The sequence below is a fragment of the Semicossyphus pulcher genome, unplaced genomic scaffold, assembly GCF_022749685.1.
Source record: "Semicossyphus pulcher isolate SPU_LCO1_2020_fin unplaced genomic scaffold, fSemPul1.0.p SCAF_16, whole genome shotgun sequence".
NCBI classification, from domain to species: domain Eukaryota; kingdom Metazoa; phylum Chordata; class Actinopteri; order Labriformes; family Labridae; genus Semicossyphus; species Semicossyphus pulcher.
The window spans coordinates 12,239,134-12,311,222 of NW_027211670.1; the positions used below are offsets into that span (position 1 = coordinate 12,239,134).

At 44.7% G+C, this 72,089-nt stretch overlaps 2 protein-coding genes across 2 annotated transcripts; both read right to left on the bottom strand.

Annotated features, from left to right (window-relative positions):
• Positions 1–3,111: 3,111 nt before the first annotated feature.
• ntn2 (netrin 2) lies at positions 3,112–44,957 on the bottom strand. The gene is made up of 7 exons (XM_069665062.1): positions 44,773–44,957; positions 33,310–34,570; positions 19,838–20,026; positions 13,208–13,357; positions 11,151–11,204; positions 7,175–7,249; positions 3,112–7,083 (listed from the first exon to the last, which is right to left on the bottom strand). Exons 2-7 carry the CDS (start codon positions 34,358–34,360, stop codon positions 6,698–6,700), a joined length of 1,905 nt encoding a protein of 634 aa, XP_069521163.1. The 5' UTR covers positions 34,361–34,570; positions 44,773–44,957; the 3' UTR covers positions 3,112–6,697.
• A 15,175-nt stretch (positions 44,958–60,132) lies between these two features.
• On the bottom strand, positions 60,133–62,680 carry nog2 (noggin 2). Its single transcript, XM_069664673.1, has one exon. The coding sequence runs from the start codon at positions 61,486–61,488 to the stop codon at positions 60,853–60,855; it is 636 nt and encodes a 211-aa protein (XP_069520774.1). The 5' UTR covers positions 61,489–62,680; the 3' UTR covers positions 60,133–60,852.
• Positions 62,681–72,089: the final 9,409 nt, after the last annotated feature.

Here is a 72,089-nt window from a genome sequence, read left to right on the forward strand (position 1 = left end):
GTTGTATAATTCAGCCAAAAGGTCAGGAGTGTAATTCATGAAGCAAAGCTATTAAAATCTGCCGTAATAAGTGAGACAAAGAGCTTATGCAAAATGTATCAGTGTAATTTCTGTTTGTCCGTCTGCACACAATCCGCTTTTTGTGATCACCTTAATATGTGGGCGACACACGCACACACATGCACACACACATTCCTCTTATGTTACAGGCTTTGAAGACGCAGACTCATCCCCATTTTCAACAGTACCCAATCAAACACAAAGCTGAGGGGCGGATTAGGAGCAGGCTTGTGCTGCACAATGCTCCTATCAGGGACCACACTGGTTTTAAATTACCCCCTATTCCTCGCTCATTTTCAATCACTCAATGGCTCAATAAAGTTTGTTTCTCCAATAAAAAAGAGCAACAAAGGAACACTGAAGCTCAGTTTTGTGCAACAGCAGCCCCTTACAATCCTCGACACTGTGTGTTTGTGTCTGGAAAATTGTCCGCCAGCATCGTTGACGTGATCGGCCCTTTTGTTGGCGAAAAGATCGGATGGGTTGAGAGTGAGAAGAAGACATTTCTGTTCTTTTTTAAGTTCAATGGAAAAATGGAGAGATTGGAGGATGACAGATGTGCGCGCAGAGGTGTGGTCATTGTCACGCATGTTGTCAGTTCCAGAGGGAGTGGTGTCTCTTCAGACGACAGCTGGTTTCACTCAGAGGAAAGACGTGCAGCAGAGGGAGAGAGATCAGACCTTCACCTCTGAATATTTATGATCTCGGTCCACACAGATTTCTCGCCACATTTTTTGCGGTTTTCAGGGGGGGTTAACACTTTGTGACCCACACACACTCGCAAACTCGCATGAGTGTTCACAGATACATTCAGATATTCACACGTGCATTCGCTGTCTCTGAGGGGGAGCGAGATGATGGGGGGGGGGGGGAGTAAAAAGTGAAGAAAGTTATAGAGATCATTAGAATGGAAAGTCGTGAATGTGGCGAGAAATAAAAGAAGTGCATTAGGGGAAAGAGAAGATTTAGGAAACAGACCTAGACACACACACACACACACACACACACACACACACACACACACACTGAGACCCCATGCTGGAAAACGCCGTCGTTGAGCTTTGAAGCACAGTGGTAATGAGGCTCCATTTAAAGCCAATGAAGCCGCTTTGGCAGCTTATGAAAGCACGATTGGTAAGCCCCCCTCGTCTGCCGCTGGGTGGTGTGTGTTTGAGTGGATGTGTGTGAGTGTCAGTAGGATAAGGGAGGAGGAAGAATGGACAGTATTTGGCTGGATCCGCTTTGCTCTTTTCCAGCGCTATAGCAGCAGATCTCTCCCAGACCAGTCTCCTTCCAGAGCTCGGTTTTCTCTGCGAGCACTGAAATGGTTCCTTGAGCACAGTTTAAGACTGATCAGTTTGACACAGCTTTAGGAAAGAAGCAAAAGTGAATTCTTGTAATCAAATATGAATTTAATTTCAGCGAGAACTGTCAACGAACACAAGAAGGAACCCCTCAACCTTTGTTTCACAGCAGCAAGCTGACTGCACTGACACCAAGGATCAATACATGAGACATTGGGTGTTGGTGCAAGTCGGTGCAATGTTGGAAAGGATGGGTAAAAATGGAAAACATGACTTTAAAATACGGTTGTTTTTGATATACTAGTGTAAAGGCTACATCCTTTTAATACGTGTTGAAGAGGCCTGTTAGGGGATGGGAAGGTGGCCTTCTGGTTTGAGAGACTCTCAAGACCTGAGATAATGTCACAGAGGAAGACGGGTTCATAACTATCCTGTTATTTATACTAGAGATAGACCGATATGGTTTTTTCAGGGCCAATACCAATTATTAGTAGTCAAGAAGGCCGATAACTGATATTTGAAGCCGATATTCATTTGCAGTAAAAGTGAAAATATTGGCGTCAATATTTTGAATAATACATACTCCAACACTTAACTTTGTTTAAATGCCTTTAAGCATATGCATCAGAGCCAAAATAACCCAGTTTAAAATTGATCCCTAATCAGCCGTCGGATAAAAGAAAAAAAAAAAAGAAAAAGAAAAGGCCGATGCCGATATGCGCCGATAATCGGCCCGGCCGATAATCGGTCTATCCCTAGTTTATACGTCTATGCAAAATGTTTGTCGTACAGAGAAATAAAGAAATAGTGTGAGGGTAATTTCACAAGCTTGAGAGCATGGTGCCTATCTGTTCAGTTAGAAGCAGTGCAGAAGAAAACCAGAGAGAGAAAGGGGAGATGATTCAAATCCTGGTAGATTTCAATCAAACTTGGAGTCTTGTGAAGTAACAAAGTGTGCAGTCTAACTTGCCGTGAGTCTTTTCTTGCTGCTGAATCTCTCGGTGGACTATAAATCTGGATTTCCACTGTCCAGTTGGTTGGTAGCCATTCATGCTGTTTTGGTATAATGGGGACTGGACAGAAATAGCAAGCTGATGGGAGGCCAGGAATGGATTTGCTGAATGCAGAGACATATGTCATGGTGTGTGTGTGTGTGTGTGCGTGCGCGCAGACAATCTCAGCAACCTCTCTTCTCAAAGCCTTGATGGCCATGCCTGGGGAGAGTGATGATAAATGGTTGCTTTCCTGTAATTTACCTTCAGGAGGATGGATGGAGTTGGCTGTTTGGTTAGAGGGTGGGGAGACGAGGAGAGAGGAGACTGTAGGTGAGAGAGGGGGGGAAGGGGGGGGGAGAAGGAAAAAGAGAAAGAGAGTAAGTAGTTTCCTGCTTTGGACCTGACTCTGGAGTTGGGTTTCCTCAGAGGTGAGGTACACATTCAAGAGTGTGCGTGTGCCTCACTGTTTATTTACAGAGCTCTTGCTTCTGCTCTGTTCATAGAGGAGGGGAGCCGCTCTACCCGGTCCTCTCCCCCTCTGAACCCCGGTCCAGCCTCCGTGAGTGGAAACACACCAGAGCTGTGCCCGCTGTATGTGAGCATATTTTCCAACAGAGATCACACACATATCTATTTGATATTATTTCCGCCGCTTCGGCTCACGGCTGCAATTAAAGAGACAGATGATCAACACAACACACAGCTCATTAACTAATAATTTATTTTTTTATCATTTAGATTAAAAAGTCAGTGGTTCATTGCCTCAGAGGAAAATGTACAAGGAAGACTTTGATATAACAGAAGTGAAGAGCTGGACTGAACTGAAGGAAGACTCCCTTTGTTCCCCCTTGAAAGGTAGGTGGACATTTTTTCGTGTAAGTGAATCATTATTCCCGGGACGTTCCTGTAACTGAAGGTTGTGGGTTTGTTGTGTCAGTTGCTGTCTGTACCTCTATGGGAAAAGCAGAGGGTCCGATCAGCCCGTGTCACATTTTTTTCCTCAAAGTCATTAACAATTGAGCGGTTGAAAACCAAAAAGGAATACATTCTGTGTAATATTTGAACCACAACTTCTGGTGGTGATCACAAAAGCATATGTTTCTGGTTTCTACATCCATATAACATCATCTGGTTTGTACATCCATACACGTGAGTCATCCCAGGCCAAATGATGCTTTACAAAAGACAACATGAATGGCAGAGGCAGTTCAGTACATATTTACAACATTGAAAAATGTGTCAAGACTTAATAAACAAAATGTAAAGATGGCACAAGATGGACGTGAAACGAAGGCCAGGAAAAAATGTCAATGATAATTCTTCATCATCCTTAATGCAAACATTTAAGCGTGGCAAGTCTGCCTTCAAACGAGAGCTCTCTCACCTCTCTGCACTTTCAGTTCATGTGCATATCACTTGTTTACTTGGATTGGGTTAATTAGACACACAGACACACTCTCACACACACACACCTGTGAATGCTATAAATGCTGCAAAGGGGGGGGAAACAAAGCAAAGCAGTTAGGGCCTCAGTTCCACTGCCAAGCTGCTCGGCTTGTTAACGTAAAACAACAGGACGGCTCTCCCTATGAGGCTCACTAAAAAGCTTTCACAAGACTACACTTCCACCTCCCCAAAACAACATCTGGCTCTTTTCTTATCTCTATTCCAACAGTCAGGGTGGGCACCTAAGAAAAGGGAAACCCAGTGCCAATCTGGAGAAAAGAAAGGATTTTGAGCGACTCATCAAAGCCCAAATTCAAGGACACTCCGGTTACCCCATGAGAGGATTGGTGCTTAAGGGGTTGAGTGCCAAAGAGGCCTCACAGGCACGTAATTTGACCATCAATCATAATATGGCACACCATACTCGCATACCATGACGAGGAGACTGGTGCTACTGTAACACCACCTGTCTGACAGGCCGTGTCATGCAGCCATCGCACAAATAATCGACTGTTTGGTTCTGCATTGTTGGAAAATTCCAACAGTGGGATTTTTGCCCCATCAAAAAAGTTCAACATCGCTGTTTCGTCACCCACCAGAAATCACAGTGGGGGGATTTCTCATTTTGGTTAAGGGTTTGTTTTTGGATTAGATAATAAAAAAAAGTCATTCAGAGACACAAAGGCATGAATATCAACAATCACTCCACAACATCCAACCCTGTTCATAGTTTATAATAGCATCAAATGTCCTGGCGTCCACATTCTTAAGCTTGGTGACATTATTTCATTAACACTTACAATCAGACCAAACACCTGCATGAGTGCGTTCTTCACAGTTTGACATACATTCTCGGAAGATGTGAAAACAGGAACTACAGTGCAGTACAGTACACCACTGAAGAGTTCTGGCAGCCTCGTTCTGTGCTGCCACTTATCTAAAAAACACTGAATACACAACATGCATAATGGGTTAAAGAGAGAGACTGGGGAGGGTGGTCGCTGACGCGGAGAAGAGAGCAGAGGAGAGACACTTTTGGAAGGATGACAAACCAAACATACCACCGCAGCCAGAGGAGCGTAACCACTAGCTAGCATGACATGCCTGTCGGCGCACTCGCTGCTACGCCGACTTGATGTGCCCCTCAAAACTGTGTATTTATCTTGTACTCTTTTTAAATAAATTGTAATGTGCTTTACAAAATGAAATAACAGCAAAAGGCAGATAAAAAGCTTGAGAGCAACCAGACGGGTCTCTCTGTGGTTTCAGTTGGTCCTGACTCCCATCGTCTCTTAATTGAATTTAAAAACTGACTATGCTTATTTGGCAAAGGATGACAGGGACTGTGTCAGGGTAGGCAAGTGGGGGGAAGATAACTTGGGAAGTTTTCCTTTGGATCTTGATGCTTATATTGGTTTAACGTCTTAGTCTGCTCACTGTAAGGTTTTGATGGACCAGCAAGAAACCACAAACATGCAAACATAACAAAGCACATGAGGAATGTAATATGATCCTCTCATGTCATAATACAATCAGTGAGCACTAAAAACTTTCCAGCCTCATTCATTTTGTCAAAATATGCTTGAGAAAAACACAACTATGTTGTTTATCCGCCTTGGTTTTCTTTTTTACTGCATGAAAAGGAACTCTCGTTTCAATCTCTTATTTTGGCAAACAAAAGCCTGCCAGTCACTGGACACATCAGGAACATGTTCAGACATTTAAATACAAAGACATGACATTGGCCACACAGCAACATCTGGAAGGCCATTACCCATCGGAAGACATTATCCATAAATCAAAACGTCTCCTTGGAAATATTGGTATTGTTCTGAAATTCCAGCCATTTGTCCACAACGCTTAATCTGTCTTCCACATAAAAAGTGACATGCAATGAATCATGATGGTGATGCATGACTTTATAAACCACTGGTGAGAGGGACTTGTGGTGAAGAGGCACAATCCCGGAGGGCTGAAAAGTGACTCACACATGCTTACAGGGTTTGTTTTGCTTAAAACGAAACAAAAAGATGTATCTCAAAGGATGTGGATGGATGAGATAAAACATAGCCACATGATGAATATGAGCTGTAATATGAGCAGATAAAACAGCCTACATGAGCAGTTTATTCTGTGAGGGCTGTCTGGTGGCAGCAGCAGTGGTGGTGAGACTGAGGTTTGCTGTGGAAAATGTCCCTGCAAAGGGAGCCCTTGGTTCCTCACAGGACAAGAGTTTTAAAATAACAGTCTGTAGAAGTTACTGCAGAGACCTGGAGCAAGTATAGGCCCGTTTTGAACATTTTAACAGCAAAAGTTGAGAGGTTGTCAGGTGATGCTGATCTTAACTGAGCTTGTTTCTAGAGTGAAACGTGAGGAGGCCAAGCTGAGGATGTGCAGCTTGTCTTTTGGCTGGAGTCAGTCAGAATCTCTGAAGTGACAAACACTGTTGAATAAAATCCTCAGAGAAGCATGTGAAATGTGAGCACTGGTATTATTATGTGTCAAACAAAGTGGCAGGAGACAGTCTTGACAGGAGGAAGAGGAGGCTGAGGGTCAGGGGGTTGTAGTATGTAGACGAGTGGACATTTCCGCTGTCGTCGCCGAGGGAGGGAATGGCGTCTGCTTTTACACTTCATACCCTTTTTAATGGTCCCTTTTTAAGGCAAACCAATAGGACAAAAAAAAGACAACTGACATAAAGACAATACTAGAAAAATAAAAAGGAAAATAATTATACAATATACACAAAACGTGGTCCTTAAAACAGGTAGGGTACATGCAGTCTTTCTAATGTGCAGAGTTCTGGTGATGGAGGGAGACAGGATTCAACAGGGAAGAGAGGGGTAAGGGTTCATGATGGTGGGAGAGGTAGGGATGAACTCTGCTTTCCCATCACGCTTTGCTGCACTTCCCCTTCTTCTCTTTGCGCTGGAACTTCCTCAGGCGTCTTGTCCAAACGTCCCTCCACTGGATCACCAGGCTGTTCTTATCAGCCACAAGGCCAACACGCTCCGCCCCTGGACTGGTGGCCGCGCCCCCAGGCCCAACCCCCGGACCTGCTCCTGGGCCCGTTCCGCCGTCGCTGCCGCCCATCACCAAGAATCTTTTGCTCATCTGGATCTTGGGACATTTGCAGGCGAGGTCCTTCATGTGCACCCACAGGATGTTGTCGCCTCGTTTCAGGGGCTCGCCGCGACTCTTGTACACAGACACCAAGTTAACCGAGAACTTTGCCCAGTCTCCAACCGTCTCCATGTCGAGCACGTTCACTTGGACAGCTGAGGACGTTTTTAAAAACAATACACTCAGGTAAATACTCTAACACAGTACTCGTATGTATAAATCATGGTTAGAATTAATCTCTCTTACCATAATCCTTCTTGCAATATTTCTTCATGTTGATCTTCAGGTTGCCCTTCACTGGTTTACAATAGGACTCACAATCTGCAAAATAAAGGACAACCAAGATTCACTCCTCCAATGCAGGCTGTAACACTTATGGACACTTTAATGACGCACATAATGGGACACTTACACACTTGAAATGTGAAGTGTTGCCAAAAGGTTGAAGGACTATTTCGCACCATTTCATAGTGCATTATGCGGTGTTGTTGTAGCACATAAATAGCAACCAGGAGTTGCAGTTACTGCGAGAAAATCATTGGAAACTTTTACGCACTGTGAAACCACCAGTAAACACCAGCATCAAAATGAATGACTGTGCTCTGGATGTGTTCTGTGTTTTGTTTTGTATCTTTGGGGTAAGTATGGTTATTCATAGTTGCCCTCATACCTATATATCCACTAATAAAGCCAAAGGCTAAAAGGGAAACTGATCAGATTGGAAAATGCTTTGCTTTTTTGGTTTTATGTGCTAAAATACAACTTCTGACAAATCACACATCAAACCCCTCCAACAGCCGGTGCTGGGAGGCAAGTGAAACATACCAGAGCAGTAAAAGTGTTCAGTTTGACATGTTTTCTGGGATCTTGAGGAAAGGCAGAGCGTGCTGGAAGCAGGTCATGGTTGGATGTATGCAAATAGACCTTGGCTGCCAGCGTGAAGACTTGGACCACACATTGGACAGATGACCTCTACTGACCATTCATGGGCGGAGCCCCCAGTGATGAGGTGTTACAATTACATTTGTGACATTTAAAATGGACCTCTTGGCTGAGTGACTTTTTTACTGACTCTTAAAACAGCTTTGGGTTGGTTTAGTTGTCACTTATCGATGAGCTTTCGCTGATCGACCCTTCTTCACACAAATATGGAAACCCCATTGTAAACATGCCCGGAATTTCTAAATCTCGGACTTGAAGCAACAACGTCTCTGGCTGTAACCTCCCCTCTTTTCATTATTGGAACCAAACTTAATCTTGAGCCTGAATAAAAATCAATGATTACACTTATTGTTAAATTGGTGCTGAAAATGACTGTACAAGACCAGCAAAATGGAGATGGAGATTAAGTCAAAAAGACACAGTGGTATAGTCATTCTCCATGATTAGTTTCTTGTGACACTGAAATATTCATTTTTCTCTGTGATCATAAAAAGTTTGCCATTGGCTGAGAGCAGAAGGAAAATTAAGTAAACTTTCAAAGACCAAACAAAGTCCTCATCTTAGGTATCAATAATGTTGAATTTAAATTATTGCAGTTAGTTTTTATATTGTGCTTATGGTAACTTCTGCCACTGGAACTGTGACAAGAAAGAAAGAGGTACTGCTGATCATTTGCTCTTCTTTACTTGACTCGACGCCACTGGATTTTATGAAGCGTTGAATGTTGGAACCACTTACTTTTATTACAAAACTATGAGAATGACACAAGGTTAAGGAAGTAAAGAAGAGTGATTTACTGAAATGCAGAGAATGCCAAGAAGGTCATTTCTAAACGTGCTTGTAGTCAGTTTTAGTGAGAGGACACCAAAAGCTGACCACACTTGGAATGCAAGGGCATGAAACTGAAAAACCACATGCTGCTCACTGGACTGGTATCTGCGGTGAGGCCTCTCATTGCCTTCAAAAGGATAACCATTTAGTTATTGTTGCTTCCCAAAGCAAACAAAGTCAAATTGTTGGACATGAAATGCTCCAATTAGAAAAAAAAAAAACTAACGTGAGAGAGAGAAATTCCGCTTTCCAGGTTGCATGAGAGAACGGGTGTTGTATCGTTCATTTTTTGGGTAAGGATGGATAGAGCAATAGAGGGAGGGCAGGAGGAGAAACCGGGGAACGAGGAGCCCATAAAAATGTCCAGGAGGCTTGGCTGTATATCAGAGCGCAGGAGATTTTATTAGTCAGAGAGTGGAGAGAAAAGGAAGGAAAGGGAGAGAGAGAGAGCAGATGGCAGCTTCCAATAACCTGAGTGACTTTAAAAGGAAAACTATGAGTGGAGGTGTAGTTGTTGACGGGTGCAGAGGTGTATGTGTGGATGGATTTGTACTAGAACTCACAGACTGTTAATAAATGATTTTTATATCATAAATTGCTCAAGGCCCTTTTCAATATAAAAGAGCATGTGGTTTCATGTGCAGATCATTATCGTGTAAGTGTGCATGCAACTGTGACAGGCATGCATTTGCATGAGATGTGCATGGATTTCATTAGACAGACTGCCACTGTCTGTGTGTGTGGTATACAGTGGCTTGCCTTAAGGTATCAGTAGTGAAGCGCTGGCGAGGAGGCTGTGTTTCCCATGAAGAGTCACTCACTGCTGGCTGTTCACCTGGAAAAGCTCTCGGTCAATCGCCCACTGACCCAGAAGACCAGCCCACTGAAAGAACTCTCAATTGGCTCTGGGGCTCTCGATGCCCTCGTTCCCTTGAGCCCCTCTCACTGTGCCATGACAAGGACAAATTGCATCCAACGCCCCTTACACAAAAACATTTTGGGGCCTTTGGTTTCTGATGGCAAACCTCGTTCCGTAGTTTAGGAAGGAGAAAGCTGGGGGAAACGCTTTCTGTGTTTGGTAGAGCCTGAGGTGAATTGGCGATCAACAACTCTTGTGTTCTAGGACCCCGTAACATTTTCCCAGGAAAGTAGGAAACACAAGAAAAGGCTGGCCTATGCATTTTTGTGTTCTGAGAGGCCCATGTAATGACAGGAAGCAGGAGAAATTGCAAATGCAAAAAGAAACTTAAAATGTAAGAAAATGATTATCAAAATCATTTAACCATTGAAGCAATATTTAGATAATTCAGGAAATGCGTTCTGTGCTTTCATGCCCATATTTGGACGATAGCATGAATAGTATCTTTGTGTCTGTGTAGGAAATGTAAGTTTGGAGCCAGCAGCAATTTAGCTTAGATTAGCTGCTTATCTGGCACTGTCAAAAAAGTAACAAAATCTGTTATATCTCCTCTGTTTTATCTGTAACATTAAAAGGTCATATTTTTGTTTCCAGACTACAAGCTTAGCAAACCAGTTAGCTTAGCTTATTAATTTACTGTACAGACATGAGAGTGGTGTACATTTTCTCATGTTACTCTGGCAAACAAGTTTTCTGAACAATTGATTCTTTCTATACCCTCAAATATATGTTTCACTAGATGCTTTTCACATGTACCAAGTTTGACCTGCAGCTTTTCTATTACCCTGTGATAGCAGTCAGTTGGGCCAATCAAGACATTCTTAAACCAATACCTCATATCCTTAACCTTTTGAAATGTAAGAAGTCCATATAAAATATGCATATTTTGTAGAAGAGAGTGGACGTAAAAACTGGAAGACTATATGCTTTAAGTGGCGCAGTAAAGTATCTTTGGCAAAGTGGGAGGTAGGATCTGCAGCCTGAGTGATGATATATGTTATAAACGTAGTAATGAATCAACATTTCCAAATCAACACCATCCTTTAAATCAAAAAGCCGCAGAATGAAAAATAAGGGCAGGGTAATTGACTGGAGCCTGTATTGGACAGTTAAAGGGAGAGACTGAACAAATTTCCCCCCAGTCCCTTGCCAAAACTCTTTTCACGCCTCAGAACTCCCCCTTCCAGTCCATCTCCCAGCTTAACTTTAACTAATCACCCCTCCTGTCTATCAGCTGGCTTTGGCTTAAAGCTGCAGCTATACTTTGAGCACAGCAAGGCTCTACTAACTTGAGGTTAGCGGCTGGGGAAACTGTGCCAAGGACACAGGTTTTTAAGACAATGGAAAAATTCTGCAGGCCCCAGAGCACTCGTTCTCTTTGCAGAACTTCAAAAGGGGGGACCCACCCTTCATTAATATTTATTCCACACCTTAAAACTCAAGTCCAGAAATATTAAAAAATGTGTTTTTGTTCCTCTCGTAAAGCAGTGTTGCTTATGGGCGAGGTGCAGACAGAGAGAGTATACTAACCTGCTGGTTCCTCTGTGCTGCTCACCACAGCTGTGGGGTTGACCACAGGGATTTCTGAAACACGCACAAGAAATACAAAGTTATTTCACTGGTTTAATGTAAATCCATACCTTTTAAGTATGGTGTAAGTAATCTTGTGGTATGCCTGCTGTAGAGTGCATGTGTGGTCAAAGAAAGAGGGTGTGTTTGAATTTGTTATACAGTAGGCCTTGGATTATGACATATGTCAATTATGCACGTAAAAACACATGGGGCACTGCAGACAGATATGCTAGATAAACACTGACAGACTGACAGGGAAGCTTATTGGTGGTTAGAGGGAAGACAGGCTCATATAAACCATGCATTCCACGCACTAATGTGGCGGTTTCACTGTCAGTTTAATGAAATACATTGAGAGATCGGAGGACCAGAACCTCTAAGATCAGAGAACCAAATTTAAGCTTTGAGTCGGACTCAGTAGATGCATTACAAATTAACCCAGTAATCCGGTATGGAGAGGTCATTCCTTTCAAATTCGGCACACTCGATACATCTGAGACAGAATTAGACTCTTTGAGACACAGCGATTCAAATGGAAAGGTGGCTGCACTAGATTAGTCTTGTCCGCCCCTGACAGATGCTGGGTTAACACTGCTGTGTAATCTCCATGCAGGCATGCATAGACAGATGGACAGATGGCAAAGGGGCAATTTTGGTTGGATCATCTTGAGACAGATGCAGTCCTCCCTCGCTGTGCCCGCTGGCTTCTCTAAAAAGTGCCTTGTGGAATTCCTCCAGGACTTCTCTGCTAATCGTATGCAACTTTCCAATACAAATGCTAATGCTAACAACGGGCTTTCTGCTTTTACCATAAAGAGAGTTACTGGAACGCCGGCTTAGTATCCACCCAGAGGATCTGCTTTTGATTGGATTTGGAGGTTGAGGGTTTGAACCAAGTGAGTGGGAGTGTGTTTGGCGAGAGGTACGGGGGGTTGTTGGAAAGCTGTTTTTAGGCAAAAGCAGCAGTTGTCTCTCCTGAAATTATGGACACCCCGCCAACAAAAACAAACAAGGGCACAGCTCTTTTTGAAGGCAGGCGCAGCTGCTAGAAGCCACTTTGAGTCTGTGTGCCCTCATGGCCACATCTTGTGAAGACAGACAGATGATGAAAGGATCATTCAGATGAGGGTTGCTGCCATCATACTAATTGGCTGCTTAATGGGCTTGACGTCTGTCTTGGGGTTTGGGAGCCTCAAAAGGAGGTAAGATGCCTACCATGAGGCCATATTGACACACAGTTTTCATTAGCACTTTTCGTAATGCATCCAAATGTGCGCATGTACTTAAACGAGTGGGATTCGCCATCCATGACCACAGTTGTTTGCTCCTTCTCGCCTATCCACCATCTGCTCCGGGAGCCGCATGTGAGAGGAACAACATGGCAGCATGTGGCACAGTGTGGCACAGCTCGGTACGGCACTGGGCGGCACGGTTTGCTTTGGTGGAGGTTTTCTTGTGAGTGTGTGCTATGAGTGCCCTCACGTCCTGGCACACAGTGTGGAGGAAAGTAGCCCTCTATTACACATGCCTGCATGTGCTTGGGCCACTGGCAAGTTTCATAATCCACATACACATGCTTGTCACAGGAAATTAAAAACCTGATGTAGTAGACATGCAAACTACAGGAACAAGACTACACAAACACACACACTGAAAGTGGACAACAATAAGCAAGCCTTGAGCTCTCACACCACCAGCTCAATGCTGACTTTATTGCACCCGTTTTCTCTATGAAATTATTATTTCACTTTCAGTGGCCATGCAAACCCACAGAACAAGTGTACTGTGTATATGCAGTGTAGAGATCGGTATGGGTGTGCCTGTCAAAATCGCCAAATGACTTTAGGCTACAGTGAGGTGTGCTTTCAAATATGCTCTGTCATCTCCATTGGTTAATGCGGCTTTTAATTAGTTTAATTAGCTTAGTTTTATGCAATAACTCAATGACATTGTGATTCAATTACCAAACAGAAAACAGTGTAAGGGTCACATGCATCTCTACGTGGGTCACTCACTGATGCAGGGGGCCACAGGTGAGCGACTCTGCTGGTAGCCCTTGGCGCAGCGGTTGCAGGTGATGCCAGTGACACCGTCCTTGCAGGGGCATTGGCCTGTGGTCTGGTTGCACGTCTTGCCTGCTGCGCCCACAGGGTGGCAGTCACAGGCTGGGGTGGGGTCGAGGGTTGGGGACAGGTGTGAGGGAGGTGGGGGTGTGATATAGGGTAGAGGAGAGAGAGAAAATATATTAGACACCAAAATGGGACACAAGACACAAACCTATTCCTCAGATAAGATGTAGGGTATTAGCTTAAAGCTTGTAAGCTTCTGTTTTTGCCAGGAAATATAGATTATCTGTTCGTGTGGAAGGCAGATTAATGAATTGTATGAACATAGAAGACAGCAGATGACAAATAAGATTGGGGGATACATGTAGGACATTACTGTCAGTAGACCCAGAAAAGCGCACAGTGCCCTCCTATAGATGCTGTATGCAATCTGGTGCCTGCCTCGTGACACATGCTCTGCTGTTTCTTCACTTCCCGAAAGTTCAGTCGATGCCCAGCAAATGCCAACAGTAACAAGCAATGCTCCGGTCACCTCGCTTTGGCAAAGCTTTTATGACTTTTGCTGGTTCTAGGCAATTTATTCAAGCCCTCTTAAGCAACATGAGACTTTTTCTGGTTTAAAGAGCTGTTAAATACAAGAGCTGGCGTGTTGTTGCAAAGCCTTCTGAGAGAGTTTTACAAGATCTGAGAGAGGATGACAGGGAGAGGGTGAAGCAACGTATCAGCGAGTGAGAAGTCAAGGAGAAGATTGGAGAGAGAAAGAGGGGAGCGAGAGTCACAGTGCTGCTTGGGTACAAACCAAACAGAGCCTTTGCTGGGCTCACCAGCATAAACAACAATGAATCTAACCAAACTGCGGCTTCAAATACACAAAACAGACATTTGTTCTTTAAGTAACAAACACATACTTAACATTTCACAGCTGTCCAGCCAAACAAACACGTCAGTGACATAAAAAAAACAACTGTAAGACTTTTAAATCTTCTTGCGCAGGGGTGGGACTGATCGGCTGTACTTAAAACAGATTAGAGAGAGTTCTAGTACAGAAAAGGATCTTTTCCTATCTCATCTACTTTCAAGAAGCCAAATATTCAACAACCATGAAATCCAGAGTGAGCATTCGGCTTTTCCTATTTTCTGTTATTCTGTGTCAAACAGGCGCAGGCTAGTGCAGTATTACTAAAGCAAACTTAGAGTGACTTGACTGTAACACGATAGCTGTCATTGCCCAAGATTATCAAGAAAAGACAAGAAAGGCCAAAATGACACTTTGGGGAAAAACCCTGTAACCCAACAGTTTGTTACAGGGCTTGCCAGAGAAAGGCAGCTGCTAACATGCCACGGTTCCTTCCCACCACTTGACGGAACTGTGAATGTGTTTATTTGCACCGGACATTTTTTAGTCCTTACAACAGAGGGGAGCCTGAGGACCCTACCACCTGTTGACTGGGCAAAGGGAGGGTTTTAAATGGCTGAAACTGACCCAAGAGTGATCGTGTGTGTCTGGCGGCAGGGTGGGGAAGGGATTAACTGCAGCTCAGATCTTCAGAAACACGTTTGCTTTTTCCGGCAAGGCCGACCGTTCCACAGGTGTCAAAGTGGCTGCACTCTGTTTGAAGCCGAGACGTAAATCTGGTGCTTCAGCGTCCGTGCAAAATCCCCACCATTTGAGTCACGCAGGCCCAACCAGGAAACTCAAGCTTTGAGGACGCTTTGTAAGCGTTTCTGACCAACCTAGATCAAATACACATCTGCATATGGCAGGGTTAGAAGCAGGAGTTAGGTCAGGGTCAATTTTAAAAAGGGTTTCTGGACTATTTGCTGCTCTGCGCCAACCTGGACTGCGTTTCCCAAGAACCATTTGAGAATCTATGGCATTACCAGAGTGTGTCCCATCAAAAAATGCAAATGAAACCCGACCGACACAGATATACGAAGGATTTTGTCATCTGCATAAATGAGCATTTTGCCTGTTGAAGGATGCAACCCAAGCACACGAGGGATAAACCCCCAGTTACTTGATCAGTCTGATACAAGTCTGGAGTCGGTCTGTCATGCCTGCCGAGGCATGTGGCCATTGTTTCCTGGCTGATCACAAGGACAAGCTATCAACTCAATCTGGTCAGTATGAACAAGATGTGAGTTATGTAAAAAGAATCAGGCTGTTAAGACATCAGTGTTTACTGCCAATGTTCACGTTGTTCAGTAAACAACCGGCGACTGCCAGATCTGAGTGGCTTGTAAGCGGTAGGATGGGGACAGGGGTGGTGGTGTCAATCTCCACCCCCAGCTCTCCTCCTTCGACTGCTTTTCTGAAGTTTTATGTGCAGGGGCTCGGGCCAGTTAAGAAGCAGTAAAAACGTCCTCAGAGGTTGATGACTTTTCAAGCCTTTGCGCCTTCAGACTTGACAGGCACTGTGTTGGGATTTGTAGTCCTTTGACAGGCGTTTGCTCACTTTAACTGATTTGTGTTGCTCTTTGCAGAAGTGAGTGTGCATATGGGCTAAAGTACTTACGAGGACTGCTTTTTGTCTGCAGTTATTGGTGATTATTTGGAGAGGGTAATGTATTTTGTGCCTTTAGTTGAAAAAATGTTTTAACCGTAACTTATGTTCTGCCTTTTCTAACCCTAGGGGTGTAATGGATTAATGGACCATTGGCAACAGACAGGATTTTGCCCACTGTTTAGCATAACAGACTTGGACGCATTAGTCTTGTCTTGTGCCCTTTACATTCAGCTTTGACGTCCAGCCTCCGCCTTTGCTTGTATTGCTAATTAGCTTCTAAACTGTGCTACAAAAGTGAAAATGGCTTCCCAAATAACGAGAGCAGAGGATGTTATGGATGAGGATGCATTTTACAGTGTTGTGGTTGACTCGGATATTGAGCAATATTTTTTCAAGCATAGGGCAACAGATTATATGGCCAGAGAGAATTTCAGCAGAGCGTGGCAGAGGCTTGAACTGCCCTCATACAATGCATCCTGGTACATGTAGGCTCTGTACTCTGAGTCGGTATAACATTTTACACCAGATATTTGTATGTATAAATAGTTGAACGGCGAGAATTCAATTAAATAATTTGTACAAATTAATCTCCAAAATTATTAGATCATCTGCACTAATTATTTGAGATTAGCCAGATTTAGCTTTTAAAATTATACCACTATGTTGAATCTGATAAGCTTAAGATGGCAATGGACAGCTCCACTCTTATCATGTTCACAGGTATTAGCTAAACTTACTCGCATTGATCAGGTTTTCATGCTGCTTTAGGCCAGTGCTATTCTACTAACCAACTCACTTTTCTAATCAGATTGTGTAATACTTTTTCCGTTAGTGTTCTCTGACAGCAGATATCCTCATTCCCTGTTTCAGAAAGATATTTGAAACATACGGCCAATGTGGTTGGCCAGTGTTGCTTCACGTGGACTCTCGTGGACTACGGCCTTATTTTTAATATCTTTAATCAATGTTCTTTGTTGTCAAAGGATAACAGCTGTACAGCTTGGATTCCCATAAAAACTTTGTATTCTTGAAGACCTGCAGCCAGGCCATGTGGTAATTGCCATGTTTCTTTTATTTTGCAGACTGTTTTAGTGCTTGTGACACCGTAGAGGCCTCCTTCAGAGGTTGTGCATTTGAACTGGAGAGCTGGAGATTCACTTTGCATTGGGAAACTTCATACTTCACGAGGACGACAGTGTACGTTTTGTGTATGTTGGAGGTAAGTGATGGTGGTGATGGAGGCAGGAGAAAGGTGGTTACTCCTCCTCATATACTCCTCAGATTGTGTATAAACAGCCGTCCACAGAGCTGGCTGTCTTATTAGAAACAGACATGGCCTATTTGTCCACTCAGAGAGCCTGCGCTGGCCCAAGCCCTCCCCACTCCTGTCTCGCCTTTAGAAAACACCTGTATTTTATTGTTGTAACTCCATTTCAGACATGACACACAACCCCCCTGCCTTAGCCATACCACACTTGTGACCTCTATGTTGACCCTGACACATGGAGCAGAACAAAACTCGGATATAAGAATAAGAGAAAGACACAGGCTTTAAAGGCTTGTAGTTAGTCATGGAAAGAAAAACCAGAAGTCGGGGAGGAAGAGGAGATGGTGGTTACAAACGATCATGGGAGATAGAGAAGTTGGAGAAGAAAAACAGTGAGCAAAGGCTGAGGCGAAGGAAGATGACGGCTCCTGGAAGGCTGTGGAATTGCTCTGATCAATCACAGAGCCAGCCGCTCAGCGGAGGTTTTTCGGACGTTAACTTTCATTTCCGTCACATCTGGGGCCTTTTGTGAGGGAGCGGGATAAACTGTTTACCACCTGATCTTTAGGCTTTGATAAGGACAAATTGCAGAATCAGGGGCCTTGCTTGTGTGTGTGTGAGCATCATACTCTCAGGTATTGCAGGAAATGGAAGATGAGGGAACAATTTGCACATGAGGACCCACGTCTCGGGACTGATCTACTGTCAGGATTCGACAGATATCTTTCCTCCAGTGTTTTGGTGCAGTAACAGTTCAGATGACTTAACTTTTAAGGTATGTGACCGAGTCGCTGTGGAGTGTGTGCCATTATATGATGAATTGCTCAGCGCAACTAATATCGTGCCATTTCTAACCTCCTGGTGTTCAGTTACAACTTGGGTCGGCGGCAGAGGGAAAACTGAGCGGAAGCCAGTGGGAGATTCTCGCCATGAAATTTCAACCAAAAGATCTTCACGGCTATGAGCACTGGCAGCTCGCAGCGATGTTTTATAATGTTCTGGAAGTGATTCTTTACCTTCAGTTGGAGCAGCAGAACAAGAAACACTCCCTATCTGCTATTGATTTGAATATTATCCTGAGCAACAAGAACAGGAAACTGGTGTTATGTTTGCTGTGAGTCCAGCGAGAGGTGAGAAACGCTTCCAGCATAGTATCAGGCTGAAGAATATTCACTTCATATGTGAAACAATAAAGGGGTTTAATACATTTTTCCTTGAGAAATGCCTTGGACAAGTGATAATATTATGTGGTGTGTGGTATGGGGAAACATGTGGCGGGCCAGCCAGAAAACCTTCTGGCTTAGTAATAATCCATCTCTCTCTGCGATGTTATGGCAAGACATGCTGATGTTTTTTATTGAAAGTAACCATGACCGTGCATGTTTTCAATCATAATTTATGAGTGTGAGTATTAGTAGGGTTTGAGTATCTCAATCAGCTTTGTTTGAACATTTTGTAAACACTGAGGGGAAATGAAAAGTCAAACTAACCTTAAAGTCATAATCCATGACATTTTCAGACAAACAAATGTTAATATTGATACTCTACTGCTGATTGATATAATAGGACATTATACTTGTAAACATAGTGGTTTGTAATGCTTTACTGGTACTACACACCAACATTTATACATAGACATGACCTAGAGACCCTTAAACCTTACTTACAGAAAATGCAAGAAAAAATAGATTATAGTTGCTAAAAGCAACTATTGCATACAAGTTAGGGCTGCACAATTATTTTGATCAATATTGAGATCCAGATTATTTTCACATCTTTCACTTTTAAATAAACAGAGCGACTCTTTTAGTCCCATTTTGTGCTGCATCCTGGCTCATGTACTAAATTAGCATCAAACTAACACTTAAAATTAGGTTCTTTACCTGAATTTGGCGCATCGTTAGTAATTTCACTGAGTCTTTGGGGGTTGGGTGGATAGGGTGTTAGGCTGTACAGTGTTGCTGTGATGGATGTCTGACTTGATGCTGGACAGGGACGGGGAGTAGCGACGTAATTCCTCTTGGCCTTCATACACTCTTCATACTGCACTTTGTGGTGTTTTTTCAGGTGGTTGAAAAAGTTAGTTGTGTTGCTTTGCAGCGTAGACACGGGTTTGCATTTAATTTTTTTTGCTTGACCTCACTTGCCTTAAACATTACATACTTCCAAACAACCGATGACGAGCCGTTTCGGGGACCAGTGTTTGGGTTTTGACTTGCTCTCTTCCTGTTTTAGTCTAACACCAAGTACCGTTTAAAACGCCACTGAGCGTTAGTGGCCTATATGACATGTTTGCACAAACAACACTTCAAAGACGTAACCGAAAAGTACACTTTTAGCTCGTGATGAAAAACAACAGGGGCATTTACGAGGACAGCTCTCTTCCTATTTTCAACAGCCGCTGTAACTGCGACGACCACAGACGCATTCAGCTCAAAGTCGCCAGTTAAAATGGTCACTCATTGAACCAAAACACCGGCCTCTGTTTAATCTTCTGCTGTTAAGGGCCGTTGCAAAGTAAGTGCTCATGACATGACATGCCAGCTCCCCTAAAAGTGAAGCCAAAACCTCTCGATCGCCTGCTGGGGGAGTGGCTGTTAGTTTAGGGAGTGCTTGATTTGATGTGCAGAAGAGTTTTCTACGTGCAGAGCACACATTTTAAACATCAATATTGCCGTCAATCATCTTCATTTAATTTTGGGAAGCCAAAATCATGATCGGGATTAATATTCGATTAATTGTGCAGCCCTAATACAGGTGTATAAATAGTGCACTCTACAACTTCACTTTTTTTGGGATACTTACCCTTGCAGGCTCGTCGGTGAGTGATGGATCGGGCCATGTCTCTGTAAAAGCCCTCCTTGCAGTAATGGCAGTGGCGGCCTGCAGTGTTGTGGCGGCAGTTCATGCAGACCCCTCCGCTCTTCCTCCCCGACAGCTTGTACAACTCCATGTTGAATCGACAGCGACGGGCATGGAGGTTGCAGTTGCACGCTGCAGAGGCAAGTGGAAAGTTAACAATGTCAGTCGTGTGGTTGCATAAGTAATGTCAAAGTTTACATTTTATTCACAGTATTTGTCCGTGTTGAGATTAAATGTAAGTCAGAGGGACGAAATGTTCACATGGACTGTACACTGCAGTAAAACATATGCTTACTTCCATGTATAGCACCAGAGAGTCAGGAGATTTTCCAGTAAGGCAGTAGTGAGTGTTTTATAATCTACACTGCGGCTCTGTGCTTGGCTGCTATTCCAGAACTCATCAATCAAAAGTGATATTTGCAGAGCTCATTTTCTCCATTTCATAATTAATGAATCCGGCTTCTCTCAGCCCCATTAGTTATTAATCACTGGAAAGAGGGACATTTATTTCATGAATCACTGATGAGTAAAGACTCCAAAGATCTATTAAAAGCGAGAGCGATTCACATAAAGGAATGGGCTCGGGCTAGCTGTCTTCTAAATGAGGCGAGCCGCGATATATGGGACATGTGAAGTGAGGTTATATCTCCTCACAGACTCTCCCAGTTCCACTTGAAATCCAGCTGATTCCTTAATGTCTCCTCCCCTCACAAGTCTTTCCATTGATTCCTCCATATTACACCACATTCACCGGCTCCGACACAACTCTGTCCGCTCTCTACATGTGGGGTTTGCATTTGAAGAAGCCTAATAACAAACCTGCCCTTCGTGTTTGTGTAAGATTGAGTTTGATCCAGACCCTCTGCTGGTTAAATCAGAGTCAGACCAAGGACCTGAAGACTTGGCCGCGGCTTCAAAGACGACTGCTGCAGAGCTTAGTTCCAGTTCAAAGTTACCAGCGGATAAATTGAAATCGGGTAAACAACAGCAGAGTTGTTTGACCGAAAACATCAACAGTTATGGAAAAGGTGGATTATTAGGGGATCACAATAGAAGGTGATATTAATTAACTTTAATCCATCGGCAGCGTGTTTGAAAAATACACTAACAAAGGGTGTTTACAACAGGATAAGACACAACAATGGAGAATAAGTGAAGACAGCATGGCTGAGGGACTATGTGTGTGTGGCTTTGCGTGCAGCACATCGAAAGATCAGTAGGAAGCTGACTATGTTGATTGAGACGTTTATATGCTAACTACTTTTGGAACGTTTTCTTTTCTGTCTCAGTCATGTGCTCGGTGTGTGTGAGAGCATGTGCAACAGTTTAAGGAGCCTGCATACTGCGTGGGATCTGCTTGTCAGAAGGACGAATAGCTTTGGAAGCTTCTGGATGTTTCCGATCTCTAGCCCTTTTTGTTTTTCATTCTTGACGATGCCATTTTTTGGGAAAAACGTCCTGCAAACTGGTTGTGGCCCATACAGCACTCAAATTTCTAGTGGCGATAAACAGTTGACATGCCATTATTTTCTATTGAGCGTTTTTTTTGCTTGCCTGTATTTAGACATTGCAACAATTTGGATACAGGTTTATTTGTACTTGTCTGCCTGGTATAATGACTAGCCAGGCTCTGCCCAAAGGTAAAAACTAATCCACCCTCAAGCACCTCTTAAGCTCATTAATTGACAAATTACATTACATTGTTTTTTTAATCTACATAACCAAAGTGTAAAAAAAACAAGCTCATTATTTGCAGGACTATTTCTTTGGAAAAGGATTACACTTTCCTAAGTCTCTAGGAAGCGACTGTGCTTGTAAAGTCTTGAACATGGAGTCATTATCACTGCAATTTGTCATTATTACGCTTAGGACTTTTTAAAGATTGATGCTTAGCTAAGCTAACCAGTGCCTTCATATTTACCTAAAACCACTGAGTGGTATGGATTTTGTCACCAAACATTTATTTATTAGAATGAACAAGTGCCATAAAATTTGGTGTATAATACCCATTTAAAAGTGGACTGCGACCAATGCAGAGAGAACTATTTTGTGTTAGGGTATTTTACCCAGATGATGGCGCTATTACCTCGCTAAAGTTTACAGACAGTCACAGACATGCGGCGTCATGATCGGCAGTGCAGCTGCCATCATCACAACAATCAACGTTACCGTAGGCTGAGCTCAACTACCGCTACAACTACAGCTAGCAGGATTACAAACTCAACATGGCGAAAATAATGGAAGGCTATGATAATAGAAAAAGTAAAATAAATTTAAAAAGTGTTTTTTCTCTGGTATTCCCCCAAAGACAGACTGCGTCTTAGATTCCAGATTTTACGGTAAGTCTCTCAAGATGTCAAATTATGTTTTTTACATTGGTACTGGAATACTCGTGTTGTTGGTATTGTATTGGTTGGACATTCATATACTTTTATTTTGATGTACTTTTTAAGAGTGATGAGAGAAAGTTTTTCTAGTAGTTATCATAAGTTCCTTTCCTCACCATCAGTCGCTGACAGATGCGCTGCTGCTTCACTCAAGGTCAGTCCTGCAGTAACACTGAGCTCAATGATCTGTACTATGTTGGATGAGCTCTTTGCACTTGATCATAAATGACTGCTAATGACAGTTGAGCGGAATCACTTGAATACATATGCAAAGTAATAGAGCAGTGAACGATATGCGTCTCCATCCGCACTGAGACGGAAGCCTGGCACCAGGTTGGGAAAGAGGCCCAGTTTTCCCTGGTTGCAGACCCTGGAAAAAAGGGGGAGCACAGCACATTCCCAGACTGTTTCCCAATTCCATCTGGTTATTATGCGGCCCAATTTGTATGGAATTCTTCTGTTAATGAGATGCTGTTTTATGTATGAATTCATATTAAGGAGGAGTATTTGTGTGGAGACACTCCTGGATGCTTTTGTGTGCTCTCACTCGCTGGTTAGCCAAGATGAGGATTGACCTTTGACGCCAGAGAAAGAAAAGAAGGCAGTGCTTAGATGGCATGGAAAAGTAAGGCATCTTAAGTGATGGTGTCCTTGTTTTAAATGAAAAAATTACTAAAAATTGGTGACATATTGACTATATTATCTCTGTGCATGCGTGCCTTTTCTTGCGGTTGTCTCTAGCGTGTGTGCACGTGAACAACCAAACAGCCTGTCTAACTTCCTCTAAAGGAGAATGTGACAAAGAACACACCAGCTTCGGTGAGTGTCTGAGCTGCCGGGGAGGGGAGAGCGAGGTGGGGGACTGTGATTATGATCAAGCGTCTCAAACACACACACAGCTGTGAGCACTTGTGTCCATTAACACCTTGTAGCAGAACATGAAAGCGATGGATCGCATTTTCTCCCTTGCTGAAGTACCAAACGGCCCTCTTATGGCATCTTCTCCACTTACAGCTGTGCAATAAGATCAGCCAACAAAGTCTGAAGTCGGAGAGGATATGTTCAAGTGTGGAGAATGTAAAGAAAGCTCCAGAGTTTAACCATTAAATGATTTAGCATGTGTAGCAGTGCTTCCTGTGATAGCTTCAACAACAGCTAGACTTCTTGTGACAGACAGAGAATTAGTGTCTGTCAGAGTTCTTCATTTAGTATCTTCTTATAAAAGAAAAAACATATTAAAGTAGATCTAAGAAGAAAGATAAATCATCAAAAAGCTTATAAAAAGGTATCAAATAGGTGTTTTATGTGTATCCGTGTGTGTTTTCTATGGTGAACACGCTGTGTGCAGTTAACTTCAACTCGTAGCCGCAGCTGCCCAAGGATCCTGGAATGTTTATGGGTTTGTTTTGAAGTGCCTGCGCACACTCTTACACACACAGGCTGACACCCTGCCTCCCCCCACCCACCGCAGCACCCTCCAGCCACCCAAATTAGGCTCAGCGGGGATAACTGAACACTGTTGAAGGCCATTTTTCAATTCATTAACACATCAAAGCCTCACTGGGGCTAAGAAAAAAACACTCACTAATTCTTATCTGTCGGAGGAATAAAACAGGAGTTCTGTGGGTGGTGAAGAGTGAGCAAAGAAAAGGTGATCCTCCAGCGAACGCTGCTCCTTTATGGGTCAGTGGCCAATTCAAGGATGCGTAAATGTGGTTCCTTGTGTTGTCGTGGAAATCCGACAACAAACACAAGCTAGAGGCCTGGCAAATGCTAAGACAAAATTGAATGAAGGGATGGAGGGAAACGAGTAAGAAACCCCTTGGAAAATGTTACAATAGTTGCACCATGAACACGGCCAAATGCTCACATTGCTGAAATAACTGCTCAAGTTAATCTCTTGTTTTTATCCGATCACGTATCACCCATACGCACATATCTCGTTGATTTATCATCTAGTTTGGGGTTACAAGTACAGAGAAAAGGGTATGAGTATTTCAGGTAAGGTAGATTGACAGGAGATCACTTCTTCCATTCCAGGTTCCCTAACAGGTGCATCAACAAGTACATGTGCCCTGAACAAGCTCACACACTGGCCTGTCAAGTGTTCTATGACAAATTGGCCCGTAAAGACCGCGCTCAACAAATAAAATGCGAGTGTGTTTGTGGAGTGCACCTCCTCTCTGTTCTCCTCCATATGTCAGGGATAAATCTAACCTCGTTTTTCCTTCAGCTCGACCAAAGCCAAGCCGGTAAGCACAGCCAATTGATTTTGGATGCCTGTGCAAAACCCAAATCCCATGGCTAAAATTGGTCCTTGAAAATTGGAGTGCCGCTCTCCCACCACCATCTCTTCCCTCTTGGTCCAGGCTGCAGTCCAGACCTGCTGCAGCCCCCCTTAGGTGCCCTCCCTGCTTGGCCAGGCAGGCTCTGCTATATGGTCTCCTGCCATCATGTGTGTGTGTGTGTCTGTGTCTGTATGTTTGGGCTGAGTTCCGCCTGGCTGCTCCAGCCACCTGCTCAGGGCATCGGGGGTAACACCCGGTTAATTAGCTCCTCATTACAGCCAAGGAAGTGTATGCAGTGTGGACAAACATACCCAAAACACCCCCAACCACCAGAGACACTGTTTCAAGAGAAAGTAATCGCTAACAAAATGATCAGGATCAAGTGAGACAAACGTGAGACTTAAAAAGATGTAAACACTTGTTGGTCTGTAGTCTCTCTGCTGTGTGCATAACGTAGAGCCTGCTTGAGCCAAGCTTGTACCTCTTGGTAACAAAGCCACTTTAGCCCCTTGCTCTTTCCCTCTCTTCCACACAGACATATCTCACTTCTGGCTCTGACACCACATCTCAGCCCTCCCCTCCCTCAAATGGTTTCTGTGGTTAGCCTCACGTCGTGGGCTTAAGAGCCGGCTCTTGGGAGCCCTTTTGAGCTAAGAGTTCCCTTAATTCCTCTCTAACCCCTCCCCCTCTATCCTACTCGCTCACTCTCTCCTTTTATTTTCATGAGACCCCATCTTAAATATGCTCACTGCTTGCCTCGCCCTTGTTTTTGCTTGTTTCCTTTCCCAACCCTTGCATCCTTTCCTCCATCTCCCCTTTCTCTCTCTGGATGGCATCAGTCAGGGAGAGATTTTAACGAGATTAGGCTGGCGGGTTGCCAGGTTGGGGGGCCTGGTGTCAGTGGAGAGTTGAGTCCTTAGCTCTGTTCCCTCTCTCTGGTCCACTTCACTTCCCCACATCTAAACATTGTTATCTCTGTCCCGCCTTTGCCTTCACTCTGTGTCTGTCTCGGTTGCTCTTTTTTTTCCACAGACAATATCCTGCGGTCGTGATCACAAGGGCAGAAGTAGACGACTGTTTCGCAATCAAATCATCATGGCGACCAAGGTAAAAGCAGATTTACTTTTGACTCTTGGCATACACGACCATGAGGTCCAACCTGGGTAATGCATTGATGCCGAGGCTGGTTTAGAAATAGGAAGTGACAGATGGAACATGCCGTGTAAATTCACCATTGTGGCCAGAGACGACAGTAGAAATATCTTAAGTTTCATTTTTTGTGTGACCCTGGCTTGTATGCAAAATGGATGATTATAAAAGATCCAGAGCTGTGCAGTAAAACCAGAGGTCCAATGTTAAACCAAGAAAGGAAATACTTAGATAAGCGGGTGATGTCTGAAAAACCTTGATAGAATCCTAAACGACCAACATGCACTTTTCAATCTGAAACTTTTTTACTTTGTTACAATGTTACAACTTCATTCAGCTTTTGTCCAAAGCAACGTACATCTGAGAGTTAATACAACACAAGCAACGATCAAGACAAGAGGAACAAAGTCAGTAAGTGCCAACAAACAGCTTCAAGTGCGATCGGACACTGGTGCCAACAGGCAGCGCACAGGGCGTTTTTTTCTTATATCATCATCAACAACATCAATAATAAAATGAAAGAGCTGGGTCTTTAGCTTCTTCTTAGAGGTGGAAAGGGACTCTGCGGACCAATGGAGTTTGGTAACTCATTCCATCACCAGGGGACTACACACTAGAGGAGTCTAGTCAGCGACTTAGGGCCCTGTTGTGATGGGAGTACCAGGCGCCTTTCATTGGCAGAGCGCAGTGGGCGGGAGGGAGTGTAGACCTGGATGAGGGCGTTCAGGTCGGCAGGAGCTGTTTTTTCTTGCTGTTTTGTAGGCAAGAAACAGGGTTTAGAATTTGATGCGAGCGAAAACTGGGAGCCAGTGGAGTGACGTGCTGTTTTGCGTTGATTGAAGACCAGTTGAGCTGCTGCGTTCTGGATCATCTGCAGATGTTTGAATGTGCATGCAGGAAGGCCTGCCAGGAGGGAGCTGCAGTAATCAATGTGTGATATCACAAGAGCCTGTTTTTATTTTGCTTTTAATATTTAGGCGAAATTCTTAAGCCTGTTTGCCATTTTGTAGCTTTTTTTTTTAGATTATTTTTTGGCATTTGCTTTTATTGTGTAGGACTGTAAAGATAAACAGGAAATATCAGTAAAGAAAGCCGGAGTGACCAAAGGGCCGGAGTTGAAGGACTCAGCCTCTGTGTATGGGGTATATGGGGTACCAACTGAATTAAAAAAACGGCCTCAATCGTAGTTTACAAAATTAGTATTTGTCCAACTCATTTCGTTTGATAGCTTAGGAGGGAATATCCTGCAAGAAATACTGAAGCTTTTCTTGTTTGTTGTAGCTGCTTTCTTTAATATGCCTACTGTTGTCTGATAACAGTTTGTCACAGTTTCTTTTTGTAAACTTGTGATGTACAACTAACATAATATTTGTAACTCTAACAGTTCAATGGCTGCGCCTTTTAGACTGCCTTGAGTTGTGATGTTAAACCTTTTTATGGAGAAGCAGAACTGGGCTGGCCGCTGCCAGTGAAATCCATAAGGATATGATACTAGAGTAAAAGATTTGTTTACACTACTCACACCAGACTTGTCTTTTCATATACAGTGACAGACAACATCTATTTCATATGCACGACTGGATACAAAGACACATACACATGATTTAAAACACAGTGACAGCTACTTATCAGTTAAAGAGCCTGCGGCAACCACAGTCAGGCAGAAAACCGCAGTTAAAGGGAGCAAAGCGATTGTCATGCACTCATAACAAACAGACATATATTCTCTCTTAACAGACTCTGAATCTCGCTGCCACCAGCAACACCGGCTTGCAGCCAAAAACCACATATTTTTTCAGGCAACAGAGGCGTGCAACAGCAGAAAAAGAGGAAAACTGTTAGCAAAACACAAAGATTTCAAAAAGAGAGAAAAAAAAAGGCTGAGTTTAGCAAAAATAATGAAAGAAGAGGTTACAGACAGGAAAACGTCCAGGCAGAGAGTTAATCTTTGACAAGACTCAGTTACACAAGGATAGAGAGGAAGAGAGTGCCGGCGGTGACGGGCACCCCGGGATGTGATTGCTACCATCTGTGTGGGAGAATCGATGGGGGCCGGGAGAGAAGGGTGGGCACACTGCAGCTCCACCAGTTTGCTTTGGCACAAGGATAAAACGCTCATTGGACTACTAGATTACATGTGGCTCTCATACACATGCACAAATGCAAGGAGATGCACACACACACATTTGGCCCCAGGCAGCCGAACAGCATTTCCTAAGGATCCAGAGTTTTAACCCAGCTGACATTGACTCTGTTATTTGACACTGCGCTGTCTTTAACATTTGTTTCACCATGTTCCCTGCTTGCCAGGAGCCTTTATGGGTGGCTTCGTAAAATGAGAACAGCATCAATCCTTTGTGGGTAGGCCAAAGACCAAAGTTGCCTTACTGACCGAGGTAATAAAGGCAAAGAGCAAGGCTGCAGTACAATCCAATCAAGCTGACCAAACCTTGTTGTCTCAACCAGATAAAGAAAACTCTTGTTGCTTCATGACCTTCAAACACGCACACAAACAACACTAAAACAATACTCTCACACCCCATGTTTGTTGGCCTCGCTGTGCCGTAGCCCCTGCGTCTCACGCCAACAACCCCAGAGGCATCATTTCATTGGGCTGTTGATTTAAGAACAACATTCCTCTGCTGTGTAATTATTGGAAAGTACAGGAGGTTTCTTTTTCAAAATCACTTTCTTTCTCTCAGCAGCCCCCCCTTCAACACACACAAACATCCCCTGCTCATTTGTGTGTCGCCCTGTAAGTAATTGAAGTGTTGGTTCCCCGTTAGCCCCAAGCGTCAGGCGGCAGAGGTGGGAGGAGTGGGAGGGTCTTTAAGTCAATTAGCAAAAGCAGGAACATGGCACATACATGCAGTAATGTCAAAGCAGCTCTGGCTTTTTTCATCCGTATACCGGTCTATATTTGGAATCTCACAGAGCTTCATATCGTGTTGCCCTCTCGAGACAGACAGCTAGTTTTCAGCTGACCAGAGGACATCATTTCTCAGGGTTTAATGTTTGAATTCAATCTAGTGAGGTTAACTTTGTTCAACCAAAGAGCAAACAGCATTGTGCTGCAAAAACAAAAGCACAAATTTACAAATTGTGCCATCATTTCATGTGTGGTGTGTTTAAAAAAGTTGGTCATCTCCCAATCACTGAGACTAACAACTGCCCTCCTGAATCTGCTCTACGACTGGAACATGGGCCTGACCTCTGCTTGCACTTGCAAGGAGATGTGAAGGGGGGGGGAGGACTGGTGTGAAAGGATGGAGCCCTATTTTGTAATTCTAATCGGCTTAAAACAACCATCTGCCACTTGTCGGTAGGAAAAATGAAGACAGAGAGAATGAAAAGTTTGTGCTTCTGTGGTCAGAGTTTCTACAGCTCCATACAGATGGGAGGCCTTATTCTGAGCCTTGTTTCTGAGCTTGTGTTCCTGGCTGGCCCCTTCTCGGGCACATACATTCACACACATTCACCACGGCTACATCACACTGCAAGCCCTAAGAATCCCATCTGTCAAATACCCCTTCATGTTTAAGCCATTGGTTTTCCCAAAAGACAGGCCGAGCACGCCAAAATATTCACAAGCCCCCACAAAACGTTTGAGCTAGCTTGTGAAGTCTTGGAACGTCAATACCTCCCTCCGTTCTTCCGCTGTAAAATTTACATTTTTTAATGCAACTGCACCTTCATTAGTGTGGCAGACATGGTCTCATAACATTTATTATATAACAAGTCATAGCTTTTTTAGATGGTATAACTAATTTGTAGGAATTTCCTTCAGGTGATAACATGGACTGGTGTACTTTTTAGGTTGATTCAATTTTATCGGAAACTCCTTCTTGTGCTACAAGAGTAAGACCATACCACTCTTTCCCCACTGGAGTCAATATGTCAAAATTTACCATTATAAATATTAAGCACCACACCCAAACGCTGCAGCAGAGCAGGAACACCCAGCTCTGCTACCAACCGCATTTCTGGCAAATCAGTTCAAATGGCAAGTGGCCTTCATGTGACCTCTGCATTTAATGCTATGAATGCATACCACTGTGCTTGGCAAACTCTGGGAACAGACCTGGCTTGGCTGGCCCATTAGGGATGGATGGTGTCTGGCCCTGGGCTCGCAGCCTCCCAGAGCAGTACTCGGGACATCCTGCAGGCCGAGTTGAAAAAGGAAAAGGAAGGGCTGGAGAATCAAACAGCTCGGTGCTGCAGCCAAACAGACATGGCCAAGAGTAGAGAGATCCAACAACACCATAAATTATCATCTACTCAGCATGTCACATTGTCGTTGACTCTACAAGAGGCCTCTTAATCGTATACGGTGACTTGGCTGACTCTATTATGGCACGATATACCGTCTCACATTTGAAGTCTGCATAAAGTATTTGCATTACTGAATTGACCATGCCAACAGAAAAGCCAATACTCAATCACAACCAGTAACTAAATAGCTCTTTTCAATCTGTTTCCTCGTTCTGTCCTGTGGCTCAAACTCTCGGCAGATAAATCACAACTTTTTCCATCATGTCCCCCTTTATACAAACAGACACGCTCCGTTACGAGGCTGCCCTCTCTGACTACTAGAGCAGGGATTTGTAAACCGATGTCTCAAGGCAGGATTTCATAGAGAGGGAGGCGGCGGCAGATGGGCGTGTGTGCGCATGGCTTGTGTTTGGAGACGCTACATGAGCTTGCCAAGAGTGCAGAGAGTAATCTTGGTGCGGTGCATATCAACGCTTAGAAAGACGAGCAAATGATCAAACCAGCCTGTTAGGGACAATGTTCCTGTGATGCAGGGTAAGGATTTAGAGCTCATGGAAATTTGTCTTGAACTAGTAAAAGTGCATCTCATTAAGCACTCAAAAATCTCAGTCAATCTCCTCTCCTTGGCTACACACACAACACTGACACATGACAACTAGGGTACTCCCTAAAGTTGTTTGAAGCGTAACCGTTACCAATTCAAACCCAGTGTAAGAAAGGCTTGGAGAACCTTAATTTCAAATACTTCAAATGCTTACTCTTTTGAACACAAGACACTAAATTACATAATTAAAGGCCAGTGTGGATTCTGGTTTCCAGAGTCATAAAATCAAGGCTGCTAAATGCTAAGTCAAAACCTGCCAACATAAAACCATCCCAACAATAATGTTTGTGTGGTGAAATCCACCAGGCTCATCATTTCTTTAGGACTGACAGACTGAGAGGTGGAGTGTGAAGCTGCTATTGATTTGGCTCTACATCTGCCCACTCTGAATTCCTCATTACCCGCAAGCCATCTCCCCATCAACTTAACCTTGTCACCACCTCACAAAGGATCATGACCTCAGCCCGGCCCCCTCAGACTCTACATCCAACCAAAACACCCAGAGGGCCTCATGAAGGCTCTGGTGACACCTAAGGGACTCCTTGGCTCTGCAACTTGCCACTCTTACACACTTTCCCAGTCTAAATACTAACACCTCGCTGCCACAGTGGCGTGCCTCAGGGCTTGCGCTTCAGCCCGTCGCCATTTGGGCACTGTGTCAGAAAGAAAAGCAAATCAACAAGGGGTGGGAGAATTTTAAGAATGGTCTTTAATATACACTGGAGAGGATTTTTAAGCCTCTCCTGCTGCTTTGAGGATATCCTGGAACAATTTCTACCGGAATAAGCTGTAAAAAAGGCTCTTGGAACATGAAATTAGGGACATCTGGGACTGACATTTGGCGTGTCCGGATGTGTGATCAGGTATAGCGTGCAACTTGCAATAGGCTTTAACTGCTGTGTATCAACACTGGGATTAGGTCATCAGAGTTGGCCAGTGTAGCCGCGCTGTTTAGTCCAGGAATCGTGGATGGAAGTGACATATCAATCCCGCTGAGAAGCGATCTACGGGAAGCGGGTGTAACATTTCGGAAACAGCTACGGGACATTTGAAAAAGGGTGTGTGTGAAAGTATGATCAAGAACACACTGAGGGATTTACAGGATATTGTTTTAGACGGGGCTAGGTGTATATATGTGTGTATGCTTGTATAAGCTGAGTAAGTGAGGGTGTCAAGGACAGATGAGAAGCCAAAGTAAGGTAGTGTTGGCTTGGCAGGTTTAGGCGAACAGAGAGAGGGCTTGATTCGTTGGCCGGGCTGATGCTAAAATGGCCATGCTCCTCTGGCTCTGTCACTCTCTGTCCCCCTTAAACAGATCTGGCACTGTTCAATGCTAAATATGATCTCAGGCCAGCTCACTGGGCAATTATAGCATGTTAGAAAAATATACAATGTTTTTCACTCTTCTGCTCCTGTTTTTTTTCCTCTCTCGCTGTAATTTTATGTCATTATGGGAGAAGGTTAAATTGGGGACAGTGGTTTCTAATATGGGTCTATTTTCCTACGCTTACAAATTTTTATGACAAGCAAATTGAGCTGAATTATGTTCCTCATATGTCTATTTATACCAACAGATATATATTATTTATTTACGTATTTATTTTGAGAATGTATTTCCAGATGGCTAACAAGTTATGTGTCCAAAACGTTGCTGTACAGCTATGAAATGACTGAATGCCATGAATATCACATCAAAAACCCTGATATCATATAAAAGCCTAATCCAATAAAAAGGTAATCCAGTTAAATTAACAAACATTGCCACAGAAATTGCTATAATTTTCCTTGGCAAGCTTTCAGAGCACGTCTGGATGACTTTCACCGAGCATGTCTTGAGGTAAAGGCAAACACTGCCAAATAACATTCTTGGATGACTTCGCTGTAGCGGTGCGCCAATGACTCGAGCTGTTGTCATCCACTGTTTAGACTTGCTTGTGAGAAGAGGATTTTCATAGACACGTCCAGAAAACATGATTTTGTTGAAAGAAGGTTCGTTTTCCTTTAGAGGAGTGGTAAATAGAAGGGGCTGAGGGGAAATGCAAGGAAAGGATGGGCTTGTGTTTGAAGAGACGCTGCCAAAGTTGTGGGCAAAACCACTATTTGCTACCAGAACTCCTCACCTGTATAAACACAAACCCATCCGGTGTGTTCTGGCTACATTCTTAATTACCCCTGTGACAGTCAAGCACAGGTCAACACAGTTAATTCTCTCATTTTCTGCCTTCCTCTCTCTTTTCCAGTGTGTATATTTTAAGTTTATTGGCCTGCGTTTTCATTGCTGTCCTCATATCCTGGAAATGTGTGGTTAAAAAGGTCATGACTGTCCAAAAGGAAATAAACAACCTTTATTTTCAAATATATTGCCAATTCTCGTATGCTCCCTGAACTAAGAATGGGATATTTGCATCAGACGGCTGTCTCATTACGGTGTACAACGGGTACCTTTCTTTGTAATCCTATTCCCTAATTAGAAATTCTGAGATTGTGAATTAATGAGATTGTCTCTGTAAAAACATACCTCCCTGATTCAGGGAAGTGGTGAGGAACAGAGCAAGAATGAGAGCTGAAGAAAGAGCAGGTTACTTTTGTTATTCTATGATGACATGGAAAAAACGACTGTATTGTTTGCAGGTGAAGGGATATCTACAGTCTGTTTCCCAGCAGACTAACTGAAGCATCTTAAAAGCATAGTGACAAATGGAGGTAAACACTTACGTAGACACTCATTGGCCTCGCGGGCATTGGCCCTCTGCCAGGGTCGGTCATAGTGGAAGGGCTTGCAGCGGTCACATTCAGGTCCCTCTGTATTGTGCTTGCAGTCGCACACCAGTTTGCCTTCCTTATCTTTCACACAGCGTGAGCCATGTCCATTGCATTTACACCTCCCGCCCACCTGGAAGTCTCCCACTGCATAGAAATATGTTGGCAGCGTTGATGTCACTGCTGTTGGGTCATCGTCCCTCCCTCCGCTGTTGCTTCCAGCCCCCAGTGCCAGCTCCCGGGGGAGCTGGGGCCGGCTGAAGACCACACGGATATCGGTTACAGTCACCCAGTCCTGAAGAACTGGGCTGTTGTCAAAGTCTTTGCCGGAGGGTCGTCCATCCAGAGTACTGAAGGCAATGAGTCCTCCAGAGAGCGGGTAGAGGTCAGTGTGACCATCTGTGCATAGAGCCTCCTGTTCGTTCTGCTTGGTAATGGTGGCTTTGTTGGGTCGATTGTACATACGGCGGCACTGTGAGGAGTAGAACTGGTAGGGCATCCACGTCTTGCCGTAGTCCATGCTCTTGTAAATGGCCAGGGACTCGGGTCTCGGTGAACAGAACTGCAGGCTGACATAGGTTATCTCAAACTTTTTGCCCAGTGAAAGTGTGAGGGTAACGTTGTATGGCGAAGTGTTCAGATTCTCCGACTGCCAGCAAGTGAGGTTGTGGGCTGAGTTGAGGTCAGTGAGGTAGGAAGCAGGGTGTGCACGCCGTGGGTCAGCTGCATCACAGATCTGACACGTGCGTACAGAAGGCCGATCATCGCCCCGCTCCACTACACTACAGGAACGGGATGGAGGCCGACCGCAGACGCTGGACACCATCACCTCCTTGCCGAAGGCAGCATTAATAAACTCGGGGATACACCTGCGGGCTGCACCTGTGTCATCATAGCAAGGGTCTGGAGGGGTCTGCTGTCCTGCGAAGGGGTTGATGGCACTGTGGGTGGAGGCTGAGCATGCCAGGAGGCACAGGCCCAGCAGGCACCTCCAGGGTTCCCTCATCCTGCTCAGAGGGCCTCTGTTTGAATGTGTCTGTGTTTATGCTCAGATGACTCTTTGTGTGTACACAGAAGTCTGTGGGTGTAATGTGAATGTGTCGTAGTGCAGATGTGTCTCTTTATGTGTGTGAATTTTCCCTATGTGTGTATAGTTATGGGTCAATAGAGGGAGGATGTCTGAGCTCAGTGACCCCTCACTTCAGGCTGGCCCTTCCTGTAAGAGAAAGAAACAAACAGAAAGGTCAATGCCATAGACATATTTTTACCATAATAGGATATGAAACAGAAAGTGATTGAATACGACTGTATACAAAAAATGATTGCACATCTTCAAACCAGATTATATTTGCCGTCATGAAGGAAATGGAATGGTATGTTCTTGTACTGTACAATCACAAGTGAATGTTTTCATTGACTAAAAGCCTGTCAAAGGATAAGACAGTTAGACGGGGGGCCCAAGAGAAAGGATGTGACCATTTAAAGAGAGACATTAGTAGCTGCGAGTGACTGCATCCTGAATTTCAATGCCGGCCTCCCATTCAGTACTTCTTTTCAGGTCAAAACTGGCCAAGCCTTCTGGTCATGCTTGAGAAGCATGGCAGAAGTTACCCTATAATCCCTGGTGATGCCGCGAAGCAGTGGACCGCGTGTGACCCTGGTCAAACCGCTGCTTTAAGAGTGTCCTGCAAATTAGGAAATAATCTTATATACAGAAACAACGCTCTACATTTGAGATCTTAATTAAACAGGAAATCAACCATTGCAACACTATTATGCACCCAATGCGTACCAAAGAGAAGGTTGTCTTATGCTCATCTACTGAACCAGAAATTTCATGAAAAGTGATAGCTATTTGAGGATTATACTCTGCATTAGAACAACAGAGGGTATCTGACCCTTTACCCTAAGCCTTTCTAAATCTCTGGGCCTTGTAGGTACCTGGATGACATCATTCAAACTAACAGCAAGATGAGGGGCCTCTCAGTCCTAAGAGAGAAAGATTGAGGGGTGCATGAAGAGAAAGCTTTGGGGCAAAGAAAAAGACAGAGAAAGAGATGTATAAAGCCTGAGGCTTTTCCTTCGCTAATCCCCTTTTTACTTCACTAGGTGTCAAATCTAGAGGAGCCCCTTTGTAAGACAGCCGAGGGGTTGAGAAGGCACCCCAACCCTCTTTGGGAGGTATTTATTAAATTACAATGATTCACACCCACCTCCCCTTACCCTCAATCTCCCTCTTCTATTGCAGTATCCCTCTTCATCTTGGTAGAACAACAAGCTGCCTCTGTATCCACTTCAGTCAAGCGGGGAAGGCAGACAGAAGGATTTAAGGGAAGCAGGAAAAACAAAAGTTTGGTTCTTTTCTTATGTGAGGGGTCCAAAGCTAGCGCCCTCAGAAAAGAGACCAGCGGCCTGATAAATAGGACCACTCGTCTGTACTCAAGTGCTTAAACCCGACCATTTGGTCTCTTCGCAAGCACAGATTGGGTGTTAAAGGGAAATAGTGTGAGGGAATAATAAAGAGCAGGAAGACGGCAAGGAAGGAAATGACACAAAGTGGTAACTACACATAATTGAAAGTGCCATTTTTTTAGACCTCTTTTCTGCTTCATTTTGAACTAGGCTTGGGATAGGGTGATATGGTTACATTTCCCGACATGCCCCGACCGAAAGTAGACACTCAAAGAAATTTGAGGACCTTATACAAAATATCCTCTGCTTTACAATATTCAACACATGAAAAATGGATTGCAGGGAACAGGCTGCTCATAAATGACTGGAGTAAGGGTGGGCCTTGCCAGGACAGATAGGGACATTGATCAATGACATGTGTCCCAGGACAAGGAGGTTAAAGTGGGCACACAGACGGGAGTTCATCAGCCAAAGCACTCCATCAAAAGGCTGGCCGTGGTAAATCTGGCAGGCCCGACACCCACTGGGGAGGGCATGGAGAGACGGCTGATAGAATTAGCAAGTCATTAGCATCCAGGCTCAGCTTCCATCAGCAGCAGGTTCAGCCGAGAAAAGAAGGCGGCAGGGAGGCTCCGAGAGAAGGAGGAGAGTCGGAAAAAGGGGTGGAAATTATAACAGGTGAGAGAACAAGAAAAAAAGAAGATAGAGAGGGGATTACTCAGACTTGATGGGCATGCTCTTGAGGGACTGAGAGGAAGTTAGAAAAGTTACCAAATGAATACCTAGCTGGAAAATTTGTGACAGCCTTAAGAGACTAGAAAAGAGTGCAAACAGGCGCAAGGAAAGATGAGGTGTAGTAGGTAAGAGGGGAAAAAGGGACAAGCGAGGGGGAGAAAAACAGCGAGGCGCTTGACAGTGATAAAGCAGAACTGACTCGAGGGAGGGCGAGTGAGGACAGATATGAATGGAAGCAGTAGGAGAGAGAGGAGAAGTGACAGAGATGTTGGGAGGGAGGGAAGGACATAAAAAATGAGAGGGATGGAGAGAGAAACACAGGGGAGACAGATTAAGGTGGAGGGCTGCATTGGTCTGTGTCTGGACTTTGGATGACTAAATAAGGTGCGGTCCGTGTGCTGCTGGGCCTGCTGGGAGATTCTTCCAGGCTCTGGTGCTGTCAGGCGAGTCTGGCAGATGAGCGTGTAGGTTAAACAGAGAGGGAACAATGACAAGGCTGTTTAATTCCAGTCCGTGCACCCTCTGAAATAGATGCAAGCCTTGCAGGAAGTGTTCTATGGAACAACGCAACAACATTATATATTGTTGGGCAAAAAGCTGGTCTTTATTAAAAACCTATGACTTATTCTCTGCTGCTATAAAACTGTAAAATGTGAGCCAATTCCACATAATCTTTCTGGATCTGTAAGCTTTGCCAGGATGTCAGCACAGTGGTGTAGCTGGCTGACCTTTGAAATACTAACAATCTGTTTAAGCAAGAAAATTCACTGCTTTCAACTTTGACAGTGTGCTTAACAAGCCACAAGTTCCCCTCGGTAGGGCAGACATTGTCTTTCATTAAATGTGGTTGAAGTAGCAACAGCTGCTGGCCCACGTCTCTGTCTTTCTGAAGAAGACAATGACTGGCTGGATGTAGCATGCAGGTAAGAGAGTCGTGTCGATCTTCTCATCTAACTCTTAACTTTTTAGTAGCGTTAGATCACATAATGCGCCTTTAAAGTTGGACCTGACCCCCAGCACACAAACCTACTTCCATCTGGCATGTTTAAAGACAAACGGCTCCCGTGGCAGCAAAGCCATTTCCAAGTGAATGGCTGCTTGGAGTGCAGTGACAAATGCACGGCCAATTCATCACTGCAACATTCCTCTGTGGATTAATGGCAAGGAAAATGTACTTGTGTCGACGTGCAACAATCCCCGGTGGCCTCGCTCCTGCAGTGTTAAATAATTCGCCCATTAGTATTGTGGGCACAGTATGTAAATGGATGGAAAAATACGAGGCTTTTAGAGAGGAGGCCCCCCTGCATAAAAAGTTGAGACTACTCAGGCCATTTGGCTATTGGAAAGGGTTCAATGATTTTAATCAAACAGCGACAGCCCAATTAGAGAAGGTGGATGACGGAGGGCAAAAGGAAGGGAAATTAGATTCAAAAGAGATGGCTGAGGAATTAGGGAGAGACAGAGAGAGGCAGAAAGACCGGCAGAGAGAGAGAGAAGGGGATGGAAGATGACAGGGTGGTCTGGCCGTTTCAGCAACGTTTTTTCAGCTTCTCCCTGTCACCGGGAGATCATCTCATGTTGAGTTGTCTTTCTTTCAAGCGTGGGCGCCTCTGTCAGAGTTCACAGATTAGGAAAACAGAAGTCGCTGAGAGGCTTTATTTGGCTTGGGTGTAGAGGAGGGAGCTGTGGGAGGTGAAGATAGGAGAGGGACAGCTGAGCCACTTTGTTTCCCTAGTGGGAGCCTTTCACGCTGCTCAAGAGAGTTGGAGTCGTGGCCCCTCTAAGATTGGGAGTGAATGGAAGTCTACTGGGCTGCTGATCTCGGATGACAGCAAGCTGAGGCCCAAACTGGTGCCCTGCTGTCCCTCCAGCCTGCTGTACAGTAATCCCTGGTGGGGTTATTAGTGGCTGCCCAGAACCATGGAGGACTTTTTAATTGGCTAACAACAGGGCCACCTCCACTCTCATTATCATTACGGAGAGATGCATTGTGTGAATATAAAAGAACAGTGAGAGAAGCGACAAAGTCGGACATCCCTGTGTACACAGATTGCACGTGGTTTGAGGCTTTTGTTCACATCCAGGACACATTTAAATATCGATTATTCTCTTATTTTTCCTTTTACTTAAGATGTCAATAAATGTCATTAACAATGATACACAGCAACAAACAGCACTCAATTAAATAAGTGGTTCAACACCAATTATAGCCTTGCCATCTGTATTATTACACAGACACGCACACTTATTTAATAGGTAAACAAAGCTGTCCAGATGAATCAACATGACTGACAGGCCTCAGGTAACGGGGGTCGGATTTCGGTGGCCTGAATTCCACTTGATGATGGCTGTCTCTGAAGCGGTGACGACGATCCTGCTGTTTGTGTAAGCATGCATGTGTGTGGATGGGTGTTGGGTCCTCTGAGTTCTTGCTGGCATTCATTAGGGACTGAGGAGGAGGAGGAGCGGGGAGGGCCGAGGGCAGGAGGGGGTCAGCTCTCACAGCTGAGAGCGTCATTAGCAGGGGGATCACTGACAAATTTTTAAAGCCCGCTTACGTCTGCCAGAGGCTCCGCGTGCGTGTCTCGAGGGGTCACTCTAAAAATATGCATTGTTTTTTTTCCCTTTCCAACTAAATCTGTTCACTATCACCTGACCGTTATATCACAATCAAACTGCTGCACCTGAACTAGCTGCTTTCCATCCCTGGGATTAGAGTCTGACGTGCATCTCAGGCTCCCAGGTGCTTGTGAGGCTGAAGGCAAACCAGGAGGATTCAAAAAGCACCATAAAACATATTTATGAAATAATCTCTGCTTTTCCATCATTTCATCTGGCAGAAAGAGACACTGCAGGGAGAAAGACAGAACGCCCAGCGGAGGAATGCAGCAGCTTCTGTGGCCCAGCCCACACGGCTGGCCCCGAGTCCGACAGCGGTTCTTAAAGTCAACAGAACCTGATCCAGAACCGAGCAGGAGGAGAGAAGACAGACAGCGCGAGGTGGAATATGAGGTCAGGCTGGTTCTCATAGATTCACAGACAGGAAGTGCTGCTAAGCTACTTGCCCTCCATATTAATGCACTTGTAGACAAAAGCAGGAGAAAAATGCTGATGGGACAAGTCGTGGGGTATTTTTCTGTTAATGAAGTGTTCTGTGAGGTCAGTGTTTTTGGTGAGAAAATGGGAGGCGTAGGGAGGAAAGAGGACATGAGCAGGCAGAAAGTTCAGCTCAACAGTGACTCACTTGGACTCAGGGTTAAACAGGGTTAATCTGTGAGGGGCAAGAGATGAAAAATTGAGATATGAAGATGAAGAAAGTGTTCTGTCTGTGCTCTGCCACACGATTTATAGTACCTCGTTTGTTTTAGTTGCTTTTGTGTCCAGTTTAATATTTCAAAAACACATTTAAAGGTATAATCTGGAAGATTTTCATGTAAATGAATGTCTGTTAAGTCACTTTCTATCGCCTAATCTGTCGCCATAATGGTGATTGAGTCTATGGCCCACTGATGAAAGCTTTTGCATTTGCAGTATATAGTACTATTACAGACTGGGTGCCTGTGGCAACATTCGCAGAAAAAATAACAAGCAGCGCCCAGTTAGTGACGCGTTTTCCATCACCCAGCAGTGGTTGGTCTGCCAGAGAGGGTAGGCGGAGCTAAGCGGCTGCTTTTCCAGTCTCTGCAAGTGTTGCGAGTAAACAGTAATCTACTGTGGCTGAACAAACAAAGAAAAGATCGATGACTACAGATACAACTTCAAAAATAAGTGAAAATCCAAAGAAAAAGAAACAAACTCGACGCTCAGATGAAGGCAAAAGCAAGAGTTAGAACCATGACAAAGGGAGCCAGCCGAAGACGTCTTGGGATGTGTGCTCCCATCTTTACCGATTACCTCCAGTGGGTTGCGCTCAAGAGCACGAAACTGAAATCTTCGAGATCGTATCTTTAAGTTAAAAAGCGATGATCATCATTATCATGAGTGGAGGTAAAACTGTATAAAAATGCCTCTGTAAGACACAAACCCCGACACACTGAGCACCCAATAATCTGTTTGATTTGAGTCACATCAGAGGATTAATAGATTATTTTAGGGTGTCACTGAAAAAAACAAGAAGTATCTACTAAGAGGCCCCGAAAGGCTTCAGTCCCACTAACTATTCATCACATTAGACGTATGCCTGTGAACTTGAGAGGGAGGATAAAGTTGTGCTCTCTCTTGGATTTTTAAGTGACACAGAGATGGACTTAGGAGAGAAGGGACAGAAGTTCAAAAATTTATAGCTTCCTATGTCAAACTGTGATCTGCTTTCGAATACAAGAAATATTTCCCCTACATGTGCTGTCAAGATGCGCCTGAGAACGGGACAGACACCCACAGCCGCTGCACAGAATCCCTCTCAGAGTCTGTCACTGGATGAAGGCCACGCAGCGATGTTACAGAGCCGATAAAGACGTGCACAAAATGCTGAGAGGTTAAAGTTCCCCAAGTGTTCTGTTTAAGTGTGAGTGGGTGGACTGCAGGCTCCCTGAGTGAACATTTCCCATGGACCTGAGCGTAACCCTGACCGCAAGAGTGGTTGGACGGCGGTGGTCAGAGAGAGGCAGGTGAGGTGTTCCTGGATGTGAGAGGAAATCGCTCGTTTGGAGGGATGGAAGGATTTAAGCAGAGGTGAGGTGAGCACTCCTTAAAAGCCCTTTGAAGGCTGGCTGCGGTAGGCAGAGCCGCGGTTTTCCCAAAAAGCCCCCCTAACAGGAAAAGAGACTCTTTTTTCCATTGCACAAGAGCAACCTCTACCCCACAGCCGAAAGCAACGACCCGCTTTGAACTCACAGGGGGAAGAAACCACAAATTATTTTATTAAGTGCCTGGAATAGTCGCACGGTTGCGTACATTACGCTTAAAACACACACGTCGTAGACGGACAAACAGATCCTCTCTGGAAGATTGAATTCATAATCAGGCTCTCACATGATGCCAGAGCTTGTGAGTCATCAGACAACTCCCTCTCCCCTTTTCCCCTATCTCTCACCGAGCCAAATCTCCCTCAGTGCAGTGTTAGCAACATCAGGCCTAAAGGTCAGAGGTCAGCAATCTTAGCAACCTTAATTTGTGTCTTTTGATTTGACTGATGTCAACACAACTTCCAAAAAGTCCAAATTAAATGACAAGTTAGGGTTTGGGCCGTCACCAAGGGCTGACAGTTATTCATCACTGCACCCTCTACCATCGTAACATCCTGATTTAAAGCCCCCATCCGACTACCGTTCCCTTTACTTGTTTGATGTAACCCACATGGGTCTCACGTGTTACCTGTGAGTCATATTTTAAGGCGTTCACATTTTCACACAGTCAGAGAAAGTTAAAGTGTGTGTGACGTATTCAGTCATTTAATCTCACACAGAAAGGAGCATCTCTCCTGCCGCGCTTCTGAAAGCCAAAGCGGTAATCGCAGTGGACAGCAGCAGATCAGGTTGAGTCACAATGAAATGTTACAACCGTGTTGTTCTACAGTCATTTAGCCGGCTTCACTGATAGCCATCATTTAGAGCAGAGAGCATCGTAGCGGCCGACGAACTAGAATCGCACTTTGCTGTCTAACGCTGTGCGGCATCACGCTGACCTCCGTTTCTATCGCCATCCTTCACCTCCATCACAGTTATGTCTATGTTTACGGTCATTTTGAGAGCCAGTTTGCAAATGGGCCTGCTCGTAGATTGCTGTATGTTCAAAAACACAGCAAAGAAATCGACAGTGTGGAGCAAGGCAGCGCAAAACTTCAAGTGAGGGAGGACAAACTGGAACACAAAAGTACTGCGATATAATCCATCATGACCTCCGTACAAAATGCCTCGCCAAAGTGTTCCCCGTCTCTCCAGCCCCCCGCGACCCTGAACAGGATAAGCGGCATAGATAATATGATGTTTACTATTGGGTAAGGTGAGCGGAACTCTGTTGTCTCTTGTTAATATATATTAATTCCAAACATTAATTCAGTCCGTCGTCAGTCTGAAAACTGGTCGCAGCCACAAAGAGAACAAATGTTTTTCTTACTCAAGTGTTCAGCGAATTCGCCATCGATACAGAAGACGTCTGCTGTTTCTATTAAAGTCAGAAAAGCATACTGATAGGTAGTACATGGGCATAGACACACATGCATGCAGACCTCACACACACACACACACATCCCTCTGCATCTGGAGGAAATGTGTGGCTGACACATGCGGGCCTGGCAGGGTGCAGGGAGTGGCAGGATGAAGCATGTGATTCTTTGCCCCTGGATGCTCTTCCCACAGCGTGAGGCATCTTGGGTGTCATGCTGACGAATGACAGGTATTTTAACAGGAAAGGTAAGCACACGCACACACACACACACAATTTGTCACTCAAAGAGAAAACACACTGCCGCTTAAGTGAGTGGTAAGACAGCACTTTGTCTTCACTCTCGCTTCTTAGGTGGAGAGAATGAATGACTGTGAGAGTGTGTGTGTAATGTGGGCACTTTCACACCACATTCATCTCAGGCTAAACATACATTCAGATCACGGTCAGAAATAATTTAAGGTCCATAGAGTTCACGTGGTAAAACATGATGTTATAGAGTCAGCCGAGCTGCGGAATCAGGTGCAAGAACCTGATTTTGCAGCTTCTGACGAACAGCTGGAACATGAGAGGCGATCATCTGAGCTCCGGCTTCATTAACAGCTTCAACAGCAGCGTCCCGGTTAAGCAGAACTGCTTTTTAAAATCAGCTTACGGTCATTTGTTCAACTCCACAGACATGACATGTACGCACTGACAGAGAGAGAGGGATCCAGAATCACTTCACCTCGTCAAACGTTAAAGCCAAAGCAGGAAAACATATTGAATGTGTTGACTTTACTTGCTCAGGTGGACGGAGCCAAGAGCTCTGCAGAGTCCTGTGTTTCACAGTAAAAGAAAACTGTCTGCTTGTGTTACTACAGCTTCCTCTGTTTCAGTCACTTCACTTTTCTTCGGGGTTCTTAAATACCCCTTACAAGCGCGCACACACACTAACACGCTGACTAAAATCTGCACTATGTTGCTTTGGATTAGCTTCCACATCATGTGCTTTCAGCTGCTCCTGGCCGTACCTCCCTCGCTCTGTTATTGATGGAAGCAGGTTTTGATGCAATTAAATAATGATGATTAATTTGCAGAAACAGGGAAACGATGGCCGCGCTCCAGATGAGCAGCACCTCGCTTCACCCGTCTCACTCAACTCAGACGTTTCCTCCGGCTTACACTTCTTACTTTCCCTCTGACCTCAGTGAACGGTGAGGATTCAGAGGCCTTCTTCGTGGACCGTTTCCAGTCATTGGCGGTGAGAGTGAGAAGTAGGTCAAGTGGCTGACACTGTTTCAGTGCAATAGGGGCATACTTTAGGTCTATTGAAGCAGTTAAGATAAGAAATCTGTGTGGGACTCTCGCTTTCACTTCCAGGCTTGTTGCTGCTTGCTAGTGCAGAGAGGATGAGCTTAAAAAGGGAGGAGCTTGTGAGTATTGTTGAAGGAGGCTATTGTTTCCTGTCGCACCTTGGCCACAATGAGCTTTAGTGTCAAATCAAGCTCATCATCACTTTAATACGCAGGAAACCACAGACACAACTTAAAGCTGCCTTGAATCAAATCAGGGCAAAATTCAATAATGAAAAATGTATATTTCAACACTAATATTTTTCAATACGCACGTGGTGGCAGGACGCAGAAAAAGGAAAATATTAGAAGTGACAAACGCATTGGGAGACTTGGCGAGTTCAGTGCCCAGGAAGACGGGAACCGAGAAGCGCGCTGCTTGCTTTGGCACCCGCGCTTGGCTCTGACTCCAAGTCGCTATTAAAGCTCACTGGCTCCATAGCTCACCCCTTGTACCTCGTATTAAATCCTCGGCACGAGCTGTTTTTTCTCGCTTTTTTTGCTAGGACCCACGGGCCAATTGTAAACCGAGGAGGGTGACACCTGTCTGCGGTGTCCGCCTCTCTGATCCAGCGCGCCCCGCTGATTCAGCGACCCAAACACCTACTTACAGTCGCACGACCTCAGCCTATAATAAAGTAATGACAGTCATTGTCCTTATTTAAAACAAATGGCAGGTAATGGGCTGTCCCGTCGCAGCAAGCGCCGTGAGTCACTCGCTTATTTTCTAAGAGAATAAGTGGTGCGTAAATTGAAATCTGTTCTCCACAAAAACGCGAACACACTGAAAGAGAAATAAAGAGTCACAATGCTCAATCACAAGTAAGAAACTTACCCCAGTGTCAAGTCGTGAATGTTGCTGTCTTTGAATTTAAAAGGATGTCCCCTGACATCCATATAAATTAGCCTTTAGGGCTTCTTCCGTCCAAAAATTGTCCTCTCCAGACGCTGGAGTGTCTCGCGCTTCTCACACTCGCCTCGTAAAGATATTAAAGAGAAACGCTGCAACTCAATCAAAAGTGAGGGGACACCGAGAGGAGATGCACCCACCCGCGCCCGCAGCTCAAACCAACTGAAAACCGTCCAGTACATCCATAGGTTGTAAAGCGAGCCCCGGGTAGGCTACTCCCCATTAAAATCAAACCCAGATTTTCCCAACCGTGTATGCGCGAGGGAGAGAGAGAGCGAGAGCTGAAGAGAGAGAGAGAGGGGGGAGAGAGAGAGATTATCAAAAAGTTCACTATGGGTTTTCTTAACTTAAGTGGATATTTGTACCTGTAATTCGGTGATGCCTAAAGTTTACATGCGCAGCCGAAGTAACGCGTAAACCAAAATAAACACTGAACCAACCTACCACTTGGTTCGAGGCTCTTTTTCCCCCCTGAAAAAACACAACTGGTCTCACTTTTACAACAAATACCTCCGCCGCTTTACGGACTCATTCTCACTGTGCTGCCTGCTCCAAATGCCCCATGGCTCGCTGTGTTCACAGGCAGCCATATGGAGGTCGTAATGCGAACATAACGTTGAACCTGTTGGAACAGAGTAGACCTGGCGGGGCTCCGGGGCTCGCAGAAACAAGAGGCAGATGCTGGATGTTATAACTTATTAATCCTAATAATAGTGCGACACATGTTGGATTTATTAGCGTGCGCGTGCCCGCCAAGGCACCACGAATCTTTACTTTTAATGGTTATATGAATATGTAGCATCTTGTCTAATAAATCACAGTATTGACTCGTTCCATCCTGTGTGTGTGTGTGTGTGTGTGTGTGTGTGTGTGTGTGTGTGTGTGTGTGTGTGTGTGTGTGTGTGTGTGTGTGTGTGTGGATAGAGAGGTTCGTTTTGGCACAGGAAATGTGGCCCCAAGCTCTCGGCCATGACAGCAGCATATTAACTCATTAACTGCATGCATATGGTTTAATACCCCTCTGCTAGCGTGTAGGTGAAAGAGCAACAGCTAAATGTAGTGTGTCATTGATGAGTGCTCGCTATTTTACGCAGCCTTTTACGGGAGTGTGTGCGTAAAAGCGCACTGGAGAGGTCACTGCTTTACAGTAACTCTAGAATAAAACAGCGATATATGTTTATTCAGTGATAATTAATTGTATTAATATTGACAGACAGCAAGTAGTGACTCTACTTTGAGGTATTTGTGTGTTTTTAGTTCGGTTGCAGTTTTTAAAACGTCTCAGTCACATCTGAGCGCCAGAAGTGTTTATGTTGTAAAAGCTTATAGAATAACACATGTTACGTTTGTAAAACAAGACCAGCAGAACCGCGAGGACGGCCACAGCCCGCTTTACAATTCCCCTTCATTTATAAGCCGACAGCCCGCGTGCTGCTCCGTGTTGTTGCAGGTGCAGCCTGCTCACCGGTCCGCCGGGTCATAATTCGAGCATCACGGCCGATCAAATCCAGAGCACCTCCCGGCTCCGCTGTAAGCTGATCAACATTCCTCCTGTATTTACTGTACCATCCTCTGAGGTGAACTGCCCGGCCCGGCTCGGCTCGGCTCGGCCCGGGACCGAGCTGCGCTTTGGTCCCCTTTATTCCAGTAATTCATCTCAAAGACCTCTTAAAGTTTATTCACACACGCGGATAATTTTGAATAATTAGCATTAACCCCAATCCTGCTCGTGTGCGCGCGGGCGCGTGCGTATGCGTGACGCCTCCACCAGAACACACCTGCAGCAAATACTAATTAAGGATGTCAGCGGAGCAATGGGGCAGAAAGAATGAATAAGATACCGCCACTTAATGGGTTTAAACTCCGGAGGGGAAAGTGGTGCCGGCTTCATCAAAAGTGGGCTAAAATCAATTAAATTTGATTAAATTAAATTAAACTAGGGCCGGGGTAAATTACAAGTTATTGTTGAGTGTATAAAGATTTTTTTGTCTCGTGAACACATGATACATTTTCCACCAGGAAACCTTATCACTGCTTCTGCTCCTCCGGCCTCCTGTCCAATGACTTGATTCTGTTATTGGTGTAAAACAGACTCTTAATCTGAAATTCTCCCTTCTTTCTCACCGAAATCAAACCTTACAATATCTGTCATCGGCTTAACACGAGTCTAAATTAGTTTTTCTTTTAAAAAAAATAATGAATCTTCATATCACTCTTCCCTTTTCAAGCTTTTCCCTGGACTTTACTTTTATTCTCGCGGACTCTCTGCTCTCCCTCTAAATGAGGAAATGACTCTGTAGACACTTTTGTAATTAACTTTCCTGCCTTTCCTATTAAAATACTCGAGTTTAAACGGAGACATTGGAGAAAGTAGGCCAGTAAATAGAATAAATGGAACAATCGCAGCAGGCTTTGACTAGTTTGGTCCAACGGATTTTCTTGGAATTGAACAAATTACACTTACTTTAGATCAGTAACAAGACAACAAACTCCATTATTCTGCTGTCAGCTCTGACCTATTGTTAGTCATAATACAGTAATGTATCGGTTCATGTTCACGCACTTCTCCACAGAGGGCCCATTTTGACGCATTTGTGTGAAATAAAGGAGCCCCGCCAGCCAGACTCTAATCTATGTAGATTATCTCTCCAATTACCCCTGGGAGAGATTGGACTGCGTTAAAGACAGGATGAAAGAAAGCCAGACTAACAACAGGCAACACACTCACTTGCTGTCAGATGGGATTCAGGCGGGGAGCTCTCCTCGGTCCTTTAGAGTTGTTGCACTTGGATAAGTCTGCTGATTTAGTCTGCAAAGCAAGCCTCAGTGGTCTGTGTGTTCAAAGCCCGGGGCTCTGAGCGCTGGGTTCCCTGCGGCGGACACCCCGGAGAAAATGTCAGCCTCCGGCTTTTTCCTCGCTTCATTTTTTGGCACCCCAGCTGGTGGGCGCCCCTGCTGTTGGGCGCAAGGAAGGATGCTAACCTGGTCCGGAGGGAAACCCCCCTCACTTAGTTTTCAGCGTGGGGATGGCGCCCTCTTGTGGCTGAGTAGTGGTAAAGCTCCTTCAGGTTTTTATTTATATTCTGTTAGCCCATATTCATCGTCCTTCTTGTCCTCAGAACATAAGAAATGCTCTTAACAAATACGGACGGTTAGAGCTGCCATAGCAGGGGAAAGCACAGGTGTTACTAATTACTCGGCTAATCAATGACTCGGTTCCATTTAGTGCTCCACGTGAGCCCTAAAACTGAGCAAGCATAGAAAACAATACAACACTGACACTTAAAAACTTAAATGGAATGCAGCCACAATTAATGTAACAAGTTACACGTGTGTTTGATGAGTCATGTCTGAAGTCACGTCTTTAGCTCTGTGATGTGCTGATAGATTATAAAATAAGAACCTTTCTCTCACTTAAACACTTAAATGATAACAATTACCAACTGTAGAAGATAAGGTAGTTCTTTATTGATCCATACATACACTGTGGGCTTTATATATCTGATATGAAACGGGATCACCTTTTCGTGCTATCATTTTGATTTCAAATTTAATTTAATCTCTTGAAACACGTGTCCAGTTGCTTAAATATCACTCTGAATACACAATGTTGTATCTGCTTGCTCAGCTTGTTTATTCATTCATTAGAACATTAGACAAAGTTTTATGGTTAGTTATTCTATTTCACCTTTACTGAACCAGGAAAGTCATTAAGAGCAAATTCTTATTTTCAGCGGTGGTCTGGCAGTGGGGCTAAAAAGGACAAAGGGTTACAAAGATTGGTGTATTTTAATGATGCTTCACACAATGCATTTGTAATGATCGGTCTGGGTGCAGTCTCCAAACTCTTAAGGTGACATCATAAGAAGCAATGCCATGGTATTAACGTCACTGTCCTGCTGCCCAACCACTTTGTAACCACAAATACCTTCTACGGTATGTTGGGGAGCAATTAGCTCGTCCATATGGAGTTGAATGGACAGCAGCTTTAAACATGTCATACCACAATCAACCCTCTGACTGGACATTTTAGAAGGTAGAATTCTCATCAAAAATTTCAGTCAACTATTACTGGCAAACAAATGAAAGCACCTTGACTGAAAACATTACCAGTCAGCATGGTGTGTGTGTGCACGGCCCAGGCCGGGGGAAGATATATCAGTGACAGGAAGTGCCCGTAGAGAGCCCAGAGGACATTTAGAGACAAATCCAGAACATGACCGAGCAGCTTTCCCCCTCAGGCCGTGAGACTGTTCAACTGAACGTCCTTATTTCACCTTAAAAAACATCCTTAAATGGTCTTCAGCTTCACTCGTGGACTAGTGCTTGAAAAGTGTCTTCACTATCCTGCAGGCTCCGGCTGATGCCCTTCTGTTGAGCACTGAAACACTGTGTCGCTATAGACAACATATCCACATGCCTTTGCAGTCAGTGGTAGAGAAGTGGGCCAAACACAGGGGCACGGTGGAACCCAACCGACTGATAATTAGCTAGCTGCTGGTGAGAGCCCCAGAGAGGATAGATGTGGGGTTAGGAGGGAGGGTTATGGCGGGCTTAAGGGAAAGGAGGTCAAGAGAAATAGAGAGAGAGAGAAGGAGCACAAAGGGCACTTCAAACGACATTGAGGTCCCATGTAAAAATAAACATCTTGAGCCCCTCTTAGCACGCCGGCCTGTTTAAAACGACGGCCTCTTGGGGAACCCCGCCTGTTTACTTTCCCTCTGCCGACTCATCTTAAGCGAGGACGGTATGTTGCCGTTATTGTATACATCCTCTCACACACCCGCTCGCTCAGGCCTCAGCTGCCACTCCACTTCAAAGACTCGGTCCTGAGTGGAAACGGAAGAGATATTAATGGCTTTAATGCCAACATCTCTCTACGCTTCCAGTGCTGCGGGTGTGCAGTATCAGCATGTCAACATTAAGGAAAGGGAGCTATCAATAGCCCTCCTGCCAGTATTATTGTCCCATCCATCATTTTGACGTTACACCACTGAAGGTGGTCTCTTCCCCGCTCGGACTGATGACTCAACCGCAGCAAGTTTTCATATGAGGATTCCTTGAGGGCGCAGCGAGGAATCTGCAGTAATCCAATCTGCAATCCTGGAGACTCGGAGGATGTACGCCGCCTCAGTGTGTACGTGTCTGGGATTATTTTTGGGTTGCATCTGACAGCGGCGACTCTCCAGGATGATGGAGGGAAACTGGCCTTTCCACTTGGTGTCTAGCGCAAGTGTGATTAACCCACAGAGGGGGGAAAAGATTGCTGGTGTGTGTTTTAACATACATGCATGCATGTCTGTGCATTGAGGAGGGGGGTTCAGGTACCTCTCTGGTGGTATTTAGACCCTTCATTTGTGTGGAATCCAGCATCATTATCCCAAAGTGTTGCCAGCTGGAAGCGCTTGGGAGTTCCCATTTGAACTCGATGTGTGTTCTGAAAATGTAGAAAGAGCGAGAGAGCCGAAGCGCTCTAATGAAAGCTCACGTTCTGGTTCTCATTCCGCCTTGATATTCATGAGCAGGGGAATCTGGCGCTGTCTTGTCGATTAGCTAATAAATTGTACGGCCAAAACAATGCCACCCAGGGCTACAGAGCCGCTCTCCGATTAGTTTTAATCCAGTGAGCTGGAAGTGGATGATGGTGGAGGTTCAGTTCGAGCACGCTGATAGTAAATAATAGGCAAATAAATGTGCAATCAATTAGGAGGAAACTCTAAATGCTTCAGTATTTCCCTCCTGCCTCCGTTCATCAGCATCAAAAATGTAATTATTACCAGTTTTGATTTGTGGGTGATCATTCAGTCGATTCAATTGTAACAATCGACTGAACATATTAAAGCAACTGAAATTTCTAGATGATGATCAGGTGAATCTTTTATGTCCTGCAGTTTCACAGTTAATCCAAAGGCCACCGGGTAACCAACGCTCCTGTTTTATGGCTTGTAAGTAACCATATTTTCATCTATGCTAACAGTTTAGCGCTGTCCATCTGCCAGTTGTTTTATAATTTTGGTGAAATGTCCAAGCAGCATTGGTTTCTTTTAAATATGATACCAAAAAAAATACACCCCTGTCCTGCTAAAGTGTACTAGTTGCAACTAAGCTAACTAACTAAGCTAACATGCTAAACTTAGCTTGTCACCATAGTTAACATAACCAACCTAGCAGCATGTTAGCAATGTTGTTTTGCGCATGTTAGCATTTAGCCTAAAGCACCGCTGCTGCCAAGCACAGCTTCACAGCGCAGCTAGCATAGCAGTAGCCTCCTTAGCATTGTCTTGAAAATAGTGCTAACTCTAGTTAACAGGAACAAACCAATATGAGACAGCAAAGTTTAACTGAAGAAGAATGATGAATAAATAACGGTTGGGCTGCAGCATTAGCATAGCAGTTAACAGCTCATTTATCTGGTTTAAATAGTCCTCAAAAGGTCAGCTTGATACTGCTCATGTGTTATCACAGATACAGCGAGTAGCCCTTACAACTTTACAAGCTTACCTACATTTATTGTAAGAGATAACACAATATTTATACCACTAGATGGCAGCGTTGGTCTGTTTGACGTGTTCCTCCACCTGTTTTAGGGTTTGTTAAGCAGGTCAAAGAGACCCATAACTCAGGTCATATCAAGTCAAAAGGGACACCAGGCTCGTACAGATGAAATGCTCGACTCATCCAGTGGTTAAAAACACTTTAATGGTGTGATTAAGAGTGTCTGTAATCAATATAGCACACTGCAAGTTTAAATCCTTAAGATGGATAGTTATATACGGTAATATTTTGTTTAAGGAACTTTAATGGTGGTCTATAAGCATTATGTCCTGGGCAGATTTACAAGTAAGTTTTTGTATCCAGCTTCAGGTGATTCTTTCTAAATCAGTAACCTTAAATACAGTCTTCACTCAATGTTGTGTTAATGTTTTCTGTAGGGTTTAAGTCTCATGTGTCTGATGAGAAAACGTATTCTTTGTCAGGCCCAGTGGTCAGCTTTCCGTAGTCATTTCCGTTCACAAAAGGGGTATTTACCTTCAATATGGTTTGACGGCTCAGGGTGGGTCAGTAATTACAATGCAACTCAAAACCGGCCGTCCTTTACTTAAGGGATGTTTCTTCTCACCAGTTGCGCAATATTAAACGGGCATAATGGGTGGTATGATTCACGCACAGATTCTTATTGTCCGATATTTTTTGCTGTTTTGTTTGAGGAATTAAAGCAACTGATTTCTTTCTGTTTCACTCAAATAGAGCGCGTGATGTCTTACGAAGATTTAGGTAACACTATGGGAAATTCACTCGACAATTGTCCAGCCAATTACGGGAGTATTACATTGTCTTGTTGGTTGTGGTCTCTTTCAGTGTAACATGAACCGTTCCTAAATGAGACTAAATGCCCTCTGATTCAAACAAGTTCATAGCGGTGTTCCCATGGGGTCAACCCGTGTGCAATCTGAGCTGAAAAGCATCCCATTTGGCTCTCCCTTTACATTCAGATCCTATTGACAAGTGCACGCAGAGAGGCCTTCAACAACACACACACACACACAGAAACTGCCCCCTCTATAGCCGTATATGTCCATTCCCTAATTGGTGGTTCTTCTTTCAAAGGAGTGATTATGTGCGTATGTGTTTAGAGAGGCGTCCTCTCTGTGCAAGGCGTCTCGATTCAGTCCATCTCCAACGCCGGAGGGGACAAAAGAGGCACCCGTTCCTCCTCTCGGGGCGAGGGGCCGTTGACACCAATAAATCCCACCCGTCCACTTCCTCCCCGGTGTGTTGGGGTTATGTCAGGAATGTCCTGGGTCCTATTGTCCCCCGGTGCTCTGTTTTTGGTAACCTATCACCAAGCATTCTCTGCCGCTCACGGTGCCTCCTCCCTCCCCCTTACACACCAACACACACACACATCCGCACACCCCCTGGGCTGTGTGTCCCCTGGTCCCTCACTCTGAATAGACCACCTCGGCTGAATACGACAGACAGGCAGGCGTCAGGACATCAGGTTCAGCAGCCCGAGTCCAGTGGGGAAAATACAGCCACTTATTTTCACCTGTTTGGGTCCCTCACGCTCTTTGTCTTATGGGAGAAAGAAAATAAAACAAAGGCCTGAGTGTTTTAGACTCCCACTCCTTTCAGTGGGATCGAGTCTACTGCCCTCTTCACCCCTTTTATACCGATCTGTGTTAAAGGACACATCAGTTTGATACTTTTACACTGTTATACATCATTCATCTGGCTTGTACATGGTGCTCCTGCATCTGTCTTTTAACGATTTCTGTCGTATGCAACCTGTCTTACACACTTATGTTGATAAATGAATGTTCGAAAGGAGCTGAACTTGTTGCATTCAGCTGCAGGTTATATGAGTAGATAAAGAGTTAGCCGATAGATAAGCAAAAACGTGCATGTTTCTTAAAGCAACTATTTGTATAGTTTGAAAATTGCCTCTTTGGACCCAAAACAAAAATTCTGATAAAAAGCCCATAGACTGCACCACTTCTAACCATGGTCACATTTCTACACACAGTGGCTTTAAATTGGCACAGATTATTCAAATTGCAGCTCACATGTCATGGTTGGCAAAGATTCTGATCACTTGATTTTTCTAGTAATGATACAGTTTCATCTGTTCTTCTATATTGGATTTCACCCAGTCTGTCGTTTTATTTATGCTACTGAACAGAGGCTTAATGTACAATATGATATGATGTAATACAATACAATGTGATACAATACGATACGATGCAATGCGATGTGATACAATACGATGTGATACATTACGATATGAAACGATACGATACGTTACAATGCAATGCGATGCGATGCGATACGGTACGACGTAATATGATATGAAGTGATACGATGCGATGTGATATGATGTGATATGCTGCGATGCAATACGATACAATATGATACAATGTGATACGATTCAATGCATTAGGATACAATACGATGTGATATGATGCAATGCAATGCGATGCAAAACGATACAATGTCATACGATACGATGTGCTACGATACAATGCGATATGATATGATATGATATGATGCGATGTAATGCGATACAACACAATACGTCACGATGTGATATGATATGATGCGATACGATACGATTCTTTACAATTTATTGTCTCCGGAGGGAAATTTGTCTTGGACTCTTGTGCTGCATACTTTAAGCTGCTTCCACAGTAATATATATAAAAAAGCACTAAAAACAAACAACATTTAACACTCCACATTTACACTGACAAGCACATGTCAATGACAACCACAAACAACAGATTGCACTGGTTACCCATGATGTTCACATGTTCTGCATCATAAACAGTATAAATAAGGCATTTAATGATATTAAAAAGACAAATAAATCTGATTGACAAGAGCTGCGACTCTGTTTCAAGTAAACGCGTGGACTGGCTGTCTGCATAAACATTTATTTTTAATCTAATTTGCGGAGACAAAAGAACTACAAGAGAAAAAGTACAGAATTGTTTTGCAGGTTTATTGAATTAAAAACACACAAACACAATCTTTGTAAAATGTTCCACTTGTTCTCTTCAGTAACAACGCAGGACTTGGTAAATGGGAAGGTTTCCCCATCTCATTACTGAGATCTCACTCTGCACACTCCATCCTTCTCCTCCACTCTCTCCCTCTGTCTCTCGCCCTCTCTCTCTCTCTCTCTCTCTCTCTCTCTCTCTCTCTCTCTCACAAACTCGCTCACACATTCTGTTTGTGTTTGTGTACACACATTCACAAATCTCTTCGGTTGCCACATGTCACGCATAACCATTCAAGACATCATGTGTCCATTCATTGCCAGCCCTTCGTGCATTCATTCAATCTCTGACAGCACACACACACACACACACACACACACACACACACACACACACACACACACACACACACACTCGTCTCTGACCTTATTTTAGCTTCATCTGATCCATTCACTCTGCAGAGGTAACATCACATTCTGAAGTTGTTGTCACCTGGCTGCTTTCGAGCTCGCCCTTCTGCCAAACCCCAAATACCAGAGGTTTGATTTGTTGTTCGGTGGGCGATGTATGTTTTCTGTGTGTGTGTGTGTGTGTGTGTGTGTGTGTGGGAGTAGGTGGGTTGTACACATGTTACGAAGCGAGGCGCCATTGCGGCCTAAAAAACTATTAGGCTCTGTAAATACACACTGTGGCGAAAGTAAACATTCTCAGCATGCCATCTAGGCGCACAGAGGGGTACTGGGAGACAGCCGCCGGACAGGCTACGAGGGGGAGGTGTGTGTGTGTGTGTGTGTGTGTGTGTACAGCAGCAATCAGTGAGCTGAGAGGAGATGGATATGGAAATATATATTTTCATTTGGGGCCAGCTCAAGTGTGTGTATAATCACGATCGAGTAGTGAAGTAAACAACTTATAGATAGTTTACCTTTGTGTGTCGTTACACACCTTGTGTTTGTGTGGGCTGCTGATGTGTGCTGTCAAACTTTAATGCCTATCCCCAGGCTAAGTGTGTGTGTGTGTGTGTGTGTGTGTGTGTGTGTTACGGGGGGTCGGTCGATGGGCTTAAAGCAGTCCCAAATTTGTGTACGAATTGACAGACAAGCCGCATTTCTGATTTTAGTCTGATGAGGTAAAGATGGTGAAGTCAGTAGTGGTTCTTTGCGTATATTTGTGTCCACACATTTTTAGCCGTGGGTGCATAACACTTTCACAATCGTCAGTCTGTGACACTGACATGTACCGTGACTCCGAACACGCTCCACAAACTTTAACGCACGCTTCCTCGTCTGTGAGCGAAAAAAGCCCCGATAAAAGGTAAAATTATCCCGTTCCTGAAGGGGATAAAAACAGCACAGCAGCCATTGATGCAAAGGGACTATTTTTTCTCAATTTGAGACCCATGCTGGCAATGAGAGAAAGCACAAGTAACCATGGAAACAGAGCTCAGAATATGCACTATTCCCAGCCCTGCGAGCGCCACGCCACCCACAGCTCTATTTTTAGGCCTTACTTTGGGCTTACAATATCTGTTACATCTAACAAGAGTTAAACTGAGTAATCAGCAAGCATGACTACAGAAATGTGACTCTGACACTATGCGTCTGATTAAAAGGGAAGCAGCGTAGGAGCATATAGGCCAGCCAGGCTCTTACTGCAGCTTTAGCCTGTTGCGTGTTCAACAGAAGCCCCAAGGACACAGAATGCATGAAACAGACATCAGTTGGCTAACAGAGATAAAGACATCAAGAGTGTGAAAAAGTAAAGAGATAAGATTAATAACATACAGTGGGTTCAAGAGGATCAGAGTCCATTGACTCTAAATAAAGAACGCGTCTCCACCTCCTCTTGTATAAAGATAAGCTAATATATCGCTGCGATCTCGCACATTTGGAGCCAGAGTCAGCTGAGCCTCAGTCTCGATGTCCCGCCCCTTCCGCTAACCAAAACACATTAAGCTTGCCGATAAAATGGTGAAGATCCCGCATGTTGCCGTGTTTAACAGCAGAACAGCTTCTTGTGTTGGTCTGAAGCAGACGTTCACAGATATGAAAACTTCAGTGACTGTAGTGATTGTTTTAGTTACGTCTCCTCTCGTCGTTCCTCCTCTACTCTGATAATCAGGAACAGATCGGCTGCAGGAGCCGGATTTGTCAACAGAGCTGTCAGTCATCCTTTTTTAGAGCAACGAATAAAAACTCATGATGAGAACTAACTATAATGACAGAAACCATGTTTGAGAAAAATGTTTTTGGCATGTATTTTGATTTTATAGTTTGACTTATGTCCCATCTGTTAACATGGAGGAGGCGGGCTTTATGACCTATACTGCAGCCAGTCAGCAGGGGGCGATAGAGATGTTTTGGCTTCACTTTTAGGGAGCTGTCATGTCGGCCATGTTTTTATACAGTCTATGGTCACAACAGACTTAAAAACAATACAAAGCTCTTTGGATTTGCAGCAAATTCGTGGACAAACATGAGGACAAATAACCCTAAAAACAAACGCAGATCGAAGTGATGCAGCCCTGTGATGGATGACTGCACTCATGCCTCTCCGTGGCATTGCATGCATCTCCACTGCATTACCCGTCTGCTTAATCGTCATCAGCGCTGCTTGTTGCCGACGGCTGGAGTTTGATTACAATCACCTGTTATTCGACTATGTTCACCTGTTGTTTGTCGGCAAAGATGGCCGCCGTGTTGATGCAGAGGCATGCTGTGAATTCTGTGCCCACTGCTGCTGACTCCAGGTCAGGTTTGTGATGGATGGGTGACATCAGGGTGGACGGATGATCCAGGATCTGTCTTTTGAAACCCGTGAATAAAACCTCTCATCCTAAACACACGCAAACACAGACATACATTTCAGGCAGATAAATAAACCAATCAGGGCCCTTGTGGTGGTTCAGAAAGTGACCAATCATCTGAAGACCACCAGGAAGACTGTAATAGATCCGTGAAAACGCACTTCCATTCTCTCATACACACATCTACATCTACAACACACACACCTCCAGACACCACAGGCCGGGGTTGGTGGTCTGACGGAATGCTGGGTATCATCTGCGGTGACTCCATTTATGTGTGTGTGTGTGTGCGTGTGTGTGTGTGTGTGCCCTCCCTCCCCTCAGTGCTCCATCTAATACCCTGTCATCATCAATAACCTCAGCACTGCTGACTCACTGGCTTTTACAACCACGGGGTTTGGGCCTTACTTACAGCCACAGACCCTTGTCTCCGTCTCTGTCTGTCTGTCAGCCCGCTGCACACACGCCGGAGATGTGTGTGTGCAATCAGAAAACACACTGTTCTGTGTGTGTGCGCTCGCACAGGTATGGATGCTTTTTTCCCACAATCCATCATAATAATCGACCTCATCAGCAGACAGAGCCTCGTCATCCTCACCACAAAAAGATCGCCACCCCTCCCCCAGCGTCCTCCCCCATCGTCCTCATCCTAATCATCTCCAGGCCTTTATTTGAGTCTTCAGGCGGCTTTATGGTGCGTTTAAATACACATGAAGCTTAAAAGAACATGCAAAACTGTATTTATGATCTGGGGGTTCATATATTTCTGTGTGAGGATGCTGAGCGCCTGACAGGCTGAAGGCCGCCGCGTCCTGACATCTTTATGAACAGCGTGTGAACGCGGGCAGCTCTGACGTGTCAACGCCTCACATGCGGCGTTCATGAGGAGGCGTTTTCTCCTTCTCTCTCAGGGTGACGTGTCAATCAAAGGTCCGCCTGTCGACATACGGATTGTAAAAGCGTATCTTTACATTTTGTGACACGTTTCTATAGTTTTTATGAAGCTGTGATGCAGTCAGCATGTATGAGCGAAGACAGTGCTCTCTGACAGCTTCTCATTTGAGGAAGAAAACCCACACTGGTCTGTATTTAACCTCCAACCGTGTTGGACGCTGCTATATTAACTCTGTGTTCAAAGGTGTCTATTTGTAGGACGGAGTTAATTTAGAGGATGTTGGGTGGATTTGAAGCTGCGGGGGCTGGATTTGGAGCAGAGAAGTGTGAGCTTATGTGATCAGACTTTCAGGATAGTGTTAAGTTTTACAATATTAGCCATTAAACATGTTCTGATCATGCATTTGGATCTTTATTTCATGTCAGTAAGGAGAGAATGAGTACTCTGCTGATATTAAACTGTTCATCATATTGCCTGACCCCCAATGATCCCCTCAAGGACCACCTGGAGGTCCCAGGACCCCACTTTGAGCACCCCTGATCTGACTGGCTGGCAGGGTCTGTTTCTAAAAGGTGCGCACCTAACTGGCTGGAGCCAGGGCGGCGTATTGCCTTTCACACGCTTCTAAAATACTCTCCGGGCAGAGCCTGAAAGGGTTACTGTTTCCCAAAGTGCCTCATTCTGCGCAGTCGAGAGGGGGCGGCTGAGTGGCGCCGTCGAGTCAGAGACGCAGTTTCTAAAAACCCCGAGACATCATCAAGAAAGAAGCTGACAGTAAGGAAAGCAGCCCCCCCTTCTCCTCCTCTTCCTCCACCTCCTCCTCCTCCTCCTCCTCCTCCGCTGGCAGGCTGCCGTTCTTCTCCTCCGCTTACCAAATCCCCTCAGCGGTTCTGTCACAATAACCGGGCGGCAAGTGTCAAATCCAACTCTGGCCGCAAAAACACAAATCACTTTAACGCACACAAGATGCGCTCAGTGGAAACACTACACACGCTGCTTTTAGCTCTCAGACGTTTAGTCATAGCTCTGTTCAAGTCGTTGATTGTGTTTAAAGAATAATATAAACACTATAAAAAAGCCTACTCACTGAAAATGACGCTTTGATTTCACAGGACTTCATTTCCCTGCGCGTTTAATTGGCCATATCTCTTTAACTCGCAGACAGCAGCTCTCCAATTAATAGTCTGCTAACGTGAAAAACAGTTGACCATTGTTTTATGGGCTTTGTGTTCTCTCTCTCTCTCTCCCTCTCTCTCTCTCTCTCTCTCCCTCTCTCTCTCTCTCTCTCTCCCTCTCTCTCTCCAGGGCGGTCAGACTTGAATAGGCGCCGGTCTGCTCCAGTCCACCTCTATACAAATACCTCAGTGGAACTTGTGTGGAGCTTCCAGAGTAAAAAGCACAGACCCCAGACGCCCCTGGCTCGCGCGTAAGCGCTCGCCATTTCATCATGTGACACTGTTTGAAATGTTTGAATCATATTTTACGCATTATGTTAACACCTCGGAGCCCCTGAGACGAGCCTGTGCGCAGACATGGCAGATGAATGTGCGTGCCTCTCCTCTCCTTCTCTCCTCCTCCCTTCTCCTCTCTCTCCCTCTCTCTCTCTCTCTCTCTCTCTGTGGAGGAGACAAATGAATGCCAGTTCTGTGGAGGCGCTGGAGGTATGTGTTGCGCATTACGCAGCGTAGTAAATCAGCCCTTTCTCAAATCAGTGTGACGGCGTGGAGCGTCAGGCAGTCCACACAGAATCACTGAAGCTTGGACTTACTGTGCAGTTTGTAACTTCACTCCCCTCCGGAGCCCGGCCGTCTACACTGTAAAAAATATCAGTCTGTTTCTTAAAACTTGGATCCATTTTACGCATTTCCGATTCATGACACACATTTTTAGAAAAACCCTTCAAATGAAACAGTTACAAACAAGACAAACACATGAGCCAGCAGCAACTCTTTCTTGGACGGAATAAGACACGTTGATCAGATGATGTTTCTTACAGTGTACACGCCCCCCTGCTTATAGACCCTCGTTGTAAGCAACATGGCTTGACACTAAAACACGTTGGAAACATCGACTTTATTGCTAAAACGTGTAAACATAACATGTACACCGATATGTTTTACTTTTTTATTTATTTTATTGAATTTTTTTTCAATTTTTAGAAATATTCAAGTAGACATCTCCCATATTTTTTTCTGGTATACTCTGCTATTCTCTTTCCTTATGCTCTATACTCACAATCGTTAAAATAATAAATAAAACGTACAGATTTGTTTATTTCTACAATACTATGTATTCCAAAAAAAGCTGAGTTCACGCCTTTATATATATCTTTAACCTCAACTTCTTTTTTTTTTTTTTTTTTTTTTTTTTTTTTTTACAATTTAATTATTATTGATATTAATATTATACAAAAACTCTAGGCAGCATTGCAGTGAAATAACAGTCAGCATCAATGTTCAGTTGAAAAAAAAAAAAAAGGTCACCTCTTGGAGAAGTGTAGCATATGCATTCCATCTTCAATGTCTCATAAAAATATGAAAAAAAAAAAAAGCTCTTCCTTCTGAAGTGCTCGTGTTCCCCCAAAAACACGTTTCAGGGCTGAGAATAAAATATGGTCCTGGTTCAATTAGAAAAAATAGCTGCATTTTCTTAAATATGTACAATGTTGGTATTTCACTTAAAATGCTATATAAAAAAATAGATTTGCTATGGTGCCCACCTCTGTAGAGAGTTAACAGTGCAATAGAAACCGTATTTCCAGTCCACTCCCCGCGCGACCACCACCTCTCCTTCCTTAGAGAAAATCAGCACGAGCACTTGCACTCTGAGATGATTGGGTATTGCACCTGTATCCACGTACAGTATTTCTGTTTTAGAAAGCCTTGACAATACCACCGCAGGAAAATCTTGTTGATTGACTTGACGGGTTTGCACGACATCCCCTCGGGGAAGGAGCACGAGCGCTCAGAGAAACAGTTCCCCTCCTTGATGTAACGCGGCCAGAACCTCACGCCCAAATCCTTCCAGGTGTACACCACCGGGCAGTGCGTGTAGGTCCACAGCCACTGCAGGAATTTCCTGCGGGCCTTCTTGCCCACTTTGACCCGCTTCCCATAGGGGGTCTCTGTGAGGTCCAGCTTTTTAATCTCGTTGGGCATGGGCCCCTGCAGCTTCACCTGGTTGTCTGACGCGGAGAGGTTCACCAGCATGGGCGAGCTGATGGACATGAAGCTGGGGTCAAAGTTGCTGCCGAGCTTTTTCCTCAGAGTCCTCTCGGCCAAGTCCTGCTCCCGGGGGTCGTACTCCGGGTCGGGGTCCTCCTTGAGGTCGGGCACGGGGAGGTGATCGCTGGGCGATGGACGGAGGCGAAGGAAAGGCTGGGAAACTCCAAGGTGGACGCACAGCAGCAGGTAGAAGAGAAGCGTTTGTGAGAGGCCCATTATTCCTCCTGTTTTACGCACCGGCTCTTCTCGCGTAAATAAGATTCAGTACTTTTCCCGGTTTCTGTTTTCTCTGCAATCTCTTGCCCGGGGCTTCATAAATAGTAGAAGTTCAGTCACCAGCAAGGCGATACTTTTAATAGACCGCGCCGGGTTTGAATGACATGGAGCGCACTGCTTTGCTTTTTAGGGCTCCTTCAACTTTGCAACCCTGCAGCGCGGAGCTGTGCCTCTGCTTTGCAAAAAAAAAAGTGTTTAGTCTAAACAAAAAAAGCAGAAAAACAAAATGGGGAGAACTCTATTCACGCTCTCTCCGGCCTCACCCCGCTCCTTTGGATTCACTTTGGGTTTCTTTCGGTTGTCATGGTTACCCCGGGGACTCGAAGCCACGACGAACTGTCTACACTGGATGACAGCGGCCGAGGCGAGAGCTGCATGGAATGAAGTGTTTTCTAAAGAGACAGAATAGATCCGGAGCGTCCACAGGGAGAGAGAAGGGCGCACAAAAGAGTACTTCACCAAGTTTGAAATGTCACGCGCCCGGCAATGAGGGCTGCCTTGGCCAATGTTATTTTTACGCACGGCTTTTATAAACGTGGCTTCTCCTAACGTCGCCTGACGCTCTCAGGTTTGACAAGGTCCCAGGGGTGCACAATCCATGGACTGAAGAAAAACGTCTCCGCAGCCAGTCCCGTGTGGTATTCCAGCCGTCGCTGTGTGCAGCTCACTGAAAAAGTCCAAAAACTTGGAGAAAAATGCTCCGCAGTGGGATGCAATCTCAATTTATGAAATAACAGCCATTTATCTTTTCCAGGGGATGTTCCAAATCGCAGAGCGGCTCTTTACAACAAAGTCTCAGGCTGTAACATTCCCACAAAACTCTTGGCTGTGCATGGAATAAAAACAAAAGCGCGCAGTGTCAGTGCATATCAAATGCAAACTGCAGAAAGTCAGTTAACGCTGTTAGTTCAGAGTTCCTTCCACTTTGGCATCGCTGAATCCTTTCAGAAAAGCTCTGGATCCTTCTGTCGCTGCATAACGAGACTGTCCAAAATGTGGAGCCCTTTTGCGCGGCCGATGCAAGCGGTCAATTCCTGAGGGAGCGTCTCTCCTCCTTTGAAAGCTGCTACAGAAGCTCCTACTGAGTCGCTCCTACTTCAGCAGTCTGAGAGACTTGGCGCTGGAGCGTTTCTTTGCTTAGGCACACTGTGTGTGAGTGTGTCTGTAGCGAGTGCTGCTCAGTCCCAAGTTAAATATCCCCCTCCGACGGTACAAAGTGTCAGAGGGGCCTGCCCACCCCGGCCACTTTCACTATGATTGACAGCCCCCCCTCCGGGCCACCCCCTCCCCTCACAACGTGGAAAATATCAGCCTCAATCACACAGATCATCTGGGTCCTAAAGCTCCAGTTTTATTCCGTAATATAGCGCAATATTCTACAACACGAACAGTTCTGTGTATATAAAAGAATCTCTCGCATATTTAAAGTGTTACAGGAACTATTTTCTCTTGCGCTCTTCATCCGCAGAGCGCCTGTGATGCACTAATAGCTTCAATACGCTGTCAATATTCGGCTCAAGCGTTTAAGAGTTTCCTCGGCTTGAACTTTCCCATGAAATTGATGGGAAACGTTTAGTAGCTTGTCCGCGGAAAAGGGGCATCACATTCCACCTTTGTTCGTCAGCATTTGGGTCTACACAGGAATTGGTCCGTTGAACTTTGGGGTCACAAAATAGGCGCGTAATTAAGGGCTATAAATGGCCACGGATAACTAAGCGGTACCTTTCCCATGCTAAGCAGTCATTAAGGCCAAGTTTTTACTTCTGCTTGGAGTATGTTTGTCCTCCTTTAAAGCCACTTCAAATGATTCTTTCAAGTTTAATTTATCGTCTATCAAGTTAGAATATGTAACATTTATTTTGCTATAATAACCACAAAGTAATGTGTAATCTGGTTTACAAATAAAGCAGTTTTAATGCAAAAGAAAGCTGACTTCCAATCTGATAAAACAGCAATGAATCAATAAAGATATTCTAACTTCAAATAAAATCATACATAAGCAGTTTCACCCACTTAATAATATTAAAATCAGTCACAAAAAGGGTTATACTTAGTTTATATGTGTTCTTATGTTGCATTTCATGTCGTTTTTGGTATTCATGCTGCGCACTTTGGACAGCCTGACGAGGGTTATTTGGCATTTCAGCTCCTCATTGTGCTCCTCTTTTGTAGTGGTCACTAGAGGGCGTCGATCCAGCACGGTGTGAACCTGCAGCCAGGGACTCCCCAGACTCTCTCCCTCACTGACTACTCATGTTTGAGCGCATGGGGAAGGAATGTGCGTGCATAGTTATGGTGCGGCCCGAGTGAAATTGCTCACCAGCTTTGTGATCAAAGATCTAAATACCATCGCTGGAGCCATTATCGCCAAAATGAGGCTATTAACCTGAAATATGAGTCAAATATAAGAGCACTGTCCCCTGCTGAAGGATGGAGGAAGTTTTATTCCGGCAAAGTGCTCTGATTTCTCTCCGACAACCGTTCTAAAAGAGTTGCCAGCAGCTCCATGCAGACACACAAAGTCATAATCTGGTTAATGATTAGGGTGCGAGTGTAGACGGAGCTCAGTGGGCAGCGGGGACAGTAAGGCTGAGCCGCCTACTGTAGAATCGGCCTCTCCATTGTCTTCCTCCACAGGTCCTGGAGACCATGCAGGGAGAGACACTTCCTTCCCTCTTAGTCTCGAGCACTAATACTGTCAAGGAACCCAGCAATGAGTCCACCCCCGTCCCCTGGCTAATTACTGTGGATAAAGACAAGAAGAGGAGAGAGGAGAGGAGGGGTGGTGGTGATGATGTGGAGTTTGTGGGGGTGAAGCCAAAGGTGATGAAGATGGTGGTGGTTTCAGCCCAGAGAAGAGGATGGGGAGGGGGCAGTAGTGGTGGTGCCGGATGGCAGTTTGCTGAGGAATGGCTAATTAAATAACGCCATAAAAGGACCCCGGCTCGCTTTAACGAAGCCCGTGAACCTCTGACGAGTGGGGCTGGGGTGCTGAGGTGGGGGTGGGAGACGCACCATGCAGCAGAGAGGTGGGGTTGGTGCTGAAAATTGGGCTTGTATAACAAGGGGACTTAGCTCTTTGGTTTTGCAGTGATTGTTCACGCTCCCTTAGGTCTCAATAGGGCGCACGGTGAGGGTGTGTTGGGGGACAGCCCTTAGGCACAGATAGGACCCCCTTCTCCCTTTCTGCTGTGAATGCTATACACACATACACACCAACGCGAAACACACACACACACACACACACTAACACCCCCACGGCTCCATACAAAGGCCTCTACCCGTGGTCCAGGCAGGAGCTTATCCAGTGCAGGGGCACAGCAAGGGGCAGGCCTGGCCAGACTGGCTGACTGTGCCCACTGGGGACTGGTAGAATGGCACAGGGGGGGTGGATGGAGACGGACAGCTCGGGGAGGAGAGAGGGGAGTAAACAGGGGAGACTCAGAGACAGAAAAAAACATCATTAGGCAGAGCACGACCAACAAAATCAACACATGCATTTCATAACTTTTTCTGCTGCGGTAAACAAGCTTAATTCAGAGGATAAGGAAAGTTAAGGAGTCTGGAAAGAAGGTGCAACACAGAAATCCCAAAGCCCCCCTCCCTTTAAATGAACAGATATGCCTGAAGCATGTCTCCTAATTAGTTTGGTGTTGTGTCTCTCTCTGTTGGATGTTTGGCTGGATGACAAATTTCAGAACCAAGCAGGGCCGTCTTGGGTTTTCTGGCATTGTGTTTTTGTGGAACCGCAGCATGCTTGTTTCTATTGTAAAGTCCAGCCTGATATCCAACTTGATTATTGTTGTTTTGCTTAACACCACACACTCAACACTGAGAGGCTCACATTGCAAATGACTAGATATCCACCATTGCCTGTCATAATTGCATTCCCTCTATTCCCCACTGCCCTCGCCATCTTCCCCAGTCTGACTCCCCTCTTCTCTCCTCCATATTCCACTCTGTCTCCGAGCCTTAACCCAAAGCAGATGGCTTGGGAAGCATGTCAAAAATCTGTCTCCCGTTAACGCTACTTTTGAAGCCCCTTCTACATTTTTTTTTCTCTCCCTTAAAATTCATCATAAAGTTATTTTTGCAAAATACCCAGTAAACAGCTTCAAAGTGATATTTTTCCCCGTTCCTCAGATGACAGGAGAAGAAAAGATTAGAGCCCTAAGTGTGTAACGTGTTCCTGTTACACTACACTGATGTGCAATCTGAAGTTAATCTGGGCACGGCCCTGCATCCTTTGTTTCTACTATGGAATTCCAGTCATGATGGAGAATATGCGGCTCGATGCTTGATCAAAAGCTGTGATTAATGGTGATCATATCGTAAACGGCTCGGTGGCTTTGTGATGTGATGGAGGGGCCTGTTTGAACTCAGGGACTGATCAACTCAAGCACAGCCAGAGACACATCGCTGTGGCACACACACACTTTGAATATAAATGATTTGTTTTAGATTATGTTTGTGTTCATTGTGTTGTTTCTCTGCCTGGAGGATGATGTAATTTAACCACAACTTGCGTCTTATTTTTGTATTTTGACAACATTTAATTATAACAGTGTACTCACCAAGTATACTGTTCAAATCTGGGATTGCAAAGACATTGAAAAAAATAAAACACGCACGGCAGGCAATGGAGCAGTCCTATTAACCAAGCAGCAACCTCTGATGTTGAAAAATGACACCAGTGTGGAAGTGCAGAAAACCGCAGTTCCCTGAGTGTCCACTTGAGGCTGGCTCCAGAAACCAAGAAAAACATTACAGCAGATGGGGAAAAAAAATAAACATGCTTACAGCCTGGTACAAAAAATGGTTTTGTTATCAATAGCTAATTTTACTCTTCAAGATATTTTTTAGAACTCACCCGTTTTAATTATTAAGCCTTAAATCATAGGCTGTCTGCTCGAGGTCAACACAGACACACTGAGCCTTCAGAGAAATAATCTTTCTGTGTGATTTATGGAACTATTTGGCCGTGCAAGAAATCGGGCAGTGAGTCCGCTACTTCTTTAGTCTGAAAAATAAACACCTGCAGTCAGTCACCGACCCCTCGCTCCCAAATATAGTCACTACTGGCTCCAGGAAACCAACATGGCGGCAACCATATCCCAAACTCAAGACTTATATTACGCAGTTGAGAAACCAATGTGTGATGCCACATTGTTCATACTGCCTATGGTGTTAACCCAACCACCAGGATAATCAGAAACAATTGGGTAATCACAAACCAGTGGGTGAGCTCATTACTAGCGTTAGTATGAAGTAATGATGCAAGCATTCTTATGTTTAGCCTCTATGTGTACCTCGCCCCCAACCTTAAGCATTCAGTCATGATCCAAAGAATTTGGGCGCATTTTGACCTGATATAAATAGATACACAGTTAAAGGACCATCATGACAATTTGCATTCATTATCCTTGAAGGATAAATGTCTGCACAGAATGGATCTGTTGATCTGTTGAAAAAGCTGGAAACTGAAAGAGTTCATGCTCTCAGGGCCGTTCGTGTCTTTATAAAATATCACGGCAATCCAGAGAGGATTGAGATGTTTCAGGCCGAACCAAAGTGCTGGGCCGATCAAATGACCGCCAGACTGGCCGACATTGCCATCCTTAGATTCAAGCTGCCAGCAGGGCAAAATAAGAGCCAAGATGTAATAAACTGTAATTATCCTTTGAATATTATGATGTAGAAGTTACAGTAATATTGTTGCAAAGTTCTTCAGGGGTGGGAATCTCTTCTAACAATTGGGTCTGGTTGGCTTCCTTGGAGTTGGGGGGCTGTTAGTTTCGGTAAGCCGTTCCCTCTCTTTCTTCATGAATCACTTCTTTTCTTCTGTAATGATGCCCGGCAACTTTTAATTGGGGAGGTTAGTGTGACCTCACAGCATTCCAGGGTGATTACCCTTATTCACATCTTTCAAAGTTAAAATAAAAAAGGATCTCAACAGCTTGGACCATCCTGGCCTCTTCATCTTTTCCTATCCTCTCGTCTTAGTGGTTGCATCCCATTCTGGAAGCGTAAGAGAGTGCCCCATTCTTTTCCTTGTCTCTGCATCTCCTCCTCCTCTTGCACTCCCTCCTTCACCCCCCCTTCCCCGAGCAGGGAGTGATGAGGATGGAATTAAATTGATCACCGCCTTCCGGAAAACAACAGGAAAAAATAGTGCATTCCGAACGCCAGGAGGGCGTTCCCCTTGGTCTTCCCTATGGCAGGATGACATCATTGGCCCGCTGCCCAATTCCCACCGTTCACAATAGGGTCACTGTTGCCTTCTCCACGGTGGCACAACAGCCAAGAAAGGAAGAAAGAAAGAGAGAGCAAGACAGAGCGAGAGATAGAGAAAGAAAGGGGAAAAGCAAAAGGATGCCAGCAATGTTGAGACCAAAAGGCCTGCGCTTTACACAAACGTCTTCAGACAGCCACGCTGACCAGCTCTCCACATTCCTCTGGCCAGACTTGGCTGGTAGAAGACATCAAAGTGTGATGGATGCTATGGCAGATACATGAGAGCTTTGATAGTGGCACATACATCATATCCCAGTTTATTTAGTCAGATAAGTCATGTGTTTTCACTACTTGCAACCCTTCGTGATTCAATCTGTCATTCTAATCTACTTTCTCATCAGTGAAATCATTGCTGGCACGCTGCATCAATTCCACTCCGCATGCTTGTTTTTATGAAATAACTTCTTGCGCTCTTGGTTTACACAAGATGACAAATGGAAAAGTAAGTACATTGGAAATAAAGTCTTCAGACAAAACATAATTTGAACTGAGCAGGTGCCATCGAATCCACAGCTCCACTTGAAAAGATCAATATTATAAACACAATTGTGTCAAGACAATGTCATTACCCTTTTTTATAACACTAACTAAAGAATGATTTGAGTATAAAGTGACCACATGTCTTTCAGAAGCTCGATCCAACTTAGGTAAACCCTGACCGCAAGTACTGGCAACTCGGTCATTCTTCCAACCACTAAGCCATTGTGTTGCCACAGGCCGTCTTGTCGAAATGAAACCATTTGCCCACAGCCACTGACCACAACAGATGTTCCCTCGCCTGACACTCTCCTCAGCATGTGTGTTCTGTTGAGTCTGGAGCCAAGATACTTTCATAGACTGGCACTGCGTAACAAAAACAAAGGCAGGGAAATTCTACGATGCTGTCTTCATCGGCCTGTGACAGGATTCAGATTGAGGTAGCCCTGTTTAAACCTGGCAGCCTGTTAAACCGTATTAAAAACTTCTGTGTCCTGGATGGAATGCAGTCAAATAATCACTGCAGGTTGCACAGACATGATGGACCGCATCAGTGTCGCGACCTGAACGAGAACCATCGCCCCTAACCCCAATCAAGCATGTCGACAAACGGGCACTGCCGGCCCCTGCTGCCCTTTGGCCCTGTGGTATGTTTGTGGAACACGCAGGAGGGTAAGAAGGTGACAGCCTGCCGGGATGCCAGGATGACTGGGAAGGCTTTGGGAAATGTCTCGCCGATGTGTGACCGTGCACTGCCGCCCAGGGGGTGCCTGCCTGCTTGGGAACCGGACGGAAAAGAACGGGGGTTTGACAACAGGCTAAGTGTGCGCTTGGAGAGATAGTTTGTCCAAGGGATGTACCAGATGTTGACTCACACTGTTTTGCTAATCGGGAGCCACAAGCCCCTGGAGCCATGAGTAAACAGGAGCGTCTGCCTTTCCCTGTCACCACAGAGGAATGGAACAGGGCTTGGGGGGCGGCTGGGCACATGTGAGAGCTAAGGGATATAAAAGAGGTGGCAAAGTTTAAAGAAATTGAAATGGTGCTCAGGTTAAAGAACAGCAAAACAAAAGCCTTAGCCCTCGTAGACCTTAACCTCAAACTGCTTAAGGTGGTTTTTTAACTGGGAACTCAACTGGAACAGGGAACACCCATTCCCACCCACCTGTCATTGTGAATAAGACGCTCTTCTTAATTGACTGCCTGCTGAAATAGATGTTAGTGAGGAAGCAGCTAGAGACGGTATAATAACAATGACTGACAGGGTTCTCCAAAACCTAACAGTGCTGCTTCATAAAACCCAAACATGTGAAATTGGTATGTTGATTGCTTGTCTTAGACTACAAAGAGTTTAAGAAACATTCAAAATACTGAATCAGGCCCTCTCCAAGCCGCCAAATGTCTTCTCACAAGTCTTTTGTCCAATAAGATTACTCTGATTATTATTGTTTAAGCAATCAACTCCCACAAGTCGGCAGGCCGTTTACCAACTGAACTGGAAACCTTCAGCTACTGGCACAGATAGCTAGGAAGCAGGAAGCAGACAACAGATAGCACTCTCCATACGCAGAGCAGCAGACAGAGGCTGTTAAACGCATTTACACTCCAATAACTTTCACAAGTCAGAGGGCCCGAGGAGAGAGAGAGAGAGAGAGGGAGGGAGGAAGAGAGCAAACCGCCTGGCCAAGCAGATCAACAAGGAGCTATTGATACCCTGGATCTGGGCTGGTGTCAGTCTGAGAGCCAGACAGATTCACAATTGTGGTTTGTGTCAATAACCTTGTTGACCTTATTTAACCTTGGATTTGGGCAGTTGAGAGCTCAGACTTCAAGTGTCCATTCACAACGAAAATGGGGAAATCCATGTTGGTGTTTGAGCACTCTGAAGTGACCATTGAGACACTAAAAGAAATCCTGATGCTGCAGTATATAATGATGCTATAAAAAACTGTGTTCATCAAATCTGGGAACAGTCTGTTCTTGTCTCAGCAGGACATCCCTGAACAAAGCCAGGCGAAGGGTCAGGTATTGAAGAACTTGAACGGCTTGCACCGAGTTCTACCCTCAACCCCAAACGACGCCTCTGGGATGAAGTGGAACACAAACTGCGGCCCAGGCATTACCATCCAAGATCAGAGCCCAACCTGACTAATGCTCATGTGTCCCGTATCCCAGTTTACCTTTACATTCGAAGATTCCACACACCAATGTTAAATGTCAATACAGAATACTTTATACAACAAAGCCAAGACCATCACCCAACCTCAAGCGTTTAAACCGCCAAAGTTTAACAATGCATTCTCATCCCAGGTCGTCAAACACGAACGCTTTGTCCCGGCCCTTTGGCGTCTTATTCAGAAGCACAAGGTATCATTGGTATCATCATCATCACGGGTTTGTTACAACACTACGGCAATGTTTAGGGGTGCTGGTTTAGCTCAGTCGGTAGAGCAGGCGCACTACATACAGAGGCCACAGTCCTCGACGCACGGGTTGCAGGTTCAACTCTCGATCTGCCGATCATTTGGTGCATGTCGTTCCCCACTCTTACTCTGTCTCTCTTCAGCTGTCCTATCAAATAAAGGCAGAAGCCAAAAAATTTGATTCACTCAGGACTCAAAACCTTGTCTCCGGGACGACCGTAGATCCCAGGTAGACTTTGTAGACATTTCCCCTATGTCTCTTTTGGCGGTTTCTCTGGCCGAATTAAGTGCAAAGCTTGGTGCGTCTCATGCTCACACTGAAGGGTATCTAAGGCTGTGACTGAGCCCCTGAATGACTGATTTAACCATAGTTTATCTCCAATAATCATAATGATATACAAATATACAGTACAGTTGGACAGACATCTAAAAGAAAGCAGGCATTTGATGTGGACCAAACTTTTTAATTGATCATAATCTGGTGTTTTCAATCAGCCAATATCAATGTTCTTGTCGGATAATGGATTGGGCCGAATGGGAACCAATCCATGTCAAAGTATTCCCAAGTATTGTTGATGCCTTTCCAAAGGTTTAAGCCTCATGTCAGCATACTTTTTGTTCATCATATCTGTTATTATGAGATTCTGTGACATGCCATTAATGTCAGGTTTATTCTGTTAAACTGTTAACATGTAAGTGTAGTTCTGAGGCTGTTTAAGCAACAGAGGAAGTTCATGGTGGACATTAAACTATAATGACACAGAGAGACAGAAAGAGAGAGACAGAATTCAGGAGCCGAGCACCTTTCTTAGTCTGTCTGGTAACAGTATGTGTGCATGCATGAATGTGTGTGTGTTTGTGTGTGTGTGTGTGTGTGTGTGGTGTAATTACAGCCAGGTCCCCGGCGTGGAGCCCAGTAGAAGTATCGTCAGTCTGTCTGTGGCATGCGGTGGTGCTGACCTTCCCTCCTCTCTTCTCCGCTCCTCAGGCCTGGTGACTCTCTGACTGGCTCTGGCTCCACCAGACACCCCACCCCACCTCAGCGCTCGCACACAGGTGCTAGCAGGACAGCTGGCTGCTCGCTTTGTGCATAGCTTGTCCTGTGAACTCTTCCGTAGGCCATATATCAGTCGTTAATCATATTGAAGTGTGTGCGCACTGCTCGTTTGTATGTTTACTGGATGGTCTGCACGAGGATAAATAGAGTAGCTTTCATTGTTTTGGAAACTTGGGGCGGACATGTCTGACTAAAATAAGCTCAAATCTCTTCTCCAAACTGTTTCATGAGGAGCTTTTGCTCCGCCATTGTATTACCATATGAAAATGTTGCATATGTGTGAGTGAGAA

Excerpts from the sequence above, each read along its gene's own strand:
- nog2 (XM_069664673.1), bottom strand. The coding sequence starts at position 61,488 with ATGGGCCTCTCACAAACGCTTCTCTTCTACCTGCTGCTGTGCGTCCAC.
- ntn2 (XM_069665062.1), bottom strand. The coding sequence starts at position 34,360 with ATGAGGGAACCCTGGAGGTGCCTGCTGGGCCTGTGCCTCCTGGCATGC. Across the intron at positions 13,358-19,837 it reads TCACCGACGAGCCTGCAAGG|CCTGTGACTGCCACCCTGTG; the intron begins GTAAGTATCCCA and ends ACCCCACCCCAG. Across the intron at positions 7,084-7,174 it reads ATATTGCAAGAAGGATTATG|CTGTCCAAGTGAACGTGCTC; the intron begins GTAAGAGAGATT and ends AAACGTCCTCAG.